This window comes from Beta vulgaris, chromosome 8 (assembly GCF_026745355.1).
Source record: "Beta vulgaris subsp. vulgaris cultivar EL10 chromosome 8, EL10.2, whole genome shotgun sequence".
NCBI lineage: Eukaryota > Viridiplantae > Streptophyta > Magnoliopsida > Caryophyllales > Amaranthaceae > Beta > Beta vulgaris.
Genome location: NC_079209.1, coordinates 35,789,354 through 35,861,442, shown reverse-complemented (window position 1 = coordinate 35,861,442; position 72,089 = coordinate 35,789,354). Strand labels below are relative to the sequence as shown.

Genomic DNA, 72,089 nt, shown 5'->3' with positions numbered 1-72,089 from the left:
CTTCTGAACCTCATAATCTATATTAGCCTTGTATATTGATAGGCAAGTCAATTTCTTTATAATCTACTAACCCTAGACTCTTAAGGACAGATGATGACACAAAAGAATAAGTGGCCCTAAATCAAATAATATTTTAACAAGAACGGAGTTAATAGACAATGTACCAGAAACTACGTCGGCAGATCTTTCAGCTTCCTTGCGACTCATCACGAACAGTTTACCTGGAGCCTTATTCAGGTTGAGGTTCTCACTAGTAGGCTTACTATAGTTCCCTTGGTTGATCTGCAACCCTATGCTTAGAACCTTGGTTTTCTAACTGGTTGAATGCCGATCTGACCTCACTACCACTCTCATTGCCATTCGGCTCCTTCCTTTGCTTAATAAAGCACTCATACTCCCTATGGCTGTAATCCTCCGAAATTTATGGATTATATATATATATTTTACTATATATATATTTTAATATATATATATATATAATTTAGTTTCAAATAATTTATTTATTTAAAAGTTTGACTATTTCGAAAGTCAAAGGAATTATTTTAAATAATTTAAGGAAGTTAAAATATTTGTTAAGGCATGCTTTGAAAAATATTTAAAATATTATTTGGATGTGGAAAAGGAATTTAAATGGACTTGAGTAACTCAAATACCAATTAGACTAGGAAAACTCCGAGCGAGATCACGCTCATGGAAATGCAAGATACCACTGCGGTAGATTCGACCTCGGAAGTCAAGAAAAGAAAAGGAACTTCTAGTGATGTTAGGAGTTATTCATCAATCCTATTCATCATTTAACTCTACTTAAAACCCAATTTCCTTTTCCTAAGCCCAAAAGAAAAACTTACATATAAATACCTCTAAAGCCAAATATTTTTCCCACTGAAATTTTATCTCCTCCCTCCCACTCACAATAGCCGACCATTATTCTAATCCCTCTCCTTCCACGTTTTTCTTTCTTCTTCTTTTCTTCTCTTTCAAGAAACACTTTCTTCTTCATCAAGAAACACTTCCTTCTTCACACCACCACCTTCACCGCCAACCACCACCGTGTGGCTACTGTCAATGCTATCCTCCACGGCTGGCCCTCTTCCTTGTTCTCTTTCTTGTGTTGGTTTGATTACTTTTCTTCTTCCTTAAGTTTTGATTGAATATTATGTGTAACACCCCGATAATTCTCTCTTTTCAGGAATACCTTTATAATATATAACTTAGAGAATTACCAAAGCATTATCACCCGTGTGATAACGTATCGGCTTATTCAGAATTTTGCAGCTGAAAACATATAACTAATCTTAACCTTTTATTATAAATAATTAAATAAACAAGTATTTAAAAATCAACAATCTAAATGAGTCTTATTCAAACCAACTTAATAATGTATATTCCTACTAATGCATAAAACTAAAATAAACTAGCTACACATTCTCTCCATTCTAGATTCCCAATTATATATGCACATCTGCGAACCTGTGATGTCAATGCTATACTGAATCTGCACACCAAAATGGATCACCACAGGAACAGTAAGGTAAAGCCATGATCACACACACAAATAAAGCACGTAATCAGCAAAGCTGAGTACTACATACTAAAACATAAGCATTCCTAACATGATACTAAATAAATAACATGTAGGGATAAATAATAATATAATCATATAATAATCTCCATATAACTTTAACTGAACTAAACTCTAAACATCTTTTTATTACTTCAATGAAATAGTTATTGGAACTAAGTTGTCTTATCTACGAATGCCTTCACTACGAAGACGAAATATGGGCGCGACTCGGTATTCCAGAATGACCTGCGATATCGAAGAACCTTTGAAAAAGAAAGAGGGATGATGATCAATCCATCTCCTAGAAAAGCCATGGGCTACCACCATGTACTCCAACCCTTAATGTCCAACTCTAGACATGCGTAAAGTCTATAACTATTCTCGTTACACTTTACGTCAATTACCAATTATTACTTGTTATGACATACATACAAGCAACACAGGAATAATAATTAAATAGTCACAACTGAACTTATTTTATCTTAGGATTTAATAAGTGATCACAACTTATAACCCAATATTATTTTCCTTTAATCTCAATTCTTCTTATTTGTTGAACCTAGCCAACAATAATTTTACCTTTAGAAAGGCATATCTTATCAACTTACCAAATAAGGCCAACATTCCTCATAAGATAGTGAAATTAATACTTATAAGGGAACATATGAATAACATGATTCAATCTCCTTAACATATATAAATTCATCAAGTGAATTAATAAATAAAATTTCATTTTTCATGCTTACATCAAATATTCCATGCAAACATACAATCTAGTACTCATAATAAATCTCAAATCACATGCTTGCACACAGGCATAAGACATGTAACAATCACTCATGCTAGAAATCACATATGAACTTAACAAGTTCCTATACATGATACTAAAATTCTTTCTCCTTAAATCATGGTACTAATCACATAGCACACAGGTATGTACGTACCTTGTGTAAACTAGTCGGCAGACCACTTTTAACTCCTTAAAAGTCTCCTACAGAATATTCTCCGCCTAGAAATCAATATAAACTAAAATCAATACTCTTAAATAAACATACAGCAACTCTAAAATATTTAAAATCCCCTTTGAATATATTCAAAAGTTGATTTTACTGTCAAAACTTTCATTACTTTTAATTCCTAGCATAGTACTACCATACTAGTAATTAAAACTCTTAAAACTCCATTAATAAAATTCTTTCTGAAATTCCAGCAATTTTAAAAATCATAAAACCCTCTTTAAACATATGTAGACATGATTAAAATCATAATCTAAATCAATCTCATAGTATATAACATGCTAATATGGTTCTCTAGTAATTAAAACCCTAAAAATTCATGCTTTAATGATTAAAACTTCAATCTAACCATAATAAACAAATCTGAATTTTTATTCTTATAATATATAATATATATGAATCAAGATTATTTATTAAAACAGTAAATTAAAACCAATAATCATGATTAACATTAAAAGAAAGCATAAAAACATAGTCTTTAATGGAATCTTGAGGAAGAAGAAAAGAAATTAACCAAAGAAACAAAGAACCAAGAAAGAGGATGCAAGGCGCTGGAAATTGCCACGCAGCAGCAGCAGGGACGCACGCTTTGTGAGTTCAAAGGTTTTTTGACGTTTCTTGTTGAAGAATAGAAGAAGAAGAAAACTTGAAAGAAGAAGAAACCGAAAAAACGTGAGAAGGGAGAGAGAAAAGAATGATGGCCTGTAAGTTTTGGTGAAGATGAGAGAGAAAATATTCTTTGTGTGGGGTAAAAATAATTGGGTATTAGGATATTGATAATAAGGTTTCCCTTTTGGGCTTAGGAAAAGGAGATTGGGCTTAATGAAAATTGATGATGAATAGGATAAATAAATTAGAACTTTTATCATCAATATGACTCCTTTTCCTTATCCATTTAGAATTTTGGGTTCCTCAAGTCTATTAGACTTCTTTTCCAATATAAATTAATATTTAAAACTTTTATCAAAACATGCTTAATTAAAATATTTTTAACTTTCTTAAATCCTCAAAATAATTTCATTTGACTTTAAAAATAGTCAATCTTTTTGAATAGTCAAATCATTTTAAAACTAGATTATGTTTAAATATAAATATATAAATACTAAAATATATTTATAAAATCCTTTAAAATTATGGGGGATTACATTATGTTTTTATGATTTGTTTTAATACTAATTATGAGTAGAAGCTTTAATTTATTGTTTTAATGATGAATCTATGATTATATAAATTATGTATTGAAAGAATAAAAATTCAGATTTGATTATCATGTTTAAATTGGAATTTTAATTATCAAAGCATGGATTTTTAGGGTGTTAAAGATTGAAAAATCGTAGTAGCATGTTATAAACTATGAAATTGATTAAAGTTATGAATTTAAGCCTGTTTAAGTATATTTAAAGGGAGTTTTAATAAATCAAGTTGCTGGAATTTTAGAAAGGTTGTTATTAATGGAGTTTTATGGATTTTAATGACTAGTATAGTAGTACTATGCTAGGGAATATAAGAAATTGAAGTTTTAATGATGAAAACAAATTTTCTATATTTTTGAAGAAAATTTAAAGTATGTTAAAGTTGCTAGAATTTATTGGGAGTATTGATTATAAATTCTATTGGTTGTTTTAGGCGGAGAATTCTTAGTAGGCGACTTCTAAAGTCGTTAAAAGTGGCCTATCAATTTGTCTACACAAGGTACCTACATACTTATGTGTTGTTTGATGTAGTATCATGATTTTAGGAAGGAAAGTTATGTAGTATCATTTATAGGAATTTTGTGAGTTCAGATATGATTGCTATCATGTTGGATTTTACATGTTTTACACTTGTGTGCGAATATGTTAAGTAGGAGATTTAATTATGAGATTTAATTATGAGATTTATATCATGTTTGTATGGAGGATTGAGGCAAGTATGTTGGTTGGGAACTTTATTTATTAATTAACATGGGGGAATAAATATATTTATTAGTTGTGTAACAGCCCGCTGCTAATCATAACTATTAGTCATCATATTAGCGGAAGCGCATGAACTAAGTATAGTGGAGGCTTTTACCTGTTGGATTCCGAGCAAAAATACAATACATAGTTAAATACAAAAAATGTGGGAATCCAGTACAACACCAGAATATCACAAGTCACAAATTAGAAATCGCTAACAAGTATTATGTTCAAAGCACCCAACTTTGCCATAGCGTAATCACATCACAAGGTCCTAAAGTTGCCTGATTGCCAACCTTGGAATCCCTGCATAAATAAAGAGTCTGCCCCCACCAGGACAGGTTCAAAGAACAAATTCAGCTTACGCTGGTACACAATTCATTCATAGAAAATAGTATGGTGGCTGAAAATAAAGGAGGTCTACTCCGTATTTTACTCAAATATTACTAAGCAGTAATTAATAGAGACTCATAAGGTAAGGTTGCGAGATCTTGAGAATTAAGGAAAAGCAAGTCATTTTTAACGGTTATTAACACATACATACTTTCGGAAACGAGTCCCTTCGATAATTAATTAGAAACATGTTTTTCTGATCCGCGTAGAAATCTTAAAACCAATTTGCACAAGTTTACAGAAACACAAGTAACTTTGAAAACACATTTCTTAATCTCATCGATTCATTTTCTTGAATGGAGTTTATTTCGGGAAGAGAACACACAATGAGGCATACACTAGGTATTGACCTCTACACATTTCGGGGTGTGCACCTCTGATTCTTCAGCGCTTGCAAGCTAGGACATGTCCTCACACGGTTCACCCATAATCTCTTTCCCGTGAAAACAAATTCAAATACATATTTCTAAATCATAGCTCTGCTTAATCAAACTTTGTGGAAATCCAACCTTTTCCAAGACGAACACATTTCTAAACCACATAATTGCTTGTTCAACTTTTGAAATCTGGCTTCATTTGTCAAAGCATTTAAGAAGTTAAGTAATATATAGGTGGCTTAAGGTTTGTGGTACCTTGGTTATGAGGTATCAATGAGAGACTATTCAGGAGCAGAGACTTTTATCAAAGTACCAAAATTCCTGAGCTAAAACAGGAGTTTTCCGCTTATTTGATGAATATCTTTAAAATTAAGGATGTGACATGTTCTAATTCCAAAATACTACTTAGGTACTGCCATATTTGGCATTATATCAAGTGAAATAAGGTTCACAACTTATTGTTTCAGAAATCCGAAAACAATGTTCAAAAACGTTATTTTTGAGTATTTATCGATGATTCTTGAAAAGGACTAAATGTTAGTAGTTTAAATCTCATCAACACAAACTATATTCATAGTTGAGATACTGTAAAATGTCATTTTGTCTCAAAATAAACAATCGTTCTTAATTTACCTTGAAGAATAAAGTACGGCATATACTAAGTGATTTTAAAGCGGTTTTCGAAGAAAATACATTATAAATTCTTAAACACTCAATATAATTAAATTTATTTTGATAAGTATCACATGTTTACTGCCATAATTCAAGTCATAAATTTCGAGAATTTGAATGCATAATTTTTGTGATTTATAACATAATTGGTACGGAAAAAATAAGGTGTCCTTAAATCACATTTTTTTTTTATAAAATCACTTAGAAATTTTTACAAAAATCTTTGGCTAATCAAATCTCAATGCAGCCTCATATAACCAAACATGCCTACTGCCTATTCAACCCAAATCAAGCAAATCACAAACTCACAACAACAAACACAATCTAAAAAAACGTTTCTTCGCAAAATCGATGGTTCAACACAAAATTCATATAAATGCTAACAATCATATCTATACTCAATTTCTTAAACATGCATAAACTAAATTAGATTAAACAACAAAATACACAAGAAAACATAATCCCAATTAGCTAATTTCCTGCTCATAATTTACCTCCAATTATTCCATATTAATCGAAAATTACTCATTTTAAAATGGAGTGAATTTGTGTACCTTAAACTCCAAAGCTTATAACTTGAATAATTCCCTCTCTTAGATCTGATTTCTTTGGCTCCTTAGTATCCTCAAACATGCCTTAACATTCACACCAAATTTTGTGAGAAAACTCCCATAGAAGTACTCTAATTAACCCAAAAATTTCATTGAACTTGCTGTTTTTGTAAATGAAAAAGATGACTCCCTTCCTCCTCTTTCCTTAGCTTTTAGGCTCAAAGTGAAGCTTCCCCAGTATGCATTTGGATGTGTAGAACAATAATCAAGCCTTGCATGCAAAATATTTCAAGAGAAAATGGAAGAAATTCCAGAGGAGCAAAGCTCCCTCAATTCGCTGAACCTAGAGAGTAGGAAAGGGGTGGAGAGGTGATTCTGGGTAGCAAAAATTTGAGAGGATTTGGAGCTAGATTTTTAGTCAATATTCTATTTGTATGTGAGGCAGGTTATGGGGTTTTTACTTCGTGGCTCCACTCTCCTAGTAAGGGTGTTTTGGTCCTTTTTATTCCAAGTGGTCAAACAACAATATCCTGAACTTCTCTTCTTGTTCTAATCATCCTTAAATATATAACCATTCTTCTTAATAGTGATTTTGGGACCCAACTTGATTCACCACTTCCCTACATGAGATTAGATCCCCTTAGATACTCAAACTTAAGCACAAGTATTTTGTAAATTAGGTTCTTCCGGTACTAATCTTTTATCATAAGTACATGAGCACTTTTTCCTCAACTATTTTCCACTCGTATATTTAGTAATTTTCCATATAAATATTAATCACAAGTAGCACATAACTAATGAATGAAGGTTCTCAACACTCCATTACATAAATTTTGGTAACTAATAAATCACACACTTATAATTACATACAACTACGCAAATGTAACACAATAGAATACTAGTTTCTTAAAGAGCTTTTATATAAGAAACCTTTATCAAGTTTTTTTTTTTTTTGAAAGTATCCTCAATGAACACACTAATCACATACATTAAACTTAATCCTTCAAATTTTTACATTTTTAATCTTTCCTAATTAAGTCGGGTTGTTACAAGTTGGATCATAATTGAATCATGTATTCCCTTATATTACTATTTTCACTACTCTATGAGGATTGTGGACCTTATTTGGTAAGTTGATAATTTATTGATGTGATTACTAAACTAATAAGCTTAATAATCAAGTGTGAAAAAGAATCTTGAAGAAATAACTCCAAGAACTCGAACAAATTAATGATATTAGTCAAACAAAGGGGATATTTCTTAATCCAAGATCACTCCTGAAACTTGAATACAAGAATCTAAACACTTCTTAATAAAATCACTCCTGAAATTAAGATGTTTAGCACTAAAAACTTAACACTCCTGAAAAGTCTTTAATGATTTGATTGGTTAACCTCTCAAGCAAAACAATAATCACAAGTATGTTTAATACACAAATAAATTCTATGTATATTGAATTATGGAATGTGGCAGCCATTGGGAAACATGTATGGGGGGTTATGAGCCAGCAAGAGAACCTGTGGGTCAAATGGGTGAAAAGTGTATATACTAAGAACCATGATTGGAGTGCTTACCAACCTTCTGCCTCTGGGAGTTGGTATTGGAAACAAATCAGCTGTGTCAAAGAAAAACTGTAGGTTGTTAGTGCACCTGCTCAGTGGGGACAAGGTGGGTAAAAAATCTCCAAAATTTATAAAATGCTCATGGAAGATAAGCCCAGATATCCATGGGATCATTTTGTTTGGGAGAGAATGGCTGTGAAGAAACATCAGTTTATAGCTTGGCTAGCTATACAGAGGAAGCTCAAGACAAAAGATAGACTGGGAGATATATGCAGCTGGATTTACACTGTTAGTTATGTGGAGACCAGTTTGAAGATCATGATCACTTGTTCTTCAACTGTGTATTCAATTAGAGGTGTTGGCAACAGATTTATTCTTGGACAAAGATGGGGAATAACACACTAACCTTACACAACATATGCAAGTTCAGTAGAAGCGTATATAGCTTCAAGAAAAGTCTGTTTAACACAAGTGTAATAGCTTTAATATACTATGTCTGGGGAGCTAGGAATATTGCTATATTTGAGCAAAAAGTCATGAATATATACTATAATGTAAAGCAAATAAAGGCATGCATAAAGATGAGAATACTAGCACTTAAGCCAAAGAGGATGATTATTCAACAGCAAATGTGGCTGCAGAATAGTTAATGTATAGTGGGTCTGGATAGGGGGATCCTAATGTTGTATTGACTGGTTGAAGGTTGAGGTATGTTGGGCTATTCCTTCACCCTCTTAGTTGTAAATGATTTTGGTGATATACAACTATACTTATTGATCAGAAAAAAAAACTTCTATGTATTATTCATGAAATAAATTAAACGTCCCTTATATAGGGTACAAGTTTGACTAAAGATAAGCATAGAACTAGGATAAGAATTAAACTAACAACAAGATAAGAACTACGCTAATCCTATCCTATAATCACACGCCTAAGATAACATGTACATCACATGTTTATCCTATATAACTATAAAATCTATCTACTATATATATATATATATATATATATATATATATATATATATATATATATATATATATATATATATATATGTAGAGAGAGAGAGAGAGAGAGAGGAGGAGGGCTCTTGTGAGAACATCTCCTTTATGTGAGAACACACATATGTGAGAATAGATCTTTACCATTGGATATTTAAAATCTAAGGGTTAGAATTTTTCCTAAAAAAATAAGAGTTTAAAACTCCTTTCTCTTACCATCGTCATTCATTTCACTCACCTCACTCAAACCCACCTTCTTCTCTCTCTCCTCTTTTTCTCTGTATTCACCTCTTCATTCTTTCCTTTCAACATCCCACCACCGTAGCCACCACTTATCAGCGACCACCACCAACCAGTAACCACCGCCGGCCACACCGCTCATTTTTTATCATTCTCTCTCCTTACTTTCATTTTTTCTATAATTATCACCGGAAACCGATGATTTTTGCCTTCTATTGCGTCGGAAATATGATCGGAATTCGGCTATTGGTCTTCATAACGCCTGCATTGTTGCCGACGACCTTTTTATCTTCGGTTTCACGGTGAAACTCCTTCAATTTCACGAAATTTTGATTGCTTGCTTGTGGTGGTGCGTTCTCCCTCCGCCGACCACAACGCTATCTACCATCATCGTCGACCACTTCCCGTGTACTGTCCTTCATGCTGTTGTTGTTCTTCTTATAATGTGTTATCACTTGTTATTGTGATATATATATATTCTCATTTTATTTTGATTTTTTTAGGTTTTTTTTGGTTGAATTTTGTTCATAATTTCTGTCTTTTTAACTGCAATTATAGTTGTATTGATCTAAATTAATGTATATCATGTTCTAAAATACTGAGCAACATGTTCTAAAATGGATACATCATGTTCTAAAACGACGTAGATCATGTTCTAAAATGATGTACATCTGTTCTAAAACGTTGTACATCATGTTCTAAAACGTTGTACATCATGCTCTAAAACGATGTACATCATGTTCTGACCTACCTTTATTCTCACATATGATATATGTTCTCACTCGAGAGATGTTCTCACTTGAATTTTGTTCATAATTTATGTCTTTGTAACTGCATTTATAGTGGTATTGATCTAAATTAATGTATATTATGTTCTAAAATACTGAGCAACATGATGTTCTAAAACGGATACATCATGTTCTAAAACGACGTAGATCATGTTCTAAAATGATGTACATCATGTTCTAAAACATTGTACATCATGTTCTAAAACCTTGTACATCATGTTCTAAAACGATGTACATCATGTTCAGACCTACCTTTATTCTCACATATGATATATGTTCTCACTCGAAAGATGTTCTCACTTGAATGTTGTTCATAATTTCTGTCTTTTTAACTGCAATTATAGTGGTATTGATCTAAATTAATGTATATCATGTTCTAATATACCGAGCAACATGTTCTAAAACGGATACATCATGTTCTAAAACGACGTAGATCATGTTCTAAAATGATATACATCATGTTCTAAAACATTGTACATCATGTTCTAAAATGATGTACATCATGTTCTAAATTTTAAAGTGTTCTCATATAAGTATGTGTTCTCACATAAGGGGGTATTCTCACCAGATCCCAACCCTATATATATATATATATATATATATATATAAAAAATAATGTAGTAATAATAATAATAATAATAATAATAATAATAATAATAATAACAACAACAACAACAACATAGCAATCCTAACAGAACTAGAATTCTATGTAGCAAGTAAGAAGTAATCCTAACAGAACTGGGACTCATGTTTACTCCACCCTCACGCCACCTTCCGTGGTCCATGTCACCACACATGCCAAGACTTGATTCTTTCCCTTGAGTTCAAACCCTAGAGTGTCCACGATCAAGTCAATAGGCTCATGTATAACAAGTGTCTTTGCATCTATATCATTTATGCCTTTGAAAGGTAAGTTGGTTGTTGGCTAGGTTCAACAAATAAGAAGGATTGGATTAAAGAAGGAATTAAAATCTTGGGTTGTAAGTTGTATGATTATCACTTATTTAATCCTAAGATAAAAAAGGAATAAAGTTGTGAATGTTTGATTATATTATTTATGTTGTTTGTGTGTGATAACAAGTAATAATTGGTAAATCATGTAAAGTGAAACTTGGATAGTGATAAACTTTAGACTGGTGCATGTCTGAAGTTGGACAATGAGAACTGGGGTACATGGAGGTCGTGCCATGGCTTTTTCTAGGAACAGGATTGATCATCGTTCCTATTTTTATTTAAAAGGTTCCTCCACATCGTAGGTCAATATGGAGTACGGAGTTACACCCGTATTTCGTCTTCCATGACTTTTTCTGGGAAATAGATTAATCATCATTTCTATTATTTTTCGAAGGTTCCTCGATATCGCAGGTCATTCTGGAATATAGGTTCGCGCCCGTATTTCATCTTCCGAGGTGAAGGCAAGTTAAGATAAGACAACTCAGGTCCAATAACTATTCCATTAAAGTAATAAAAAGATGTTTAAAGTTTAGTTTAGTAGAAGTTATCTGCAAAATGTTATATTGTTATATTATTATATTATCCCTGCATGTTATTTATTAGTATCATGTTAGGAATGTTTGTGTAATACTATGTAGTACTCGACTTTGTTGATTACGTGCTTTATTTGTGATTGTTGATCATGGCTTTGCCTTATTGGTCCTGTGATGACCCATTTTGGTGAGCAGATTCTTTAGAGTATTGACATTTACAAGTTCGCAGATGTTGCATCATTGGGAATCTAGGAATGGAGAGCTTGTGTAATCTATTATTATAATTGCTACCTTAATAGGGACATATTATAATAAGTTTGGTTTGAAGTAGACATTTACAGAGTGTTTGGTTTAAGTACTTATTTATTTATTATATTAAAGTATGAAGTTTAGTTATATGTTTTCCGCTGTAAAATTCTGAATAAGCTGATACGTTATCACACGGGCGATAATGCTTTGGTAATTCTTTATGTTTTATATTGAAAAGGTAATTCTGAAAAGAGAGAATTATCGAAGTGTTACCCAATGCACTAGAGAATCTGCTCACCAAGAATGGGTCATCACATGATCAATAAGGCAAAGTCATGATCAACATATACAAACAAAGCACGTAGTCAGTAAAGTTGAGTATTACATAATAAATAAATAAACGTTCCTAACATAATACTAATAAATATTAAGCAGGAATAAATAACAACATAACAATCTGCAAATAACTTTTACTAAACTAAACTTTAACCACACTTTTAGTACTTTAATGGAATAGTCATTGGACCGAGTTGTCTAACTAAAAACCAGCCTTCCCTTTGGAAGATGAAATACGGGCGCGACTCCGTATTCCCATGACCTACAATATAGAGGAACCTTTTTAGATAAAAAATGGGAACAATAATCAATCCGAACCCAGAAAAAGCCATAGCCCGCTCACCATGTACCCCAACTCCCGATTGTCCAACTTCAGACGTGCACCAGTCTAAAATTTATTACTATCCAAGTTTTCACTTTACGTGATTTACCATTTATTACTTGTTATGACACACAAGCAACACTAGATAATATATAATCAAATATCCACAACTTTATTTCTTTTTATGTTATGATTAAATAAGTGATCATACAACTTACAACCTAAGATTAATTCTTCTTTAATCCAATCCTTCTTATTTGTTGAACCTAGCCAACAACCAACTTAACTAGCTTTCAAATGCATAAATTATCAACTTACTAAATAAGGCCCACAGTCCTCATAGAGTAGTGAAAATAATAATATAAGGGAACACATGATTCAATCATGATCCAACTAATAAATATATTAATTCCCCCATGTGAATTAATAAATAAAGTTTCTAACCAACATGCTTGTATCAATATTCCACACAAACATGATATCAATCTCATAATTAGCTCTCATACTTAATATGTTTGCACACAAGCATAATGCAATCCAACATAATAGCAATCATATATGAACTCACAAAGTTCCTATACATGATACTACATACTTTCTTTCCCAAAATCATGATACTACATCAAACAACACATAGATATGTACGCACCTTGTGTAGACAAATTTATAGGTAATTTTTAACAACTTTTGAAGTCGCCTACAGAGAAATCTTCGCCTAGAACAACCAATAGAATTTATAAGCAATACTTCAAATAAATTTCAGCAATTTTAAAATACCTTAATTTTCCTTCAAAAATATTTAAAAGTTGTTTTTATCATTAAAACTTCAATTACTTATATTCCCTAACATAATACTACTATACTAGTCATTAAAATCCATAAAATTCCATCATTAACAACCTTCCTAATATTCTAGCAACTTATAATTTATTAAAACCCCTGTAAACATACTTAAACCTTGCTTAAATTCACAAATTTAATCAATTTTAGGGCTCGTTTGGTTGAATTTGTGAAATATAACTTCCCATGAATTTGCATTGCCCATGCAATTTTATTTACTAGGAAGTACATTTTTTTGTTTGGTTGAACATGGAAAATTCTATTTCCCATGAGAATTTCCACTTACCTAGGGGGGCCTAGGTAAGTTATTTCCTCTATTTTGTAGGAAATAGAACTTCCTAGGAAGTTCTACTTCCCATGTTTTTGCCAACCAAACAATAACACATATATTTACTTCCTAGTAATTCTAATTTTCCATGTATTTAAAAGGTTAACCAAACAAGCTCTTATAGTTTATAACATGCTACTACGATTTTTCAATCTTTAACACCCTAAAAATCCATGCTTTAATAATTAAAATCCCAATTTAAACATAATAATCAAATCTGGATTTTTATTCAATACATAATTTAAATAATCATAGATTCATCATTAAAACGGTAAATTAAAGCTTCTAATCATAATTAGTACTAAAACAAAACATAAAAACATAATCTTTAATCAAAAATTGAAGAAGAAGAAAAATAATCAAACCAACACAAGAAGAAGAACAAGGGGAAGCGTCGGCCATGGAGGGTGGCAGTAGCGGCAGCCGGAAGTCCCACGGTGGTGGTCGGCAATGGAGGTGTTGTGGGTTTTTTTGTGGAGGAAGAAAGTCTTTCTTGGAAGAGAAGAATAGAAGAGGAAGAAAGAAAATCGTGGAGAGGGAGAAACAAGGAGGGAGTCCGGTTTTCTTGAGTGGGAGGAGAGAAAAAAAGTTGTGGGGGTAAATTATTTGGGTTCAAGGTATTAATAGGTATGTTTTTCTTTTGCGCTTAGGAAAAGGCAATTGGGTTTTAAGTAGGATTGAATGAGAATAAACTCCTAATATTACTAGAAGTTCATTTTCCTAGTCCAATTAGTATTTGGATTCCTCAACCCCATTTAAAATCGTTTTTCAAATCCAAATAGTATTTCAAATATTTTTCAAAGCATGCATTAACAAAATATTTTATTATCCTTAAATCTTTAAAATAATTCTTTTGACTTTAAAAAATAATCAACCTTGTAAATAAATAAATTATTTTAAACTAAATTATATATTATTATATATTATATATTATAATAATATATTATATATATATATATTTATATATATATATATATTATATATATATATATATATATATATATATATATATATATATATATATATATATTTATAAAATCCATAAATTTACGGGGTATTACTTCATTTTATGAAATTGGTCTTGGAACCAGTTGGGACTAGTTCCAACATCGGGTACCCAATTCTCTGGAAATGTGATGTAATGTCGATTTTGACTGGAGGTGACTTTCTAAAATTGGTCTTGAAATTGGTAGGAACTGATCTTAGTATTGGGTACCCGATACTAAATGTCATTCAAAAGCTAAATTGCTTTATTGTTAAGCTTAATAAAGTCTAAAGTAAGAACCATAACATATATGTATTAGTATCCCTTGATATAATTTCGGCCAAACTTATGTTGACGAGCTAATAAGTTTTAGGACTAAATTATTCATCATACATAAAAAATTCCACTAGGTAATTAGTCCGAAACCTGTTTTCGAAGTATCTATATCTATCGGGTACCCAATGGAAACCAGGACCAAAATTTTACTGCCTAGAATTAGAACCACTTGCAACAGGGTTCTCAGATTTGGATCTAGTCTCGATCCCAGCAGAACCAGTTCTAGTTCCGGATCCATCGATGCTAACCGATTCTAGGTTTGGAACCGAGTATCCAGTTTTTATGCTCACCCAATCATCCCTAGTATATTGCACTTATAAAAAACATTATGAATATGCTATTGAAAAAAAAACTTATTCAAGAAAGTGGTGAAAAATCCGAAAATAAAAAAATAACATAAACCAGAAAATTTCACTGTTGAATACCGCCAGACAGCGCCACCGCTGTAATCTTTACTCATGGAGGCCTATATATATGTCAAATGTCATGTTCCATAGAAGCTCTTTCTCTAGACTCTAAATTCACAATTGTAGGGTGGTTTTCCAAACAGTCTTGGAAGCCATAACGGCATAACCACAGGAGAAGAACAATCATAATCGTAATCGCAATCGCAATTTCAGCTTTCCAATCAAATCTCAAGTTACAATTTGAAGGAAAAAAAAGTATGAGCAAATCAGGGTCGAAATTAGCGATTTATCATGGGGAAACATGTTTAGGAGAATTAGAAGCAATTTGTATAGCAAAAGAATCAAAATTTCAATTCCCAAACAACGAAATTCGAATCCATCACATTTCTCCACCCAGTGAACGTTGCCACCCACTCTCTCTCCTCCACGTCATCTCCCCATTCTCTCTCCTGTGGAAGCTTGAACCCTCCGAACAACAACAACAACAACAACAACAACAACAGCAGCAACACCTTCTGAGTCTCCATGCTTCTTGCTTTTACGAGCTTAAAACTGCTGTTGTTTTGGTTAATAATGAGGAAATTCATCTAGTTGCAATGCCAAGTAAGCAGAAAAAGTTCCCTTGTTTCTGGGTATATGCTGCCCCAGTTGGGCTATATGTGTCTTGTTTAGGGCTGTTGAATTTGCGGTGTTTGTCGATTGTTTTCGATCTCGACGAAACCCTGATAGTTGCCAACACTATGAAGTCGTTCGAGGATCGAATCGATAATCTTAAGGGGTGGATTGCAAGGGAGGGGGACTCCGTCAGGGTTTCCGGGATGAACGCCGAGCTGAAGAGGTATATGGATGATAGGGCCTTGCTTAAGCAATATGCTGAGAATGACAGTGTTGTGGATGGGGGAAAAGTTTACAAGGCACAATTTGAGGAGGTTGCTCCATTGTCTGAAAATCATGAGACTATTGTTCGTCCTGTTGTTAGGTTGCCGGAGAAGAATCTTGTGCTTACTCGAATTATTTCCGAGGTTACATTGGCATTTTTAACTCATAACTTTCAATCTCTTTTATTGCATTGTTTGTCATGTGTATGTGTATGTGTATTTGCATACATAAAGAGTTCATTTCAATCTACAACAACATTGTATCTTCACCTATATATGATATCATGAATTATAGGTACTTGGGTCCTATGGGATTTTTATTCCCAAATTAGTACATAGATACGTCCATATGATGAGAACCATACGCATGATGAACATGAATGACTAGATTATGAACGCAAAGACCAGTACCAATGAACATGCACCAACAGAGATGTGCTGTGCACATATGTTCATTTGGCTTGGTATCCATGTACATGTGTTCATTCGGTTTGTCATTCATGTATATTTGGCTTGGCTTGTTATCAATGTACATGTGCATATCATGCTATATGTACTAGCATGATATGCTACGTGGTATCTTACTTCTCAATACATTGTCTCTGAGGTTAGACCCATATTGGACGGACATACGTGGTATCTTACTTCTCAATACATTGTCTCTGAGGTTAGACCCATATTGGACGGACATACGTGGTATCTTACTTCTGTATATCTGACGATGTGATGGTGCTTGGCTAAGATAAACTTTTAGGATTAAGGATATTCTACTGTTGTTTGTATATGAATATTGATGATTCCGTGAAGATGTATAAGAGACTTTTTTTGGTTAGGGATGGAAGACTACGAGAGTCCACCATAGACTGGTAAACAGGAAACACTGCGAAAAAAATCAAGTCCCTTTATTTGCGGTTTAAATACTTGTTTGCGTCAACCTTTAGCTTTATAAATACTTGTCATGTGCACTCCTGTTGTGAACTAAATTAGAACTCTTGCTGTAGTTCACTCTTTACAGTGATCAATGTTCCTAAACGATTGCACATTGAGCCATTTGAAAATGGTAAGGCCTTTTCCTGTTTTGAGATACTCACGAGATGATGGGTTTTCATTACTTCACCATGGGATTCAATTCTAATGCTAAGGGTCATCTCAGAAGGCATGATAAGTTAGATAGAGCAGGCACTTTTCAAATGCATCCAGTTAAAATGTTGCCATCAGACGTTTGCCTCTTTTTTTTAGTAGCTGTGCAGAAGATCTAGGGATTGTTATCGATTTCCTAGAAGATTGTTTTTTATATATGATTTTATATTTTTGTTTTGGTGAACATTTGTTTTGGAACTGTTATATGTAAATGAAGATCTGTAGCGCTGTTGAGGATACTTCAGCATCATATAGGCAGTTGACTATTTTTTACATCATTTTTTTCCGACTAATTCTTCCTATTTTCTGCATAGCTGGTTCTAATTTTCTTTGTCTTCTTGCTAGAGACTAATTTTTTAAAGTTTCTTTCTGTCTAAAACCTTTTCGTGTTACATAGGAAATAAGAGGTGATTCAAAGTTGTGTAGCTGTCTTGTATTTTTCCTGGGAGGTAGAGATGTGATACTTTGATATATGCTGTGGGTTTGATTATTGTTTGACAAACAGGCTCCTTTTAAAAGTATCATCCAATTTCTTTCCATATTTGTATAGGATTTTAGAGCTGCATAATTTTGTGTGTGTAGTTTGGGTTTCAAAAACTTTTACTTGTGCCTTCCTTTATGCCTAATGATAACAACAGCTCCCAAGTTTTGGGCAGTCATCTTTCAGCATGAAAAATGCTGGCCTCTTAATAGTAAGCAGAACATCTGATCATTTTCTACTGGCAGAACCGCGACACTAGTGTTCTTGTGAGGCTACGACCTGCTTGGGAGGACTTGAGAAGTTACCTGACAGCAAAGGGGCGCAAAAGATTTGAAGTATATGTCTGTACCATGGCTGAGAGAGATTATGCTTTAGAGATGTGGAGGCTTCTTGACCCAGAGGCACACCTAATAAATTCAAAGCAACTTCTAAGCCGGGTTGTATGCGTGAAGTCAGGTAAGCAGAACCATTTTTCATTCTCTTGGAGGTTCAAATATCCATGATGACTACGCATTGCTTTATGCTCATGCCATTAAAAGTGGCTAGTAACACAATGTAATGCTAAAAGGGTCCTAACCTTTTTTATCATTATAAAGATTTTGGATAATGCAGTGTAACGTATTGCAAATTTATCTCTGCTTTTGTTGGTCTTGTTTAGATGATGTGACAGCAATTTCTTGAAAATAGATAAAACATCTGTCGGCAATCGTGAATGGAACTTCTTTCTGGTGTAAATGAAAGCATGGAAGAGGGAAAGTATATGTTAATCTCTGAGTTTGATGAATATTATCAATTTCTCCTCAAAATATTGGAAAGCCCCACCCAACCCCTTCTCAGTTTTCTCCAAAATCTCCCTGATTAACAGATTAAGTTAGGGAAATACAAGAAAATGTCACTGCCTACTGAATATGGGCAATTGATCTATCATAGATCGGAGAGGTTACTATGGTTGGCCACATACAGCTTCCAACCTGTGTGTGTGTGTGTGTGGGGGGGGGGGGAGGAGATAATGACACACGATTAGCGATTTAGGGCACAATATCCACCATATACGCTGAAGAAAAAGATAGTCGGCACATAAAGAGAAAGCTTAGTGTAGATCGATGGACATGGGTTTTTGATTTATTTTTATAGTCATATAGTTTTAACCCTCCCCTACATACTCGCCATAAGGTCTTCGGGACATAATCCCATCATCACACTTAACCTACCCATTAACTAGAATTTGGCCCGGGCGATGCCCCGGGTCCGCTACAATTATTAAATACTAGAATTTTTTGCACGCGATGCGTGCTTGAATTTTTTTTTCGAACAAAAACTCAATTTTTTTCGGCATAAGAGTCAAAATTTGAACATTAGACATACGAAGTGTAATTGTTTTTAGTTGCAAAATTTGATTGGTTTAGTTTATGTCACTTAAGTCTCTTACCATTTTTTTTGTTTTTTTTTTACTTTTCAAAGTTAAATTCTATGAATAAAATAGAAATTTTTCTGAATTTATTTATGATTTCTAATATTATAATTTTTTAGTTGATTTTTGAATTAAGTACAGTACTTCATAAATTGTAAAGAAAGTAGACACTTTGATTTCAAGTCAATTTTTTCATAGGTTGTAGTTTGTAAGTGTATTTTTAAGTTTTTGTAAAGTTTCCTCATTTTAGTGATTTGCATAACGTAAATTACGCAATTTTATGATTTTAGTTGACTTGTGAGTGATTATATTATAATTATATTTTTGATATTTTTATTTGAAGCCCCCTTTAATTTGTAAGTGAATTTGTAATTTAGAATGGGAAGGGGGTAAGATAGTCTCTTCATTCCGGGACACCATAGTTTCCCCCTTCCCTTATATAATAGAGATATGTTGTACTTTAATTCTTGAATGATATATATAAACCTTTTTACCTTGATAATTTATCACTATTATATAATAGAAAAAATACGTCCAAATATATGTAAAAGTTTCTATATATAGGAAACACTATAAAAAAGTAAATAATTTTTTTCCTTGTCTAATTTCTAAATTCTGATTTCACTACAAATACACCTCTTATTTAATCATGACCCACCATTAATTGTGAATGGTTCTTCAGAATAGTGATTTGTAAGTAAATTTTTGTAAATGTTTTTGTATGTATTGACGTTCTAGGTTATTAGTTTTAGTTTGTATATTAATTTTAAGTTTTAATAAAGTTTCCTGATTATTTGAGTGATTTGCGTGATTTTTATAACGTGATTTTCTCAATTGTATGGGTGCTTTGTAAAGTTTCTTCTTTTATGTGATTTGTGAGTGAGTGATGTAAATTTATTTTCGGTATTTTTATTTTGACATTCCTTTTGTAATTTAGAAGGAGAAGGGGGGCAGAATAGGCGTTTCAAAAGAGGACACCATTGCTCCCCCTTCCCTTATATAATAGAGATATTATTATTCATAAATTTCATAATTGTATGTGCTTCTCGTAATTTTTTGTCTAGTGCAAAATTGAAAAATGGACGTTATGACAAGATAAATTGTTTGAAAAAAAAAACTAAGGAGTTTGAGATCCAAATAACAATTACAATGAATTGGGGTAAGAGAATGTTATTATCTTAATAAAACTGGTTGGAGAAGAAAAAGTCTGTTTATGTTTTCATAGTTACATATATTTTTTTAAGACTTTATTATGTTTTACTTTGAAACATTAAACATTGAAATTGTGGCAGATTGGATGTTAAACTCTCACATTTTATTTCAAAGGTCATGTGTTACAATTCCTAGTAGCTATACATTAATAATATTTTTAAATGAGATTATAAACATGTGTATTACAAGTTAGAGAAGAGTGTCATGTAACACCATTCCTTTGATAGGAACGGCTTTTAATATATTTGTATAGATTAAGAGGTCAAAATGGCCATTGTTATCGTTGCTCAAATGTACAAAAAGTTGTCCCTAATTAGGATTAGGACTAATAAGCTTTTAAGGATGACTCTATATAGGTAGCTAGTGAGCTTATGTGAGCATATGGAAGGATTTGTTTTTTTAAAACGGGAAGGAAGATGGATTCCTCCAATCCACTTAACTTCCTCAACCCATTTCTTCTAAACTAGGAAAATGGATCCCTCACTCTCTGTTTCTCCCCTCTTTTTCCCTCAGATTTGCTCTTCCTAACACATTGTTATATGGATCATATAATGCATATTTGTTATGCTTATATAGCCTCTATGTGTAATAATGATTAGGTTCTAATAGGGACATAGTCCCGTCATTAGCCATCCGTTACCTTCTAATTTATTGGCCAAAATGATCATTTTGGTAGCAGCGGTCAATCTAATTAGGATTAGGCAACACTAATGTACTTTTAAGGACAAATGAATTATGTATTTAGGTAGCTAAGAAGTTAGAGAACAATCTCATTAATTATTTCGTCAAATACAATATAAGTTTAGCCTCTAGAACTCGAGTTTCTTGTGTGTGGTAAACAACTTTCTAGACGATCTAAAACGCCTTTGGAATTATATCATATGCACTTTTCATCTTGCAAATTGATAGTATATGACCTCTAAACTTGCTTAGAAAAACGTGTAACAGCTTTTAAACTCTTAACACAAACATAAATTATCCCACCCATACTAGAACTAATCGGGTCAAATGAGGGTCATTATAACCGTAGTTGTGGACATTAGGTCTTAAAGACAACCACTTTTACCTCCCCAGGTTAACTAAAAAGCATCCGTTTAATATTTTTATTTTATTTATCAACTTGTCAGGATCAAGAAAATCTTTACTGCATGTATTTCAAGATGGCCTTTGTCATCCTAACATGGCAATGGTGATTGATGATCGGTTGAAGGTATGGGAGGATAAGGATCAGCCACGTGTACATGTGGTTCCTGCATTCACCCCATACTATGCTCCCCAAGCTGAGGTACAATAATATAGGGGTACTTTATTGAGTCATTCCCATGATATGTAACTAACTATATGTGAATCTTTTCCTTTTCTTTCAATAGACAGCGAATGCTGTTCCAGTCCTATGTGTAGCCAGAAATGTTGCATGCAATGTGAGGGGTGGCTTTTTCAAGTAAGTGCTTTAATATAGCGAATATCTAATTATGCTGCCAAAAAATGCAACTTACTGGACACTGGTTTCCTGTTTTCACTTTCCATTAGCTCCTTTTGTGATCTCTTAACTTATAGTAGTTCCTCCAATATTTAATTAATCAATACATTTCCCTGTTATGGAAGTTTACTATTGAACTTCCTTTGAGAATGACTATCATTGCATGTCCCTAAACATGCCCTCTTTTAGTAATTTTCCCTCTCATATATCTATTTTTCACATGGTATTGCGGACCCTTTGTTTCCTACATGTCTCAATTTTTTCACTGCCTTAGGCTATGTTTAGTTCACCTGAAAATTTCTGATCTGAACTTATCTGATCTGATCTGAACTTATTTTTTCTGATCTGATCTGATCTGATGTGGTCTGATCTAATCTAATCTGAACTGATTTGATTTACAAGATCTTATCTTTTATAAAATATGTTATTACTATTATATTATTACTTTGTAATTCATTATTATGCAATACATTATAAGATCTTCTTTATAGTATTACTATTATTATCATTTTATTTCTATTACAACTTTTACACAACTTTTATTAATAATAATAATTATTATTATTATATTATTATAAGAACAACAATAATAATTATAATCATTATAATAATTATTATTACTAAAAATAATTATATAACTCAAGTCATTAATTTATAAGAGCACTTATACAATGTTTCACACTTTCCCTTAAAAAAAATGTTTCACACTTGAGAAGTCGGCAGACTCAACTCTTTTTTTTCATGTAAAATAAAATAAGATATACAAACAATTATGACTTGCGCATAAAAGAAATAAATAGCGTGCAACTTCAAATAGCTAGAGAGATTTGGAATTCGGTAGGAAGAGGTGTACCGAATCTAAATTTATGATTTGTATCTCACACTTAGCTTATTTTGAAATGTAATCCGAACTTAGTAGTTTCGTTGTCAGGATTTGAGCTATCATATATTATATTATTTCTTATTTTTGCGTCAATCTTATGTTCTTAACACGTGGCTTTTAATTTTCTATTATTTATAACAACAAAATAACTTAATATAATGATAACAATGATATTTATAATGGTAAAAACAAGATTAATAATAATTACCAATATTAATAATTAATAAGTACAACAACAACAATAATAATCCTTTTGAACAAATGTACTAGTAAATAATAATACTCCCTTTGTATTTTTTTATCTTTCTCACTTAGAATATTGACACTATTCACAATTAGAGAGAATCTTTTAGATTTTTCTCAATATAAGAAAAAATATAGTCATGTGGGGTCTTGTTTGATTCGTCTCAATGAGTATTTTATTAATATTCAATTAGTATAATTTTTACTAATATGTAATGAAAGATATTTAATAGTATAATGAGTTTTTAAATATAAGCATGATCTGATCTGAACTTATTTTTTCTGATCTGATCTGAACTTATTTTTTCTGATCTGATCTGATGTGATCTGATCTGATGTGATCTGATCTGATCTGATGTGATCTGATCTGATGTGATCTAATCTGATTAGATCTGAAATAAGCAAAATTAAGGTGAATTGAACATAGCCTTAATATGTGTGCTCAAGCCATATGTAGTAATCAAACGGAGGAAGTATGTTATATCTGTCCACTTTAACGTGTCCCCTGATTTGTCCCAGAGAATTTGATGAGAACTTATTGAGGAAAATCTTTGAGCTATTTTATGAAGATGAGATGTCAAATATACCTTCTCCCCCAGATGTGAGCAATTATTTAATTTCAGAGGTATGAAGTTAGTTGCTTGTTTTCCAGCATGTTGATGAAGTTTGCATATGCTTCTGGTGATATATAAGAGCTATGCATACTTTCAGGAGACAGGATTTTTACCAAATGGAAATACAAATATTCCTATGGGTGAAGGCATTTCTGGTGCAGAAGTTGAACAGAGATTACCACAGTTGGTAAGAGTCTTTAATTCATGCCTAAAGGCAGCGAAGTTTGTTGTTGGATTAGTTTTCTTGGTGTATAGGAAAAGCCAGCCATTCAGGTTATCGTTTAACATGAATTTAGTATTTGTCTAACTTTTGCATATTTTGCATATGATTGTGCCTTGTCTTTTTTGTGATAATTGTTCCTTTACCTTCTTTAAGGTAGATAAATTCACAGTGGATTCAGATACTAACTCAGCAACTAATATTCCTGACTTGAGATCTGAAACACCCCAGCAGCCGATCCCATCTCTTTCTGGTGCTGCTAATCCTTTGAGAATGACTATGCCTTCACAGAGTATTAAATCTTGTCCCAATTCTCTTGGGTTTATCTAGTCTTAACATGAATTTAGGTATAGTCATGCATCTTATTTCTCATTCCGTCTTTCGCTTACATTCTTAGAGGGGTTGCTTGGAGTACCTGCTAGAAGAGATGTAAGAAATCCTTCTGGTGATCCACCTATTCTTAAATTACCTGCTCAAACATCACAAGATTGCTGGTCGGTAGAAGAAGATGCAAATAAGGGACTCTTAAACAACCGAGGTTTTGTTCCTGTCCAAGAGTCTGATATGCCAAAAGCTGATAAACAACGAACTTACTCCAGTTTAGTTGGTCATAGCACTGCACCACCTGTGTCTTCAGCCCAACTTTCCAAAGGAAGGGCTGACGAGGTTTTTCTCGAATCACTATAGTTTTGCAACCTTATTATTACTAAATTATCTATATATGCATGTCTTGTAGTCTTCTCTAATTCTTGCTGACTGCAGGAATCTCCAAAACAAAATCTTCCCCCTAGTGAGACAGCAGGTATGAATATATTATCCTTCAAGAATATTCATTTGGAAGCACTTGACAACTTATTCTTGCTGATTGCAATCTGAACAATAAAATGCATATATATGTTTCTGTGATGGTAAGCAATTTTGTGAGATTTTTCCCGTTTTTACTTTATTTCTTGGAGGGAGGGGGGGGGGGGAGAATAAATTATGTTACTCATATATAGTGCTGGAAAATTGAGGCTGGAGTATGCAAGTGCTTGGCTTTGGGAACCAGATAGTGATGTCTAACATGCACCATATGGCCTAGGATTCTTGTAAGCTGACGAGCTTCTCTCTTCTTAAGTGATAGAACCTTTTATAGCCTAAATCTTCGCTCTTATCTTGATGACTTCTTGGACAGTGTATAATGCTTTCTCTTAAATAACTAACCTGAATAAATTCCAAGTCTGATTACACAATCACCATCGAAGTGTCAAACACTCAAACCCCACTGTTCTCTAAAACTAATTCCCATACTTTAAAAGTTTTGTTTGGCGGAGGGGGACTAAACATATATTGACCTCCAAAAATATTGCATGCGACAGGATCCTTATGTCTTGCTAGTCTCCATGTAGATACAACTTATTTGTCTTGCTAGTCTCCATGTGGATATAACTTGTTTTTGTCTTGCTAGTCTGTACTCCAAATTATTGGCTAAGATTTACATTAGCTTGGGCAGATTCATGAGATGAAATATGAATATTTAAGGAAGAAGATGCTTTATTGATTAACAAATCGATTATACAAAAATTAAAGGATTAAGATGCGAACGTTTTAGAGTATATTCTCTCCCAAACTAAACTAGTATCTCACTAAAGTTGAACATGACTTGCCTTCCTCTAATATCCTATAATTATAGAACACTTATCCTAACTAGCTAGCTTATTCTCCAAGCCTCCAATAAATGAAATGTATTGCTACTCCTTAAAGTGTCCCTTTCCCTAATATTGATGCTTAGCATTATTACGGGACAAGTGGTTGTATTCTGTGGAAATTAGTTGCCTTTTTCATTAGATTTTACTTGATGTGGAACTAGAAAGAATTATATGGATACGTTGACATCAATATTGCCAAGTCCATTAGTATTGGCAGTTTCTTAGTGCATGATTTTTTGTTCTCTCTACAACTGCTCTCTCACCTGAGTTAAAGGGCTCGTCCAGAAATTCTTAAACTGCATGGTTTTATTGTCAAAAAGTCTTAGTGCTTCCAAGGCCGTCACCAGCTGTTTATATTTTCTGAATGCATCAGACATATGTCCCACATTTTGGGTTTTTTTATGTTGCTTGTAGACATGTGTGGTATATCTTGCATGAAAAGCTGGTTTCTTCATCCAAAGCCCCTGACCCCATCTCTACCTAAGGGACACCTATTATGTAATTTGGAGTCTACTCTGCAAGTCTGCATAGGTTTCTCCTTAGTGACCATCATTACTTCGTCTGAATGCATTTCCCCTCTCCCCGGATTCTTTGCATTATGGCATAACTGTTGCTCTCAGATTAACAAAGATCCAAAACCTTCTTGTAAGGCCTATCAATTTAGTAATTGTAGCCAAAAAAATTTTAACAGGAGTGAATTGAGTAACTTAAGAATATCAGGTAGGAGAATGAGGAATATCAGAGGATAGAGAAGGAAATGAGCCAGAAGAAGATGGAGAAGAGAGAAGAGGAATCATAGCTGTTAAAGTAACTAGGGAATCACAATTGTATTGATATTACTCATAAAGGGTCAAACTATGCAGTAAGCACTGACCAATTATTGAAGGATCCATCACAATCTTCTAATATTCCTTTTCACTCTCCATAACTAGCTTACAATGCATGATTTACCTTTTAACAGACTTTCCTTGGCTGACTCCTTACCCCTCGTTGCAGCCTGCTGTATGTAAAGTGTATGGGGGGTGCTTAGGTGGATGCATCACAAACACAAACTAACAAAAGCTAAGGAGGCCATGGAGACATTATAAAAGAATAGCACACACCAATTGTAGAGACGTTGATTCCATTACATCCTGGATTGAAAAGCATGGAGTCCATGGTACAGCACAAGAATCTGAACTTGGACAGATCCGCATTCCATTTACGAGCCCACAATTCTCCTAGTAGTATTGCGTGGCCTATTCAGTTCTGCAAGATTTAGAATTGAGTTGGTGGAGTGCACAAACGGATGCTGAATGCTGTTTCGTCCTATTACAGCTTAGGTTTTAGAGCATGCTTAAATATAGGGCTATAGGAAACTATCCCTGTTCATCCCATATTTATAATATTTTAGCAGCGTAGCAGTGCACATGTTCAATAAGCTTTTTTTTTTTTTTGTTATTAAGTGTTTTATTGAGTACCCTAGAACCATTTGCTTGCATTCAGGCTGTTCAACTCTGCCATTAATTGTTACTGTGGCTCCAGCGTAGATACTGTAATAATGGACTCTTTTTTCTGTTAATCTTCGGTGTTGATTATATTGTTAATTTTCTTAAGGCTTGTCTTTGGAAAATGCCTCAATCTTTTTCACTTGTTCCATCATCAACTAGTACTCTGTGCTGTGTCTCTGGGACTGCACCATATGCGCTTCCGTTGATGGAGCGTTCCTTGTAGTATGTTTCTGCTGTCTTCTGTGTGTGCGTTGGGGGGGGGGGGTTGCAATTTTCCATAGCTGACAGAGAAACACTGGTTTTTGATGGCATTGGTCAATGAATAGTTTCTCACTAAAATTTCTTTGCTACGATCTGAACAGGTACTGCTGAAATTCCTAGCTCTCAGAGTCTAGCTCCTAGCATTAACAAAGAAACACATGTTGATGCTGTAAAAGCAAATGCACTGCCCTCAAGCTTATCTATCAGCGTGCTGCAAGAAATTGGTCGAAGATGCTGTTCAAAGGTATGTGAAATAATAAGACATGAGTCTCTGTTATGTTCTTTTATTTTAGAAAAAGCCTCTTATAGTTTTGCAATGCAGGTTGAGTTCAAGCCAATTCTAAGCACAAGTAAGGACTTGCAGTTCTCTGTTGAGGTAAGTATAAATTGTTATGGTATTGTACAGTGATGTATATGATTGCAATCAGTAACAAAGGGAATTCTACAATTTACTTAATTTGGTGCCCTGTGAAACTTCTTAATTGTTTTGGGATCATGATAATTGTGAAAGCTATCAACTTCATCTAAGGCCTTGTTCTCTTTAACTTATAAAACTAGTTTTAACTTAAAACATCTCAGTTTCGATCAATAATAGCTAATTATAATTAGTCAGTTAAGCAAGAAAATTGAATGAGTGAGATTTAAATCAACAAATCACTACTACAAAGTTTCTCTTAAGGTTAACAGTTTCATATGATTGAATATGTATGTGTTTCAAATAATTCTATTTAAAATTTTCCAATCTTATTCATGATAATGATGATAAACGAAAATTGTATAATATTTGCCATAAGAAACTATAAGTGCATTTACTTGTACTTATGCTACTTGAACTCAAATTCTAGTTCAGATATGGGTATGTGTCTCTGATCATGTGACTCGACTATCTTAGAAAAATTTCTTATTTTTGGCTCAAATTAAAGTGTCAAAGTTGTTGGAGTATCTGACTCAAAGCAAAATGAAAAGTCCGAGTAGCGCAGACTATTTCATTTACTACCTCCGTTTCCTAAAGATCTTCCCTCTTTCCGTTTAAGTGCGTTTTCAAAAGATCTTCCCTCTTTTACTTTATTCCTTATTTGGAATTTTTTCCCCTTTTTACCCTCTCATGTCCATATCATATGGTCCACCATTACATTATTAATTCAATTTTACTTCCTTTCTCTCTCCTACTTTAACCTCTTTTATTTGTTTATTTATCTTAACCCCTTTCTCTCTTCTACTTTACCCACCCCACACCCCACACAAAGGAATTCTCATTGGTATCTATAGTAACAATAACAAGAAAGATCTTTAGGAAATGGAAGTAATATGTAATAGCAGTAATTAACATGTGATTATATAGAAAAATATGAAAATATGACTAAAATAATGTGAACTTTAAGATCTTAACAATTGATAAGACATACAATTGGTTAGAGTTTCAAAAAAATGAAAATATACAAATTTGACAAAGAGTTTCCAAAAAATGAAAATTTCTCTTATCCCAACGAAAAGTAAGAGAATTTTCCATAAAATAATGGTGTGAAGAAGAATCTAATACTAAATATTAATGTCAACCATTTTTTTTAGTTTTTATAATGAGACCGAAGATCTTCTTTTCTTCAAATGAGAAATAATTCCATACGACATCTAAAATCAAAAATTCAACGACATACATACTATGTCTAATATTTTTTTCTTTTATCTACAGAGTTTTGACTTTCATATTTGCCAACACATAACTTTGTCCATTTTCACAAGTAAAAGTAATAAAAAGTTCATATCTTGCAAATATATTTTGAGATTTATCTTACATGGCCAATATGTCTAGTCTTTACGTGTAAATCACAAACGATGGTCAAAGTGGAGTTTTTGAATAGTGCCAAAGTGCAAAAGGGTACATTTAAAGAGAACATGGAGTATCTTACAAAGCATAATGAATCTCATTTTCTTCTGTTATGAGTTGAAATAAAGTGATTGAATCCCCTATAGTAACCATCAATAGACCTAGAGAATAAGAGGGAGAGAATAAAAAAAGGTTGAGATCGGGGACTTAAGATTGGAGTCCAGAGAGAGAGAGAGAGAGAGAGAGACTAGAAACTAATTTCCAAAAACAATAAACTGTATCAAGTTGTCCTTTTTCACAAATACACTACGTTTTTTAGGAACATTATTTTTTCTTTTAAGAAATAAGTTAGCTAAGGTTAGGACAAAAGAGTATGACTCTGGTGCGATTTTTTTTCTGAATGTAATCATTCCACACGGGATTTAAGTTCCACAGAACTGGTCTTTTCAGCATGTTCTTTATGTGACTCATTAAAATGATTTCAATGTTAGTTTCTGAGCTTGAGAATCTTAATATGTCTACTCTATTCTTTTGTGTAGGTTTTGTTCACTGGTGAGAAGATAGGTGTTGGAATGGGTAAGACTAGAAAGGATGCTCAACAGCAAGCTGCTGAAAGTGCTCTTCATTGCTTAGCTGGTATGTGTATGATACTTTTTTCTTTGTTTTCTTAATTCTCAGAGTAACTAAGGTTAGTACAACTGTACAAGTGTTGTTTATGTTTTGTACATACCATTGATGCACTTTCTGGGACATCATGTTAGACTGAAGACTGAATATGGCACTGCTTAGTTACTGATGATGCTTCTTGCATCTACATACATTTGAAGCTATGCAACGTTTCTTCATGCTAGCTTATAGCATGTGAATGTTGCACCATCTGCCCCCTTGTAAAGAAATTTATTGATTTTTGGCTTGTTGTGAAGTAATTGTTACCTCACTTTCTGGATATATGGGAAATTTCCTGAGGTACCCTTGAGGTTTGGCTTAATTCTCAAAATACCCTTGTTGAATTTTGAAGTTCAAAGTTTAAGTGTCAAGGGTACCTTAGGAAAGTTATGCACTTGAATTTCCGTGTATGATAAGGGTATTTTAAGCAACGTGTCAAACCTTTGGGGTATTTGAGTGAATCCCAATATGAGGCTATTTTGAAAATAATGCCAAATCTGAGGGGTACCTCAAGAAATCTCCCTTGATAAATATTTATATTACCGACTCCTTTTAGTGTGAAGAAAATTTTATTGGAAAAGAAGCAAAGTAGTACAAACATATTGGACAATGTATCCTCTAAGAGAAACCAATACAAGAAGATGGTGTGCCAACCATGCAAAACATCATTAAAGATCATGGAAATGCACAGAGACTACCATCATATGGAAGCAACATTAACAACCTATCGATGGGAGAACACTGTAAATACCATAGACTATACTGTTAGGGAGATAAAGTTTACAGTTAAATATAGAATTTTACAGATCCTTAGTAGTAAGGTGAAAGAGAATGATAGAAGTTGGTTAGAGAATTTGTAAGTGTTGGGCCTGTCCAGTGTTAGTTCCGTAAGCTCTATGCTTACTTAAGTGTAGTGGTGTTTTTTGGTTTTATCTTACTCACCAAAAAAAAAACCTATTGCGCTTAAATTTCACCCTGAAAGTTTACAGTGACTATCCTATCGTTGCATTCTAGCCACAACATCCAAAAAACCAAAGACTCGTTAGACAAGCTGATATCTGGAGGAACTTCTCTCCTTTGTCCCATACATACACTAGTTACCTGCCAATGTGCCATGATATATGGTCAAGAAGCACCCTGAAGCTCTATTCTATGTAATAGATTATCTCAAAGAAAATCAGGTACTACACAATTTAGGAAGAGACAGTTTCTTGTTGCACAATACTATGGGCAAAGCTCACATCAGGGAAAATCGTCTTTTTCACTACCAAATTTGCAGTTTATCCATGTTGAGCAAGCCTATCCGAAGTTGTGCCCATATAGACTTGTGCCTTCTTTGGGACCTTAGGTTTCTATAACATTCTCTTCTCTTAGTGGGCCTATTTTTAGGTGTCTTTTGTTAACTTTGGTAAAGCTGACACAATGCTTTTGAAATAATAATAATAATAATAATAATAATAATAATAATAATAATAATAATAATAATAATAATAATAATGTAGCCAGAGGACAACAAACTTTCCTAAAAAGAATAGAAGGATTACATGCCCAATCATTCTTCACATCTGTAAGCTAATAATGGGAAAGCATTCAAAGGAACCGACTGCTACGTGCTAGAAATACCACATGATAAAAAAATAGCTCTGCCTTGATAGCCTTGTTATAGAGAGAATTCTAATCACTGCAAAAATGCAGAGCTCCAAAGCACCTTCTGTCGTTTGCTTTACCCGAATCCAACTAATTTCACCTACACGGGCTCCATTAAAGAAGCTGACCAGTGAGTACAACCAAGACCTCTCTCAACAAAAAGCCTAATTCATTGAGCACCAGCCTCACAGCGAAGGAGAGATGGGGACAGGAATCTGTGTCTTTGTAACAATTGATACGAACATTAGGAGACAAAGCTCTGATTGGCTGCACTTGCATATTGGCAAGAGTTTTTGAATTATTTAAAATTGCTGTCCTAACGAACCTGCACTTTCTATATGAAATTGGGGATACGTAGAACTCTGAGATGTTGTATGAGTGCTTGTAGAAGGCCTGAATAATCAGGAAGCCAAATTCAGTGAGCAGGATGATTAGACTACAGAAGAATCTAAGAACTTCCATAGAGAGGCCACTTCACCCAGCTCTCTATTTCAGCATTGTTCTGCATTCTTTTAAAACTTGAAGCTAGAAGAAGATTATATGCCTAAACATCAATGAATACAATTGTTCCCTTTGATTTTACTTAGATGGTTTATACACTGAAGATGGGGCTTATACTTGTGATATTTTTTGCACTACACCCGCCATGATAACGCTAATAGGCACAGAGTGGAGGACACAGTTTATTTCCCTCTATTACTGATGTAGTTGTTTACTTGTTTGTGTTCCTACCCTTTAAGGGCTGGGGGAGGCGAGGGGCTTTTGGAGAGGGGTGGGGGGTGTTAGCTTTAGGACCTGATTGATTTCTGGAAATTGCTCCTGCCAGAAGTGAAGTTCTCCTTGCTTTTTGCAAGATTAGATTAACTTTTTTTTTCTCCATGGTGTATTCGGCTTGGTGTTTTAGACTGAGTGTCATAACTATTCATTATTGTTACATGCATCTCTTGTAATTCTTAGCACGTTTCTTTGAGATATCTCACTCGTAAAAGTATGACGTTGACAAGTTTTGATTTTACTGTCTGATTTCGCAGAAAAATATTTGGCTTATGTGACGCGTTCAGGGTCAATAGACCGGGATGAGAAGCTTACAGTCCAAAATGAAAATGGATTTGTATGGGATGACATTAACCTTCAATCTGATGAACTATCTTCTGATGACAAGGTACAAAGAGAGAACGCTTTCGAGGTGATCATCGAATGATGCTGTCTAATTTTACTCCAGTTCATTATCGAAGATAAAAAAATGATTATTATGTAGTATTGGATGGCAAAATCATCCAGATCTTAGCAAAAAATAGGTTTACATTTGATTTTAACTGCTCTTTACATGGTGTAATGCTTTTCAGGCTGTGGAAGTGTCACCTGTAAGTACATCCTCAATGGTCAATAGTCAGCAGGTGACAAAGCTTGCAAACTCACCCAGGTGAGATATTGAACTAGTCTTTTCTCTCATAGATCTGTAATATTATTAAGTTATCCCTATATTTCCAGTTAGATCTGCCACCTGTTCTCCATTTTGCAAATTGTATCTTTATCTGGCTTTCCTAAAGTTTCAATTGATGTGCTTGGTTGTTTTTATATTTTTTTGCCGCCTGTATGGTTTACATAGTGGGCCATCTTTGTAGCTTAAACTCTATTGTTGAGCTTTCATACTTTACATTAAAGAAGGCATGCATGTATGTCACTGTTTTGTTTTGGTAGATCTGGACTTGCTGAAAAGTGTGTTTAATACACTTTGAAACTGCTGGATCTATGGCACGTTGGCTTTACTTTTGGCTACTAAGTCTTGTACTTCATGCATATCTTGAATGGTAAATCTAACAACATCTGACTTATATAAATGTCAAATCAGTTTATGACACTCTTGCTCTTAATTTTCTTCTTGCTGGCATATTTCTTCTTCTGTGTGTAATATCCAAAACAATGGCATGCAATGCACTGATATCCTTGTGTCTCTGTCCTCATATTTTCTAGGTTACAGCAGTCCTTGTCTGGCAAACGCTTAAAAGAAGAAATAGCACGTGGTCCACAAAGCTCATCATCCCGGCAACAAAGGAATGGCCATTCTGTGTCATAAGTTCTGTAAGAGTTTACCAGTATGATTTTTAGATTGGGCCGCTTTCTCCACAGCACTGTAGATGGTTGTGGTGTAATGGGCTGATTGGTTGCTACCGACCTGCCAAGTTCGGAATTCTCTCAACACACAGGACATACATGATACAGTAGATGCTCAGTTTGCCAATCATCAGGAGCAACTTTTGTGACGTTTTATCTTGAGCTGACTAAATGAGAGCCTGAGTCAGGTATCAGGCTTGAAGCGCTAGTTATCTTTCTATGGCCAGTTCAGGAACGGGAGAGGGAGCTCGTGTAAATTTTCTTGATTTTGTTGTCTGCATTATTTCGAGAGAGCTACCTAAGAAGATGGGTCACGATCTCGTAGTTTTGTTGTGAGTTCTACAGTAATATAAATAATTCCTTAGCTGTCTTTTTCTTTTTGAACTTCCGGTCATTGAGCTATGCTAGGTACTGTAAATTTGAAATAATTCTGCACATAGCTCTTTTACTAGGGTAAGCTTATTTAACCTATAATAGGTGTCTTTTTCCTGGTCTATTCTCATTTACTGTAATTTTTAGATTTTGTGCTTTTCATTGGATATGGGTTTTGGTACGTTAAGAGTTGAGGCTAAGGGTGTGCTGCTTTAGCCTTTAGGCACTATCAATTTGTTCACTTATGTCACAAATATAGATAACTTGGTGTATGGTTCACAAAGAGGAAAGAGAGGGTTTAAAAAAGGGAAAGAAGGAAAATAGAAAGCAAAATCCTTAGATTTACTAGGTTGTTTGTTATAAAATAGGTAAAGGAAATCCTAATCACCATCACCACCACCACAACATCTCTTTCAAACTAGATGGTCTTGCCTTCTCGTCCTCCCCTTCTCCTCTTCCGCCACTGTCACCGGTCACCCCCCTCTTCTCTTCCGCCTCGTCTCCCCATCCCTTCTTTCGCCGTCGCCATCACCCCATTACCCTCTTTCACCATTGCCATTGCCTATTCTTCTCTTTCGCTGTCAATGTCCTTTCTCTCTTCTGTCGCTTCTTTTCCGTCTCTTCTCCCTTCGTATCTTTCATCAACCCTTCGTCACCCCTTTTTGTCATTGTTGATGTCGCAAAGGTCAATCGTCTTTTGGTGATGTTTGTAGGTGGCATGGTTGGCTTTCCGCATGCGTGGTGGGATTATGTAGGTAGTGTGGTTTTTCGGTGGTCAAGGGTGGATTCAGAGCGGTTTTGGTGGATGTTGGGTTTTTCGGTGAAAATTATCAGTTGTGGTTGGGTGGTTTTTTGGGGTGGGGTGAATTTAGGGCGGTTTTGGCAGTTGGGAAGGTGGTTTTGGCCTGTGGGGTGTTTGTGGGAGTGATATGGGTGATCAAAGGGGGTTTCCCTTAACCTGTTTCTAAGTGGAGGGGAGGGTGGGGAATCAAATTAGAGGGATTTGGAGTAATGGAGAGGGGTAAGAGTGTTAATGAGCCAGGGTGACTCGCAAACTATTCGAGTTCGGCCCGGTCAAAACTTGGCTCGAGCGGGCTCGATTTGAGTTCAAGATCGGCTCGAGACTCTAATGAGCCGAGCCTGAGCTACCTTAAGTTCGGCTCGAAAGATGGGGAACAGGCTCGATAATTTTTTAATTACTGAAAATATTTCATTAATATTTAATGTAAGATAAAAAAAATTATTAATAACTATGATTAAAAGCAACCATGTTAGTATTCATAATATTTTCAACTATTAAGTTGTTTTAAACTTGAAAGATAGGTGTTCTTAATTGTTAGTACAAAACATAATCAAAATTCGTGCAGTACCTTAGTGCTTCAAATCACATGAAACTTTTACTAATATTAAGAAAAATATTAAAAAGGAACAAAGCAAAACTATCTAGTACCGTTGACTCAAAACTTTTTTTGCTAATATAATCTTCATCTTCAATAACCTGATTTCAGTACCAATACCTTTGACTCTTCAAAGCTTCTGCATAAATGGGAGCTACATTCACCAGAGAGTGGAGCTCCTCCTTGGCATCCTCTCGTCATCATCATTTCTTTTACTCTCTATGCAAACACGGATCCTCTGCTCTAAATTTGCTGGTAAAGCTTGGCGTCTCCTCAAATGTCAGTTCCCATTGCCTTCCATTGTTTCTTAATGACTTTTGGTGCCTTCTTCTCAAATTTTAAAGGTCCATTCATGAAGATGTTTTTGAATGTTCATAGTGTATTCACGACTCACGAGTAACAACCTCTTCTTTTTTACCCTTGGTTTGCTCCACCATTGTTGTTATTTTCTTGTTCTTCCTCCAAAAAATCTACCTTTTTATATTCATCAAAAAATAATCAGTCCATTAATTTCGAGTTTGTCATTAGATCTGCACAAAAAAAGGAAAGATTTCAAAGAGAGAGAAAAAGACCTTGGCAAGTTGGTAGCGGTAGCGCAACAGTATATGGAGATGAGCAGAGGGTGGGAAGAAACAAAGAGGAAGTGTTTTACAAGTTGAGCGTCCCACATCGCTGGTATAACATGAGGATGTGAGTTAAAAACTCTATAAAAGAAATCTTTAACACCTTAAATCTCTTTAGCAGGCTTGCTTATTGCTTGGACTTACAAATGTGGTTTGGGAACTGGGGTGGCGGATTAGGTGGTGAGCGTGGTTGATGGAGTCTGTAATACTTTGTATCTTTGATAATTAAATTTATAATTACGAAAATATAAAAAATAAAGTTGAAAGCATTTTAATATTATTTAGGGAAAAAATATATAATTTGGGTAAACCTACAGTTATAATGTAAATATACAACCTACTTTTGTACCTAATTATATTATAATTTGGTTTTGTTTATTTTCGAAATAAATAAAATAAGACATCGAATTTTGAGTTGGAAACAAATCCTATTAAACCAGAGTTTCTCATGCTATAAATAGGAGAGAAGAGAAAAAAAAAAATAGAACCTTTACTTCTTCATCAGTCATGAGTTTTTTTTACCCCAAAGAACTTTTTATCTCTCCTATTTCTTCTCTCCTGCGTGCCTTCCTTTCTTCTCCTCCTACGTGTTTCTTCCATCCTCAGTCCACCCTTGTTCTTTCTCGGCCTTCGAGCACTTGCACAGAGGTCGTGCCGCGCGCACCACCTATGGTCTGGGCTGGGTGTGAGTCGAGTGTGTGTTGGGAGTGCAAAGGAGTTCGCGGGTGGAGGTTTGTGCGTGTGTGGGCTCGAAGGTGCTGCTAAATGCGGGATGAGTCACGCAAGTGGTGTGGTAAAACTGGGTCGTGGGCACCGTTGCCAGAGTGGTGGTCGGCGTCAGTCGTCGGTGGTTATTTTCTCTCTTTTCTTCTTTAGGAAAAATTATATAATCTAATTTGTTATTCTTATGCATCTTTGATTAAGTTTTGTAAGTATAAGTAAAGTATAAAATTAGTAAAAGAAATCAGATTTATAATTATGTTGTAGTTCTTATGATAATTCTATTTTTTTCAAATCCGATTTTTGTAATACTTGTGTATATAATGGTTTAAGTTGGGTTTGTAACTAAAGTATAGTAAAAGTTAAACGAAATCATATTCTTGATTATACTATTAGTTCTTAGAATGATTTTAATTCTTAATTTTGATTTTATTACAATTATGTATATTTGTGTAAGTTTTAGGATTAAAAAACAAGTATAATATAAGTTACCAAAAATCAGATTTGCAAACATATAATTAAGTCCTAAATATGTTAGTTTCAATAAGGATTTTTTTGCCAATTGCAGCCTTTTGTAGTTGCGAGTTTGTTGATTGCATTCTATTCATTTCAAACTCTCCAATTGCAGCCTCGTAAATTCAAGGTACCTTTAAGTTGCAGCCCAATTTGGATTTGAGGCCAAAGATGACGTCATGGTTAACCATGGTTAACCTCCAACGGGAATTTTTGTCTCAACCCTTTTCCAAAACCCTCGATTTCTCTCTCTCTCTCCTCTGACTTTCAGTTTATTTACATTTATTTCCCTCGTTTTTTTTCTCTGTTTCTCTTCTCAACCATTAACACATTTGACATTGTTTTTCTCTCTCCTCTCCTTCAATTCAGTGCATTTTCATTTGATTTGTAGTGTTGTGCATCATAAGACAAGGTTAGTACAACTAAATTTTTGGTTTTTTTCCCTTTTTTTTTTTTGGTTCGGGATTTTCAGGGTTTTTTATTTCAAAATTTTTGGATGAAACAATTAGGGTTTGTTGATCTCAAAAATTAGGGTTTTTGATTTCAAAACCTAAATAAGTGCAATTGTAATCATGATTTGATACTTATGTGGCAGGAATTATGTTTAAGAAGGGTAGAGGTTGGAGTCAAGATGGTAAGAGGTGTAATTGTGGGCTGTACATTTCAAAAACGAGAGCTTTGGACTAAGGACAATCCGGAGAGAAGGTTTTATGCATGCCCAAACTATGATGCTGACACTAACACAATGGGATGCAATTACTTTAAGTGGATTGATGAGGAAGACCCAACAAATTGGCAGAGAGATGTAATATTAGGGATAATGAAAGATAAGAGACAACTAAGCAATAAAGTGGAGGTGCTCAAGAGGAAGCTGAAGGAATCAGTTGCACTTGGAAGGAAGAAGGACACAGACAAAATTATGTTGAAGATGAAGAGGACAAGGGTTAGTTCAGGATTGACATGTGAGGTTTGGGTAATATGTGCACTTTTGGCCATATTGTTGTTTTGTACTTTATCTTAACTTGAGATGTAATGGGGGGAGGGATTGTTAGTGTTATGATTTGTAAGAGCTTCCAATGCTGATTATCTAAGTTTGTAGTAAGTGAATTTGTAATGTAATGAATGAAATGGGAATGAAATAACATTTTGTGTTTGTTCAACCAAACTCCACTTGTGTGGAGCTTCTCGCAAAATTTTCAGTCATTGCCTCCTATTTTTGAAAATGCCAGCACGGAGAGGAGAGTGGAGAGATGAGAGGAGAGAAGAGAAAGAACATTGTGGTCCTAGAGAGAGAGGAGAGACAAAATGGAGGTCAGAGGAGAAAGAGGACAGAGAGCAACTGAAGGTCAGAGGAGAGAAAGAGAAATCGAGGGTTTTGGAAAAGGGTTGAGACAAAAAATCTCATTGGAGGTTAACCATGGTTAACCATGACGTTCTCTTTGGCCTCAAATCCAAATTGGGCTGCAACTTAAAGGTACCTTAAATTTATGATTTTGCAATTGGAGAGTTTGAAATGAATAAGCTGCAATTAACAAACTCGCAACTACAAAAGGCTGCAATTGACGAAAAGTCCATTCAATAAAGTTCATGAAAATAAAGTTTAAACAACAAGAATGTTTATTTTATTATTCGAAATACTAAGTTTTACATAGTTAGTCAAGCTGTTTTTTTTTTATTAATATCAAGGACTTAGCACTGAAATACTTTTCTTATTTCGATTAGGTCTCAATTGCATAAGCGGAATGTTTAAGTAGTCAGCAAAGATTCTCCGTTACTTACGTATACGTACTAGTTCAATTGGATGTGATAGTATCATGTCTAGGTTATGAAGTCTTTCATGGGAACCTAGAAAATGTGATAGGGAACAATTGTATGATTATGATTGATGAGATTGTTTAGTAACATGAAATCGATTGGAAATCTGTATGTATTTCCTGGTTTTATGACATGTGAATTGGGTTGCATTATTATTGGCATGCGTAATTCTATCGTATCACAAGCATGAAATGAATTGGAATCCTAAGATTTATTGTTGTAGCAAGGATGTTACAAGAGGTTGCCTAAACTAAAGAATTAAGCAATGTATCTAGGAAAGAACATTAAGTGATTATATGTTTAAAGTTATGTGAATGAATAACACTAAGAAGGATATTTGGCGATAAACTTATAGTTGGAATCCGTACAAGTAACACTAGTAGAATAAATGCTTATTGCTGCGGTCATTAAGTGGTCTATTGCGGCGGTTTTGGACGCAAATCAATTAAGGGCGCAACAATAGGTAATTAACCTATTGATGCGGTTTTTGACCACAACAATAGGCCAAGATATTGTTGCGGTTCCTAGCCAAAACCGCAACAATATGTTTATTTTTATTAGCCCAAAACCGCAACAATAGGTCCTGTTACAGGTAAAAAAATTTCTTTTTTTTTTGCATTTTGCAATTAAATTTGAAATATTAAAACCAGGCAACTAACCCATCCACTGTCCACCAAACTCCTAAACGAACTGAAGATGAAATAATATATGATCTCATTATAATATAGTAAGATAAAAAAAGCTAGTTACATAAATATTACAAAAGATCAAAAAGTAAAATGAAAAAGCAAAAATTAAAAAAACAAAAGTTACAACTAAATGACTAATTATAAAAAATATAATAAAAAAAAATATATACTAAAAAAAAAGAAACTGAAAATAAAAAAGAAATCTTGAAAAACAAAAACTACAAACAGATATTAAAAAAGGAAAAAAGAAACGAAAAAAATGGAAAACAAATACAAAAAAAAAAACAGAAAATTCTGAAAAAAAAGAAAAAAACCAAGAAATTCAGGTATTTTGCTTCGTCGGAGGTCGAAAATGGAGGTCAAATTGCTGCACGTTTCGCCATGGTGAGGGCGAAAGAGAGGGAGAAGAACCGGTTTCGCCATGGTGGTTTCATGTTGAACGAAGAGAGATCGAAGAATGAAGCACCATGGTGGTAGCGCCATGGTCGATTGAAGCGCGTTGCTTCGCCATCTTTAAACGATGACGAGCAAATCTCGAGACGAGCCAACGCCGGCGTGTGAGACGAACAAGCCACCAGTTCTTTAAAGACGTCAGCGGGAAGATGATGAACGAGGCGAGGAGATGTCGGCGTCAGAATTGCGAGGATGAGAGAGGTGTGAATTAAGAGGCGTGAGACAAAGTGAGGTGAGAACATGAGAGAGGAGAGAGGTGTGAAAAAGATGATGAGAGAGAATGAAAAAACCCTAGCTAGCGTGTAAGAGGCGCACATCAATGATGTTGAGGGTTAGAGCGATGGGCTTATAACCCTAGCATCTTTAAATACTTTTTAAGGACCCATTGTTGCGGTTTTTGGAAGGAAGCGCAGCAATATATTAAAATAATATTTTTTAATATTATTTTAATACATTTGCTGCGGTTATTGCCAGAAACCGCAGCAATATATTTGGTCAAATAGTCAAAAAAATTTCAAAAAAATTCCGTTGAAAGTTGAAACTATATTGCTGCGATTTTCGGCCGAAACCGCATCAATATGGTTATTTTATATTTTCCCTTTTTCTTTTTACGTGATATATTTCTGTGTATGGGTAATGTAATCCCCCATAATTTTAAAGAATTTTATAAATATATTTTATTATTCATATATTTATATTTAAACATAATTTAGTTTAAAATAATTTGACTATTTAAAAAGGTTGACTATTTTAAAAGTCAAAAGAAATTATTTTAAGGATTTAAGAAAGTAAAAAGTATTTTAATTACACATGCTTTGATAAATGTTTTAAATACTAATTTGATTTGGAAAAGAAGTCTAAGTGTACTTGGGGAACTTAAATTCTAAGTATATTAGGAAAGATGAGTCATATTGATGTTAGGAGTTCTAATTTATTTATTCTATTCATCATCAATTTTAATCGAGTCCAATCTCCTTTTCTGAAGCACAAAAGGAAGCCTCATTAGAAATATCCTAATACCCAATTATTTTACCCCACACAAGAATTATTTTCTCTCTCCTCTTCCTCAAACCACATGGCCAACATTCTTTCTCTCTCCCTTCTCACGTTTTTTTTTTCTTCTTCTTCCAAGTTTTCTTCTTCTTCAAGTAACGTTTCTTCCTCAACAAGAAACGTCACAAAACTTTCAACTTCCCGATTTGGTGCGTCGAGTGCTGCTGCTGTGTGTTCCTTACTTTCGACGCCTCCTTTGTTTCTTTTTTTTTTTTGTTGGTTAATTTCTTTTCTTTTTCCTCAAGATTTCATTAAAGACTGTGTTTTTATGATTTCTTTTAATGTTAATCTTGATTTTTGATTTTAATTTACTGTTTTAATAAATAATCTTGATTCATAAATAAGTGCAACACTTCTTGTTTTCACGTTTGCCAATGCATTATTTTAACCATTAATATCTTCAATTATCAATAAGTAAAAATTATAAAAAGTTGATATTAAAAAAATTCACATTCAAACGAATCTAACAAGATCCCACATGACTATATTTTTCCTAAAATGTAAAGTATCAGAGCTAATTAAAGATTAAACTGTGAATAGTAAACACTATGCAAATGTTGCACTTATTTAGAAATGGAGGAAGTATATTATAAGAATAAAAATTCAGATTTGTTTATTATTGTTAGATCGAAGTTTTAATCATTAAAGCATGAATGTTTAGGGTGTTAATTACTAGAAAACCATAGTAGCATGTTGTATACTATGAGATTGGTTGATTATGAATTTAATCATGTCTACATATGTTTAAAGAGGGTTTTATGATTTTTAAAGTTGCTGGAATTTCAGAAAGGAGTTTATTAATGGAGTTTTGAGGATTTTAATTACTAGTATGGTAGTACTATTCTAGGAATTAAAAGTAATTGAAGTTTTGATAGTAAAATCAACTTTTAAATATATTTAAAGGGGATTTTAAATATTTCAAAGTTGCTGTATTTTTATTTAAGAGTATTGATTTTAGTTTATATTGATTTCTAGGCGATAGTACTGTAGATACTTTTAAAGAATTAAAAGTGGCCGTCGACTAGTTTACACAAGGTACGTACATACCTGTGTGCTAGTCATGATTTAGAGAAAAATTAGTATTCATGTATAGGAACATTAAGTTCATATGTGATTTCTAGTATGATTGATTGTTACATGTTTTATGCCTGTGTGCAAGCATGTGATTTCGAGATTTATTATGAGTAAAGATTTGTCATGTTTGTATGGATTTATTGATGCAAGCAGTGATGGATAATTTATTAATTCACATGGGGAATAATATAGTTATAGAGATTGAATCATGTTATTGATGTGTTCCCTTATAAGTATTATTTTCATTACTTTATGAGGATTGCGGGCCTTATTTGGTAAGTTGATAAGTTATGTCTTTTAAAGATAAGTTTGATTGTTGGCTAGGTTCAACAAATAAGAAAGTTTGAGATTGAAAGAAAGTAAGTCTTGGGTTGTAAGTTGTGATCACTTATTAAATCCTAAGATAAAAGAAGTTCAGTTGTGCATGTTTGCTTTGTAGTTCCGTGTTGCTTGTATATGTGTCATAACAAGTAATAACTTGTAAAGAACGTAAAGTGTAACAAGGAATTTATAGACTTTAGACTACACGTCTAGAGTTGGACATTAGGAGTTGGAGTACATGGTGGTAGCCCATGGCTTTTTCTGGAGATGGATTGATCACCATCCCTATTTATAATTAGCAAAAGTTCCTCGATATCGCAGGTCAATCTGAAATGCGTTGTAGTGCCTAGTAGCACATGTATTCCGTCTTCCTAGGTGAAGGCATTAGTAGATAAGACAACTCAGGTCCAATAACTATTCCATTTGATTATTAAAAAGATGTTTAGAGTTTAGTTCAGTTAAAGTTATGTGCAGAAATGTTATATGATTATATTATTATTTATCCCTGCATGTTAGTTATTTAGTATCATGTTAGGAATGCTTATATTTTTATATGTAGTACTCAGCTTCGCTGATTACGTGCTTTGTTTGTGATTGTGATCACGACTTTGCCTTATTGATCCTGTGATGACCCATTTTGGTGAGCAGATTCATCAAAACATTGACATTACAGGTTCGCAGATGTGCATCATTGGGAATCTGGAATGGAGAGGATATGTAAATAGTATTTTTTTATTTTCTGCATTAGTAGGAACATTAAATATTTAAGTTTATTTGAATAAGACTCATTTAGATTTGTTGATTTCTAAATACTTATTATTTATTTATTTATAATAAAAGGTTAAAGTTTAGTTATATGTATTTCGCTGCAAAATTCTGAATAAGCCGATACGTTATCACACGGGCGATAATAGTTGGGTAATTCTCTACTTTTATATTATAAAGGTATTTTTGAAAAGAGAGAATTATCGGGGTGTTACAGGTAAAACATCAACAATATCACTGCAGCAATAATCAATTATTCTAGTAGTGTAATGAACAATCAGGGGAGTGTCGGACTTGTTCTACACTCCTACGCAGACCTACTGTGAAGACAATAGTCTCCTTATAAATTTTGATAACTCAAGTAGGCGTAAGTTTCCGTACGATCTTGGGGGTATGTATACTAAGGTGATGGGTGTGAAGCGGAATAAAAACGCATTTGTATTCCATCTAATAGACCAAGTTGTCTATTAAGTTAAGTAGCCCGTATGATTCTAGGAAGATGACGGTGCGTGTTCGTTGCCATTTAAATTATACTGGTAATAAAATGTAATATTCTCATAGTATCATGTCTAGGAACGATTCTTATTATTTTGATTATGCTTGGTATATTATGTCATTGTTTAAGTACGTACTCAACATAACTGATTGTTTGTTATTTGTGTTTGTTTGTTGACATGTGAATATGTGATGAACCATTGATATTTAATAGGGAGCAGATTAGGTTTGTTGTGGATGCTGCATGAGTACGGGCATAGGGAGATACTCTTTGTTTCTAAACTTTTAAAGTGTTTTATTGAACCTTCTAGAGTTTGTTTATAAATTACTTAATTAATGGTTTTAAATAAAAAGGGGTCCATAGTGATTCCTGAGTTGTAGTTAACATATTATTTCCATTGCAGTTTGGTTTTTATAATAAGGAGTAAGTTAATGTCTTCATTTTAATAAGCCTTGCGTTTCACCGGGGCGGTAACGCTCTCCAAGTCGATGACATAGTTTAGACGTGTATAAATTTTGGGGGTATTACAGAGCCTTATTTAAGGTGCGTTCTCTTCACCTGAATAACCCTGAACTGAACTGAACTAATTAGACCTGATTCAACTTATTAGATTTGGTTGAGCATGATTGGAACTTATTAGACCTGATTGAAACTTATTGACTTGATTGAAACTTATTAGACCTGATTGAAACTTATTAGACCTTATTGAACTTGATTGTAACTTATTTGACCTTATTTAACAAAAAAATTGATGAGTAATAACATAAATATTACCCTTAACATAAATACTATCACTAAAATTTTATTATAACATACTAATCAATAAAATTTATCCTTCAAAAAATAGTAATGATTAGTAGTTATCTCTTATGATTAACATTTTAACAAAAACAAATATTATTTACATGCTTGCCTATACAAAACTTTCACCACTAATATATCCAATAGTGTTGCTTTTATATCTTTCATTAATAACATTTATATCTTTCATTGTTATTAGTAACGAAACATGTTATATCTAGTTATTTAAAGAAGAATTCCAAAATATTATAATTATGATGATTATTATTGTTAACCTTATTTGCCATGGTTATAATATTTTTAATAATAATATAATCAACAAATAGAAATATGAGTAATAAAATAATAGATAATAATACAAATATAATACTATATAATCACAACGTTACTTTAATTAAAATTTTTAATGATAACATATCAGTTAATCGTAATATGAATAATAAAATGGAAAAATTGATTTTATCAATCCCAACTATGGGCGCCCTGATAAAAACAGTCCCAACTTCAATTTATTATTGTTCAGTCCCAACTTTTGGGAGTATTCTACAATAATGGTCCAGGTTAACTAGTAACCGGTTTAAGAGGTTACCTCCCCTTCCCCCTCCCTTGCCACCTCCCCTCCCCTCCTCTGCTCTAACCCCCCTTCCCACCTCCCCTTCTCCCTCCCTTGCCACCTCCCCTCCCCTCCCCTACTCTAACCCCTCCTCTCCCCTGACCCACCACCCCCAACACCCAGCCCCCCTCCTGCCAGTCGCACCGCCCCCCTCCCCTTCCACGCTAGTCGCGCAACCCCACTCCCCTTCCCCGTCAGTCGCGCAACCCCCATCCCCTCCCCGTCCCTTCGCGCACAGTCCTCGTCGCCTCTTCTCAGTCGTCGGTCTTCATCTCCTCTCACTCAGCCCTCGTCGAGTCGTCGCGCCTCCTCTCAGTGTTCGCCTCGTCGCTTCGCCGTTGCAGCGGCGTTTGCGGGGGAAGAGGAGGGGATGGGGGGTTGTGCGGCGCTTGCAGAAGAAGAGGAGGGGGTGTTGCGGCAGTTGCAGGGGAAGGGAGGGGTGTTGCGGCAGTTGCAGGGGAAGGGGAGGGGTTGTGGGGGTGGGGAAAGGGGGAGGGGTGCGGCAGTTGCAGGGAGGGGACTGCAGGGGGTGGGGGGGTGGTGGCTGCAGGGAGGGAGCTGGTGGGCTGGTGTTGGTGGTTTCGGGGGAGGGGGCTGGGTAGCAAAGGAGGGGGTTGGGTGGCAGGGGAGAGGAGGGGGTTGGGTGGCAGGGGAGAGGAGGGGGTTGGGTGGCAGGGGAGAGGAGGAGGAGAATGGAGCAGTGAAGAGAGGAGGGAGGAAAGAGGAAGAAGAAGAGTTTACCTGCTACAGCAGGTTAGAAACCTGCTGGGATCGTTATTGTAGAATACCCCCAAAAGTTGGGACTGAACAATAATAAATTGAAGTTGGGACTGTTTTTATCAGGGCGCCCATAGTTGGGACTGATAAAATCAATTTTTCCAAATAAAATAATAGATAATATTACAAATATAATACTATATAGTAATCATAGTGGTACTTTAATTAAAATTTTAATTCAAATTTATCAATCATTGACTATTTGGACCTTATTGGAACTGATTAGACCTGATTGGAACTTATTGTATCTGATTGAAAGTTATCGGGCCTGATTGGAACTTATTGTCCTGATAGAACCTGGTTGAAACTTATCAAAACTGAACCGAACTTATCTGAACTGAACTGATTGGACCTGAAACTTTATTTATTAAGGTGAACCAAACGCGCCCTTAGTGGTGCTTGTGGTGGGGTGGGTTTTTTTTGAAAATAAATTCATAAACTACTAAAGAGTGTTAATGAGAGTACAAATTCTTATATGTGACGGAGACACTTATAAGAATCCGTTTGGTTGGCCCATATATGAAACTTAGGTGGAAATCCCTACTTACTAGTCATAGTCTAAGTTGATTTTGCTTCTTATTCGCTCATTTTCCGCTCTCTCTCTTATTCAAATTTCGAGAAGCCCTAGTGGCAAGTTCTATTTTTCTAGTTTTCGGCTACTATAGAATTGCTATATTTGAATTTTATTAAAAGATGACTGAAAGATTTCCACCCCATCAATTTTTATTTGACTAGTTGAGGATCTGAGCCTCCTTTTTCCACTCTAATGTTTTTTGTTTTTAAAAGATTTCGTATCTACTACTTTTATAATTTAAGGGAACTTGACATATTTTTTGAGTTATAGATTTTTTTTTTTTTTTTTTTTGTGTAAGATTTCAAGAGAGTATTAATAAAGATTTGTTTAAAGATTTGATTTTCTTTGCAACCTATCAAAATTTTAATTGTAGTTTGCAGATGATATTCAACATTAATATGTTTTTGAGGTTTTTTTTTTCTAGAATGAAATTTTTTTTGTTCGTCATGGAATAATGAGTGAGAGTTTTCTTTGATTTATGCTTGAAATGGGGGATCATTGCAGCTGAATTAGCAAGTGTAATATGAGGTAATATAGTGATTGTTACTACCATTTTTATGTGATGGCTAACATTTATTATGATATATTATATTATTCCCCAAAGGGTTTAATGTTTACATTAATATGAAGGCCCAATCATACTAAGAAGTCCATGATAAAGAGTCAAGGAAAGTCAATTACTAGAAGCCCATAAAAGAACATCTATGAAGGCCAAGAATGTTCAGGAGATAGAAGTTACATGACATGAAAACGTGGATAAGGACGTTACTGGAAACCTGATGAAGGAGCATGTAAGATTACGTGGGTAGTGGGACATGACACTTTATCGCCAGAAGAGAGCAGTTGTGATTTGAATCATAAATGATTCAAGTCGTAGTGATGATATAAATACAAGAAGAATGATCAATTGAACACAACAAACACAACACACAACGACGTGCAATTTACTTCCTTTCTAGCATAGCTTTAACCTAGATTAGCCAATCCCCTTCTGGGGTTGTAGTTTAGTTCCTAGCATAGATCTAGAGCATGTACGTACTAAGTGATACGTTTGTTCATCTCCAGTTTTAGCAGGAACTCATGGAGGTATCCATCTTCGTGTTTTATGTTGTATAATATGAGCACTATAAGAGGGGGGGGGGTGAATTATAATGAGAGAATAAGCTATACTTTTTTGCGGAATTAAAAGTAAACTTGGGAACAAACAATAGGAACACGAGAGATTTAGCGAGGAAAAACTTCCTAGGCCTCGTAGGAACTAGGAAGAAACAACCTCGACCACAAGGGATTTTAAACAACTTTCCACTATAATAGGCCAAAAAACTCTGATTACAACCTATTACTTTTCTCTCGATTCTCAACTTAAGTCACTCAACTCAAGTTCCCAACGACAGTTCCCACAACTGACGTTCCTCTCAAACTTCACTCGAAGTTCCTTTCTCTTTCTCTTTCTCTTGCTTCACTCAAAGCTTCTCACACTTACAAGAGTTCACTCAAACCCTTTTCTCAAAAATACACTTTGTAAAACAATGGAAGAGTAATAAACTCGATTAATGTAAGTATGAATTCTCTTAAGGAAAAGGCACTGACTCTTTAGATAACTTAAGACAAATTAGCTAAGTCAGACACACTTTGTTCAAAGAATTAGGCGCCTATTTATAGACAATTAAGACAAGACATGTTCTCCACTAATTAAACCATTATCACATGATCTCCATGATTTTAATTAATTAATTAAATTAGATTAATTATTCCATGTCATGTAAAACATCCACTAATCCACTACTTCACTTCATAAGGAAGCAGTAACATATACGTGGTTTTACAAAACTTGAGAATAATTAAACTCTTTTAATTAATAAATACTTGGAGGATAATTAACTAAGCCACTAAATCCACTAACTACAAAAATCGTGTAGCAGTAGCTTTAGGCGTGTAATCATTTTTAGGAAATAAATAATATTACTTTAGCTAGTTTTTAGGAAAAATATCTTTTCAAATTTTATAAAACGAAAAACATTTTATATTTTAAAACGAAACATTTTAAAAACCGGAAAATATATTTTTGAAAACAAATCTTTTAAATAAAATATAAAATAAAAGATAAGATTTGAAAATCGTTAATTAAAATCGAAGAAATCTTTTTAAAATCTTTTCCTAACAAACTTAAACTAAATTCCTAAAAATAGTGGATCTTAGTTAAAACAACCCTAAAAACTCTAACAACTATATTGGGCGCATATTTGTTAGGCGCACAATATTAGAGACTCTTAGGAGTTCCTAAATCAGTTTTAAGTCTTGTTCCCTAACCTTGTTCCTATAGTGCCAGGTCTGTTCCTTTCATGGGAACAGAACCAAGTTCCTTTGAGAATTCACCACGAACTTAATTAAGCTTTTACTCAACCTTAACATGAAGATAATAAATACACCTAATGTATTCTAATCTTCATTCCATGCTTGATTCTTCATCACTCGAACATCTTTACTTCGATCTTGATTAATTCTCCGTTTTAATCTTCAATCAAGTATTCTCTTAGCTCGAGCATGAATTACCTTGCAACAACATAAATAAAATATACTATGTCTTTTGTGGTTAGGTCATCTTGGGGTCAACAATTTCCCCCTTCTTGAAGATGACAACAAAAGGCATATAATATAATAAAAAAATACACTAAGTCATATAAAACATTTTAACAAAGTATGTAACCAAGTTAAATTAATATTATAGACTCGTTATTTTTATTTTGTTAAAGAAGAAACATGAGAACATAATCCATGACAAAAAAATTTACTCTGATTGCCTTTACTTTCCCCCTTTGGCATCTTCAAAAAATTAGTCCACGATTTCAAAAAGATGAATATTATCTACTAAACACATCACACCACCAAACTTGTGAGAAACAATTTGGTTAGTATAAGCAAATAAAACATTCAACTCTCAAAACCGCAATCCAAGAATATTAGCCATTCATTTAGACGCACACATGCAAAAAGATCAAACTAGAATTATCAAATTAACAAGTTCCATTGTAGCATGACTAAGAGAGAAAGATAGAAAAGACAAATATTAAAAAGTTCATGTTCCCACACAAAAAACAAACTAAACTAAGAGAGTTTATGGTTTAGGAGAGGGAGGTTGCTCGATTTCTTCCACCACATCATTAAGCTTAGCCATCACCTCCTTATGATTTTCGGCCAAGTAGATCATTCTTGAGCACACATCTTCCAACTTCAATACCGAGAGTTCATCACTTGATGGAGGAGAAAGTTCACAAGTCGAGCCATGATCACTTGTTGTCCTTCCAAGCTTTGTCAACTTTGTGCATTACCCCTTTCACTAACCCATTCAAATCCTTGCTTCCGTAGCAAACTCCATCATTGCTTCGAATGACCCATAACCAAGAGAACAAATAATCCAATCTTCTAGCATGAGCTAGAGTATATGTAGAACCAATGGTAGGATTTTGAGAAGACGAGGGAGCATTTTGAGAAGGATTTGGTTTGGCTGTTTGTTCCTTAGGTTTGGGAACAGCAGGTTGTTCCTCTGGAATGGGAACAACATCTGTTTCCTTATCTTTAGGAACAGAACAGGAGGGTTTGAGGTAGAGGGAGGGATAGGATCATTTTGTGGTGCTATGGTAGAGGAGACAGATTTTTGTGGAGATGGAGGAAAAGGAGGATTGGTTTCCATAGGAACAGGAGTCTGTTCCCTAGAAGGAGGAAGGTTAGATTCATAATCTTCCCTATCAATCACCCTAACTTCATCTTCCTCAAAACTTTCATCTGCGACAAGCAAAGGAAAATTTGCACTTTCATGTTTTGAACTCTTTGACTAGTTCTAGTGCTTTTGGTAACGGTTTCACCACCTCTTCAACCACTTTCTTCCCTTTCTTCGTAGCTTCTTCTTTTTCTTTTTCGGTTTTCTTTTCTTTTTCTTTTTCCAATTTTTTAGTTTTCTTCTTCTTCTTCCACATCATCATATACTTCATCATCCTCATCATCATCAAGGTTAGCCCTTCCCTTGATTACTTCTCCATTTACAACACAAACATTCAAATTATTCAAGGCACGCACATTCAACATATTTCCCGTGGATACACCAATGGTTTGAGTTCCCGAAATTTTCACATTGAATTTAAGCAAGATTTCGGTTATTAGAGCCCCATAACCAACAACAAAACCATTTTCAATACAATGACTCATGTGTTGAATCATTAAAGAGAGAAAGTTTATGTGCTTATGAGAGGCTAAACAATGAATATAAATCAAGTCCAACATGCTAACTTGAGCACGTTAAGAAAGACGAGGCAATAAGGCTTTCTTAAAATAAACATCAGTTCCTCTCACAGGAACACCAAGCAATTTACCCAAAGTTTTAGCATTAAAATCGATTTGTGTTCCCTTTACCAAAGTAGAACATGTCCCTTCTTCATAAATGGAAAAGTTTTCACAAAATTCGTCCATGAGTTTAGGAATTAAACTATTTCCATAACAATTCGCAAAGAGATGCTCCCAACCTTGAAACTTGATCATATTGAGCAATTGACGAAAATTTACTCTTTTACACCAAGAAACATCGATGAAAAGACCATGAACATACCTAGATGCCGTGGTATTTTTTCGAGCAACTCTTGTTGTTCCTCTCTCAAGAACATCCGATTCCCCCTCACTTGTTGCATGTTGATCTTCCACTTCCATTTCCACGGTCTCCTTAATTGTTTTCCTTTTTCTTAGGATTCTTGCTGATGAATTTGGAGAGATATCCATGGGAGTAGGTGATTCAATGTTAATGGAGGAAGGAGAGGGTTTTTCGGATTTGTGGGAGGAGAGAGAGTGAGAAGAATTTTTGGGATTCATGTTTTGTGGAGGGGTTTTCGGGTTTTATGAGAAGTAAAACAAAGAAGTTAATTTTTGGTTTAAGGAAAGCTAGGAAATAAAAGAAAATAAATTAAGAAACCGTGTATAGTACACGTTTTTTGGAAAGAAGAAAAAAATCTTCTATCTAATTAGAAAAAAAATATCTTCAACTAACTTGAGAGATATGAGGGAAAAATCAGATTTTTAGGAGAAAAAATCTGAACAGAATATTTTTGGATTTTTGAATTTAAAAAAAAAAATCTAAACTTAACACGCTGGGAACAGCGTTTGGGAACAATGAATGGAAACAAGGAAATTTTGCTACTTCGGAACACCATTAATTCTTTTAATCCTTTGTCATCACTTAAGGCATAAAATTGTCTTATGAACAATAAGGGGAATATTATTGGACATTGATGAGCAGTTTTCAGACATTTTTACTTATACACTTGAAATAATCATATAAGAATTGTGATGTATTTAAGCAAATAAAAACATCGAATATGCACATCCAAACATAATGCCAAAGAATCAACACAAAGGGGAATATTGTAGCAATCATTTCAACTTGATTTATTAGTCATCTAAGGTTTTTTTAGCAAAGTGCTTAATCTTAATCTTGATTTTTTATTTCAACTTGATTTATTAGTCATCTAAGATTTATTAATCTACCATGATCAGAACGCAAGTGCTTAATCTTAAAACCACTTATTCTTTGAGTTCTTTTAGCAAAGTTAACAAATTCGTCATATGTTTCATCTTTGCTATGAAGAAAAATAACCCAAGTGACCTTGAAAAATCATCAACTATTACAAGTACATATCTCTTACCAGATCGACTTTGGATTCGAACAGGGCCACACAAGTCCATATGAATCAATTCAAGGGGACTTTGTGAGCTTACCATTTTCTTTGACTTGAACGAGGATCTAACTTGTTTACCTTTTGCACAGGGTCCACAAACTTCATGGTTTGAGACTTTGATAGTTGGTAATCCAATCACCAAGTCCTTACCACTTAGTTTCGGAGTAATGTCATGCTTGCATGACCACATCTTTTATGCCAAAGAAGTGGTTCATCATCAACGGCACTTAAACATGTTAGATTGTTCCTAGGAACAAGGTTGAGATCAACAACATAGGTGTTCCCTTTCCTTGTTCCTTCTAGAATTTTGGTACTGTTCCTGTATTGCTTACTATACAATGTTCATCAGTAAAATTTACACTGTTCCCTTTGTCGAAAATTGAGAAATACTAAGCAGATTATGTTTTCAACCCTCGACCAAAAATACATTGTCTATGGAATGTGACTTAGACTTTCCTACCTTCCCGATTGCAACTATGTTACCGGTAGGATTGTCTCCAAAGGTCACAGCTCCTCCATCATAGGCTGAAAGCGAGAGGAATTTCTCTTTATCTCCTGTCATGTGTCTAGAACAACCGCTGTCGAGGTACCACAGGTGTTTCCCCCTCACTTTAGCCTGCATCAAAGCAATCAGTCAGTGGTAGGAACCCAGTTTGACTTGGGTTCCTCTGTTGGGCTAATATTTCTCTTAGCTTTCCAAATTTGTTTGATTAAGTGGGTATTCATTTCAATATGTTCTTCTCTGGAGGAACAGTCAGACACTAAGTGTCTACTGTTCCCATAGTAAGAGCATATTCGGCTGCTTGGAAGATCAACATATTTTTTCATTTTATTTTTCTTCTTGTGATTGAAACCTAGCCCACTCCTTCCTTCATTTTTATATTTTTGTATCCAACTTGCTTGATCAGGAAGAGTCGTTCTTGAAGCTTCATTTCTCTTTAAGTACAAGATATTACTCAAAACTTTTTCATGTTCGAATTTTAATTTTTCATCTTGTATTATAGAGGTCTGGTTCCTTAGGAACAAATAGTTTCAATTCAGCCATTTCCATATTCAAGAAGTAGTTTTCATTTTTAGCATTTTCAAAAGCTTCTCGAATAGTCGGTTTTCATCAAAGACTTCAAAGAATCTTTCTTCAATGTTTGCATTCACTGTTTTAAACCAATTTGAATGCCCTTTGGTGACTTCCAAGGCTTTTTCTAAATTTTCTTCTCTAACACAAATTGGCTTGTAGTCATCTAAGGTTTCCAAAAGTAGTTTTATTAGTTGATTCTTCAAAAGTTCTTTTAACTCTTCTTCTATAACATTTATGCATACCTTGTTGTCTGGCAAGTCTTCTTCTTCGTCTGTTTTTGCCATGAGACATAACATGAGACATAAGTGTGCTGCCTCCTCTTCTGGTTGTTCCTGCTCCTCGTCTGAGTCGGATTCTCCCCAGGCAGCTACCATGGCCCTTCTTATATTAACTTTTGAGAAAGGTTTTTGTTGTTCTTTCCCTTCTCCTTGTACTTGCCTTTGCTTTTTTCATTTCCAGAGAGGGCATTCTTTTATGAAGTGATCCGGACTTCCACACTTGTGACAACTTAACTTTCCAGGCTTTTTCATGTTCTTCCCTTTGTAGTTCTTGTTGAAGAACTTTTTGAATCTTTTCACGACCAGTGCTGCTTCTTCATCATTAGTATCTGAATCCTCCAGATCATCGGACTTGAGAGCCAAGGCCTTAGGTCTATTAGAGTCAACATCATGAGTCCTAGATGGATTTCATGAGTTAACAAGGAACCGGAAAGTTGCTCGATATTGAATGTGGTGAATCTTTAGTTTCGAGCAAGGCAATGACCTTTGCTATCCATTTTCATCCTGAGGAAGACTTCGTAGAACTTTACGTACTGTTCCTCGGGGGTATGATCATTCCTAGAGATTCAAGCTCATTTATGATGTTAGAGAATTTGTGAGCATCTCTGAACAGACTCCTTAGGTTTCATTTGAAATAGCTCATATTTGTGCATGAGCATGTCAATCTTCGATCGCTTGACTTCGCTTGTTCCTTCATGAGTAACTTGAAGAAGTTCCCACATTTGCTTGGCTGACTTGCATCCCATGATTCGATTGCGTTCATGGGGACCAAGACCACAATGAAGAATTTTCTTTGCCAAGTTGTTCATCTCCATTTTGTCGAAATCGTCTTTATCAAATTTGGAGAGAGGCTTTGGGACGTCTTCACCTTTTTCATTTTTCTCTGTGACTTCGAAGTCACCAATCTCTATTACTCTCCAAACTTGATAGTTTTCGGCCTTGATGAAGATTTCCATACGATTCTTCCAGTATGGTAATACTGCCATTAAACATGGGTGGACGCTGAGTTGAGTAACCTTCTTCCAATCTTTCTCCTGATGTGTTCATCGCTTCTAGGAACTAGCTCCTCAGTGTTAACTGATTTTGGAGGAACTAGGCTCTGATACCAATTGTTAGTCTTGGACGAACACTTAAGCAACTACAAGAGGGGGGGTGAATTGTAGTTGGAGAATTTTCAAACTTTTTTGCGGAAATAAAAGAATGAATAAGTAAGAAGGAACTAATTGCATGAATAAAGAAAGAACTAGGAACACGAGATTTTTACAAGGAAAACGTCCTAGGCCCAATAGGAAGAAAAACCTTAACCACTAGGGATTTTGACTCAATTCTCTTTAATCACTTTTAGGCCAAAAGACTCTCTTTTGTACAACCTAAACTCAGACCAACTCTGTTCCTCTAGAAACTTGTTCCCAGTCAGCCTTTTCCCCCTGAATAGTTGACTTCTCCCTCGACTTCACTCGAAGTCTTTTATCTTTCTCTCTTCTCTTTCTCTTTCTCTTTTTCTCTCAAGAATGATTACAGATTTTGATTCTCTCAACGCCTAAGAAGAAGAAAAATCGAGCAAACTTTCACTAAGAATATTACATAAAAATTCTGAAAGTTATTTTAAGAGATCTGTTACAAACATCTATTTGTAGAGACCTATTTACTCGAATTCTTCTCCACGATCTTCTCCAAGTTATTCTCCATGAACACGTACTCTTAGCCACTTCTCCATTTTGTCCATTGTAATCTTTCTGTTGGCAGTTGAGTTAGTTGGGCTTCCACGATCTTCTCCATGATCTCAGCCACTTCTCCATGATCACACGCCTTACATATAGCTAGGTTGTTGTGGTTCCTAAATTCTAGGAACTACCTCAACGTTCACTTTGTTGGCGCGACAGCTTAGGTTAATGTTTGGCGGCTCCTTATTTCTAGGAAAACACCAATGCTGCGCATACATCTCACTAAACAAAATATTATGGAATCTTCATATATTTCATTTGTTATAACCATAATATAAATCGGATGACACAAATAAATAATAAATAATTTTAAACTTGATTAAACACTTAATCAAACCTTCATAAAGTATTTACCATCTTATTTGTGAACCCTAAAGACTTTTAACCGTATTAAAACTAGATAAATAAAATAAACAAAACAAAAACAAACTAGAGAACTAGAACTAAGACATAAACAAGTTACTTCTAACAAGGAAACTAAAAACCGAATTAAATTAATAAAATGTAAACATTAATTATATGTCATTATCAAAATAGTGAAATAATAATATTCCCCCTTTTTAATTATGACAATTAATTAAAATTTTTTTTAAAGGTTTTTGTTTTTGTTTTGGAAAAGCAACTCTAAACTACATAGAAAAAATAAACTACACAAAACTATCCACAATCTAACCTAGTGTAAACAACTCTACAGACTGGGAACAGGAGCAACATAGGTAGGAACAGAGACAAGCAGAAGATATAAGGAACTACGATAAAAATTTTGTTTTTGTGGACACACACTATCTCTTCCCCCTTTGTCATTATCAAAACCAAATGTTGTACCTGCAGCACTAGAGAATCAACAGTCTAGGCACCAAGCAAGTTGCTCAAATAGATATCTCATAATATTAGCCATCCAAACACACAAGCATAATAGGCAAGCAGAAAGAAGCATTAGGGACAGCAAGAATCAATCAATATGCAGAGTAATGAGAAATAAAATGAAGAAAGCAAAGAAAATATTAAAGGTACTTCATATGTCTCAGAAGGACATAAGAAGTAGAGTCCAAAAGAGTGTTTAATAATTACAGCCCCAAAAAAAAAATTGTTAAAAGTATCCAAAGATAAGAGAAGTTAGGATTTGGTTCGTTTGAAGAGAGAGGAGACCACCAAATCTATCTTGGAAAGCACACCATCACCTTGTTATTTCACTATTTTGATAATGACATATAATTAATGTTTATATTTTATTAGTTTAATTCGGTTTTTAGTTTCCTTGTTAGAAGTAACTTGTTTATGTCTTAGTTCTAGTTCTCTAGTTTGTTTTTGTTTTATTTATTTTATTTATCTAGTTTTAATACAGTTAAAAGTCTTTAGGGTTCACAAATAAAATGGTAAATACTTTATGAAGGTTTGATTAAGTGTTTAATCAAGTTTAAAATTATTTATTATTTATTTGTGTTATCCGATTATATTATGGTTATAACAAATAAATATATGAAGATTCCATAATATTTGTTTAGTGAGATGTATGCGCAGCATTGGTGTTTTCCTAGAAATAAGGAGCCGCCGAGCATTAACCTAAGCTATCGCGCTAACAAAGTGAACGTTGAGGTAGTTCCTAGAATTTAGGAACAACAACCTAGCTATATGTAAGGCGTGTGATCATGGAGAAGTGGCTGAAATCATGGAGAAGATCTTGGAAGCCCAACTAACTCAACTGCCAACGGAAAGATTACAACGGACAAAATGGAGAAGTGGCTAAGAGTACGTGTGTTCATGGAGAAGAACATGGAGAAGATTGTGGAGAAAAATTCAAGTAAATAGGTCTCTACAAATAGATGTTTGTAACGGATCTCTTAAAATAACTTTCAGAATTTTTATGTAATATTCTTAGTGAAAGTTTGCTCGGTTTTTCTTCTTCTTAGACATTGATGTATTATAGATTGGGTTGAGAGAATCAAAATCTATAATCATTCTTGAGAGAAAAAGAGAAAGAAAGAGAAGAGAGAAAGAGAAAAGACTTCGAGTGAAGTCAAGGGAGAAGTCAACTATTCAGGGGGAACAGGCTGACTGGGAACAAGTTCCTAGAGGAACAGAGTTGGTCTGAGTTTAGGTTGTACAAAAGAGAGTCTTTTGGCCTAAAAGTGATTAAAGAGAATTGAGTCAAAATCCCTATTGGTCAAGGTTTTTCTTCCTATTGGGATAGAAAGTTTTCCTTGTAAAAATCCCGTGTTCCTAGTTCTTTCTTTATTCATGCAATTAGTTCCTTCTTACTTATTCATTCTTTTATTTCCGCAAAAAGTTTGAAAATCTCTCCAAATACAATTCACCCCCCCTCTTGTAGTTGCTTAAGTGTTCGTCCAAGACTAACATAACTTTTGTTCAAAGTAGCCTTTTATTTGAGGTAGCCATTATTAGTTTTCTTTCTTGTCTTATAAATGCCGGGTACACGTTCTCGGAGAAATAGAGAAGGTTCTAGAGTTGAATCAGTCTCCAAAAATATGGAAGACAATAATTCGATACATTCACAATCGAGGGTGCCTGAGGAAGATGGTGAACCAATTCATCATGCCTTAGGAGAGTTGCAAGGAGAAACTTCTCAAAGGGAAAGTTCATCTCCAAGTAGCACTGGCCGTGCATTCGTACATTAATTGTATGGAAAGTTCACTAAGATAGTGAAACAATTACTATTGAAGGCCAGGGAGAGTCAAAGGCAACAATATTATTCTAACTATAGAAATCTATCCCATGCATCATCCAGAGTCTTTACTGATATCCTTCAAAGGATAAGTGAGGAGAATAGAGATATTAACTCTAGGCAAATTGATCGAATACTCGTAGATATTAATGATACAATGAGTGCAACCTTTACGACAATGTCAACATCTCTTGCTACTGAAGTAGTTACTCGCCTGGAACCATTAGTTGAAAAACACTACCAACTCAATGAGAAACTGCTCAAGGCTTTAGGAGAAGTCCCACTAAATAGGACACAAGGAGATCGTGGAATAATGCTAGATCTCCCAATAGCTTATCCATCAAGGGTACATTTTTCCCACGTTGAGAATAGAGATCCAGTGGTCTCGAATGATCCATTAACTTCCTCTCAAGGGCGTCGAACGAGGGCAAGTCCCTTGAGCCTTGGAGAATGTGGTAATGGGAATTTTAGTAGAAGTGATGAAATGGCAGCAAGCGTGGAGCCAAATTTGCACCAGGCGCCAGGACGTCACCAACTTTCTTTTTCCATGGGTGGTGGAATTTTTGGAGATAACACACACCAACCTGGACCATCACATGGAGGACAGAGCCAAGGTGCTTTTGTTGCAAACAACAATAGTTCACCTCACGCATATATGCCTCTAAATCTGCCAACTATGGTTGGGAACCCTTCATCTTCTACCTATATGCCTTACAACCACCTATCACTGGGACGTCTCATTATGGGAATTCCCCAGGTTATGGTAATAATCATGCTCCATTTGCTCATGAAATTGGAACTTACCAACAAGGGGTACCCACTAATGGGCACATGTTCCAGACACAAATGGCACAGGGAACAAATAATCCTAACTGTGTGCATTTCCTATGGGAGGTTATCATAATCAACCTTTCAGTCCTAACCCAAATCATATTTATGATCAAATGGGAAATATTGGAAATGGAAATTAGAATTTCCAGGGAGAAATCAAGATCCCATAGCAACACAAGTTGAGGCACTGATCCAACTGATAACTCTAGGAGAGTTCATAGGCAGATAGGTCAAAAGCCTTACCCTGAATGGATTGATAGAGTCAATCCATTCCCTAGGACATTCAAAATACCTGACTTTACTTTATTCTCAGGCAATAATAGAGTGTCAATCAAGGAATATCTAGTTAGGTTCAATTGTCAGTGTAGGGAGGCAGCTGATAATGAATTTTTGAAATTAAGAATGTTTTCTATGTCTCTAACTGAAATAGATTTTTGGTGGTACACAAATTTACCACCCAATTCTATTCACTCATGGCAGGACATGCAGGTGCAATTTACTAATCATTTTGCATGCACTGAACCTGGAGTGACTTTAAGTGACTTGGCCAGAATCCAACAAAAGCTAGGAGAGTCTGTAGAGACTACCTAGCTAGGTTTAAAATGGCTAAGATTAGGTGTCATGTTAGCATATCTGAGAGAGAATTTGTACAAATGGCTCAAGAGGGGATGTTGATTCAGTTTTGAAAAAGGTTTGATGGCCATGCCTTTGGTGATTTTGTTGAATTAGCATTTTTGGCCATGAGGTATGAACGGAACCTGCAGGCTGAAAGTGTAGCAAGGCACCAGAGTTTCTCCGCTCCGAATGAGCAACCCTTCCACTTTGAAGCATCACCAGAGGTAGATGTGGCTGAAATCGTCCAGGGAGTACCTTATAAGTGTTCTCCCCTTGAGAAAAGAGAACTCTCAGCGCCAAAAGACTTAAAGTCTGGGCAAAAGAGGACACATACTTTTGATGCTAAAAAAATCTAGCGCCATCTTTGACTGGTTATTATCTAATAAGAAGATAAAGATAAAATTGGTAGGGAGGAATAAATTGAAAACTGCTGATGAAGTTAAAGGAAAAAAGTACTATAAATGGCATGATGCAATTACCCATAATAGTCCTGAATGTATTGTGTTTAGAAATAAAATTCAGGATGAGATTGATAAGAAAAATATCATGTTCCTTGATGAAGAAGTTGTTAACGTGATTGGAGTGGAAGAACCATTCCAATTATCCTGTAATATGGTGGCAATTAATAATTATTTTACTATTGTTCTATAGGCATCTCAAGCCACTGGTAACCAGATCTTTAATAGGCTGCTTGATGAAGGAGTCCTGATCATGCCAAAGATAGCTAATTAAGAAGGACTAGAAAACATGTGCAGATGGCATATGAATGGGTCGCATACAACAGACCAATGCCAAGTCTTCAGAGGGTTCCTTACGAGACAATTAAATCTCAATAGATTGGTTGTCTTAGAGATAGAGCATCAAGCCATGGAGTTAGAAGCATACAAGCGCAGTTTAGCCAAAGCTAAGGTTCATGTAAATGCTAAAACAAATCCAAGTCTGGCGATGCCTAAGGAGAATAAAACTTACAAGGAAGTTGCTCAAAAATCCCCATTGCAAACTAGGGCAATAGAGGGCTAAAGGCTCTAAGGGGAGGTATGTGTTCATCATATTTAAATAAACTAACTTTTGAGATGATCAGAACACAAGTCATACCAAATGACCCTACATATGTCCGTGCTTATCAACTTCCATTCCAGAAGAGGTCCAGGAGTCAAGGACCAAGAATAAAATTGATATGGGTCGTACTTTTTCTCAAAAGAAAAAGAGGAAGATGTAAGTCAAATCCCAGTTCCTAAGATTCTCAAAACAAAGGAAAAATCTAAGACGATTCAAGGGGGGACAAACGAGAATGCCTAGTTTATCCTCTTACTTAAATCCACCACAAACGAGAATGCCTAGTGAAACATCTTTAAGAGCTGATTAGGAGAAATTAATCATAGATAAGATCTTTAGATCATAGGGTGTTGATAATAAAAATACTAAGGCTTTATTCTTAAATGTGGATTTTAAGGGGGTGCGTTTGGGTAAAGTATTGGTAGATACAGGAGCACTGTCAAAATTATTCCATTTTCTGTATTTAAAAAGGAAGGAAAGACTAGAAAAGATTTTCACAATATCCAGATCAACATAATTGGTTTTTCTAGTTAATCTAAAAACGTTTAAGGAATGTGTTATTTCCCTAGGAACACTACAAGAGGGGGGGGATGAACTGTATGTGTAGAAATAAACGTAACTTTTTGCGAAAATTTAAACTTAAACCAACAAACAAGCTAGAGGAACACAAGGGATTTTTACGAGGAAAAACTTCTTGGGCCCAACAAGAAGAAACAACCTCGACCACTAGGGATTTTAAACTCAACTCTTTCACTAATTAGGCCAAACAACTTTGTTACAACCTAATTTATTCTCGAGCCACACCTTGAGTTCCTAAACTCAAGTTCCTGAGCCACTGTTCCCTTAACAGCAGTTCCTCTCAACTTCACTCGAAGATTTCTTCCACTCTTACTAGCTTTACTCAAAGCTTCTCTCTTACAGAACTTCACTCAAAGTCCCCTTACCCCAAAAACCAAAATACAATTGATCGAAATAAGCTTAGTGGAATTAGAGTAAGTAAGCAAAGAACAAATGGCTATTATGAGAGAATGAAGGCACTGACACTTAATTAGTTAAACTCACTAAATCACTTAGTCAGACACAATTTGGAACTTATTTAGACTTCAATATTTATAGTAACAGTAATATAGAACGTGGGAATTAAAACGTTTATTTGTGATAAACCATTATCCCATGATGTTCCTTCCCTTAAGGAACACGTTCCTTAACACATCCCATGATCACTACTTAGACGTGGACATGTTTTAGTTACTGCTCCTAGATTATAGGAATTACTTGAGCATTATCCGAAAATCAGTTTTAATTTAAAACAGATTTAATATTAAACTGAAATTAAATCCTTTAAGAAAATATTATCTTTTAAATAAAATCCTTAAAAAACCGAATAATATTTTTCTTATCTTTTTCGAAAACAAAATCTTTTCCTTAAAAAGATTTTCTAAAAACGGATTTTCTCTTAGATAAAAACGGTTACCTATTTTTAGGCATGATTTACTCAACTTCCATTAGTGAATCATTATAATGCTTCGAGCCTAAGTCTAGATCCTTTTATTTATAAGTTCCTTTAACTGATTTGTTTAGTGCCTATTCGTCTGTTCCTTACAAAGGAACAAACTATCATTCTCAAATAAAACTGCCAATGTTCCTTACCAACATTACTTGTTCCTTTACAATGGAACTAGAAAATAAAAACGCCTTGTTTTATTCTCCTTGCTCCAATGCTGCTCCAGTATCAATTAGAGAAACATCTTCACTTAGTCTTCAAAATCCTCACTTGATTTCTTCCTTGACTTAGTATTCTCTTTGTTCCTTTCAATGATACCTTAAAAATCATACACTTAAATAACTCATTAGTTCACTACTTAGTTTGCATCTTTGTTCCTTTGTCATCATCAAAACTAGGGTTCAACAATTTCCCCCTTTTTGATGATGAAACAAAGGTACAAACTAAGGAAATAACAAATAATATAAGTGAATGAAAAAGATAAAACAATAAAACAAAATGAAAAATACAACAAAATTAAGTAACCTACTTAATGTTTGATTTTGATTTTTCATTTACCTTTAACCTATTTTTGATTTTTCATTTACCTTTTCAATTTATTCATTTTATGTACAGTTTGTTCCTTAAATCTTTTCCCCCTTTGTCATCTTCAAAAAGAGCAAACTCTACATGATTTCATGAGTTGATTTCAAGACCTTGAGACCATAAGCAAGCACCAATCATGGTTAAGTTAGAATATACAAAGGGTAAACTAGCTCAAACATCAATCACAGAATACTAGCCATTCCAAGGAAGAAATTATGCACATAAATCACAAACGAAGACAAAATAGCAAAAGTCATATTATATAGCACTTGTTCCTTGAACTACAAAAAGAGACAAAGAAAGAAAAGAAAGAAAAAACAAAGCTAACAGTCTTGTTCCTCGAAAGACAACAGAGAAAAGAACTAGAAAGGGAAGGGGAATGTGTTCCTCAACAACTTCTTCTTCTACCACATCCTCCAGTTTCTTCATCACTTCACCATGATTTTCACCAACTTCTGCTTCAAACTCTCAAGGCTAGGGCCATTGTCTCCATCTTCTTTTGTTGCTCAATCCGTATCACTTAGAACTTTCATAAGACCCACATTTTGTCAGTTTTATCATCTAAGTCCAGTGAAGATGATTATAAAATTTTATCATATGTTGTGCAGGAGACAAACTTCATTTACCCAGCCACAATCATCCGAAGGAACTTGTTCCTCACCCTTAGAACCAGAGGCAGTAGGTTTTGGTGGAGGAATGGGTAGGTTGTTTGAAGGACCATCAGTTCCTGGATAGAAACAGATGGAAGTGGTGTTATATTGAGGAAGAAAAGTGGTGGTGGTGGAAGATTTGTAGAGTGGTGGAGAAGGGATTAGGACCAGTCAACTCATCCTTTATCTGTACAAAGCTGGAAGGAACAGAAAAAGGATGAGGGAGAGATGGAAGAAGTTTAGTGAGGGAACAGAGATTTATGTGATGGAGGAGTGGGTTCCTTGGTAGAGTTTGTTCCTGTTCCTCCACATCAGAAAGAACTAAGGAGAGTCCTTGTTGGAAGGAACAGGGCAGAAAGAGCAATTTTCAGTCTAGAGCTCTGCCTAACTCTTTAGGAACAGAGGGGTAGGTTTTTGGCAACTTTGCGCCTCTTTGGTTTAGGTTCCTTGGTTCATGGTGTCAGGAACTGGTTCCTCCAAAATACATCTGCCAGTTCCTCTTCAACTGCCCTGCAGTTTCCTCTTGCTAGAGGAACTGGGAGTGTTCTCCCTTGAGTTAGTACTCCCTCTTGCACAGAGAGATCCAACCATTAGAGTTTTCTCATTAAATATTTCCCTGCTTAATTCCTAAAGTGGCCAACCATTATCTTTACCTTAAAGTGATGAAGGAGAGATGTAATCAAAGCGCCATAACCAACTAACAATTTTTTCTATCAATGGGTAAGATGTTGGATGAAAAGAGAAGGAAAGTTGATTTGTATGTGGTGATCTAGCAGAACATATAACACATGTCCAAGAGACCCACTTCATTCCTCTTTTCAGTTCGAGGAATGAGTGCTCTCCAAACTAAATTAAAAGACTTTGTGGACAGGAGAGAGTAGGTTGTGGTTTATTGTTCTGACCAGCAATTCCCCAAAAGATTCAACAATTTGTCTTGGGAAAATTAGGAAAGAAACAGTTCCTTTCCTTTAAAATACAAATCTGTTCCTTTGCAAGGAACTTCCCAAATCTTGCCAAAGTTTCTTTAGTAAATTTTATTTTCTTCCCCTTACTTCAGTTGTGCAAATACCATCAGTGTAGTAAAATTCGCACAAAATTCATCCATTGCTAAAGGAACTAGAGCATTGTTAAATGCATATTCAAAAGGTATTCCATACCCTGTTCCTTTATAATATCAGTCAATTCATTACATTGGACTTCTTTTGCCCATTCTAAATCTACACAAAAACCTAACACATACCTTGACTCACTTCGTTTAACTCGTTTCTTGGATGAAGAAGGAGCAGTTCCTTTGGAAGAAAAATGGGTTACTTCTTCTTCCCCCAGAGTTTGTTCCGGGGATTCTTCTTCATCATCTTCCCCTATCAATTTCCTTCTTCTCACACTCCTTCTTGGAGATTCTAATTTTGTTATTCTATGGGAGTTTCTTGAATTTGTTCGGTTTCTAGGGTTTTGGTAGGAGAAGAGGTTTCCATTTTGAAGTTTTGGGATTTTGTGTTTGGAAAAGGTGAATTGCGTGATGTTTTTGCCATATTGTGAAGTAAGGTTGGGGTTTTATGGTTTGTGAAGAGGTGTGTGGAGGATTGTTAATGGCGAAGTTGAAGAGTCTAAGGAACACGGTTTATGAGATTAAATTAAGAGGAAGATGAAATGCATTAACAGTAGCATCAGTAGGTGAAGGGTTACACATGTAAAAACAAAAAAAATAAAAAATACGAAAAAAAGATAAATGAGAATCAAGATTTAATTAAATCTGATTCCTATATTTTTGGGATTTTCGGATATTTTTGGATTTTTATGGAATTTTAATTTTTGAAAAGAAAATAAAAGCTAAGGAACTTTGCTATAGGAACAACTATGCTACATATCAAGTTCTTCATATTATGCATGTTTCTTTACCTTAGGAACAGTAAGGGGAGTATTATGTGACATTTGTGAGTTGTTTTATTCCTTTAATTCATGTTTATGTTTTAACTTTATTTTGCAATGGTCTTAGGCAATAAACACAATCACTTCATATCACACAGAGTAAGTCAAATTAATTCAAACATGGGGGATTGAATAGGAACAATTACTTAAGTTTTATTAACCTAACTCAAGCCTTAATTTTTCAAATCTATCTCTTTGTAGAGGCTTAGTTAGTATATCAGCAATCTGGTTCTCAGTTTGACAAAACTCACGTTTAATCAAACCTTTTTCCACATTTTCTTTTAGAAAGTGATGTCTGATGTGTATATGCTTAACTCTTGAATGATGCACTGGATCTTTGAAATACTAATGCACTAGTATTATCACAATAAATAGGAACACAATTAAAGTTTATTCCATAGTCACAAAGTTGTTGCTTTATCCAAAGCATTTGAGACAACATGCAGCAGCTGCTACATATTCTGCTTACAGTGGATAAAGAACTGTGTTTTGTTTCTTGGTACTCCAAGAAACTAAACTATGACTAAGAAATTGAACCATACCTGAGGTGCTTTTCCTATTTACAAGATCTCCGCATAATCTGCATCTGCATATCCTCTTAGCTCAAATGTATCACTTCTTGGATAGTAGAGTCCAAGATCATCTGTTCCTTTAAGATATCTAAGAATTCTCTTCACGGCAGTTAGATGAGATTCTTTGGATTTGCTTGAAATCTAGCACACAAACCAACACTGAAAGCTATGTCTGGACGACTAGCAGTTAGATACAAAAGTGAACCAATCATTCCTCTATATTTTGTTTGATCAACACTTGTTCCTATGGAGTCTTCATCTAATCTAGTTGAAGTTCCCATAGGAGTGTGATTTATCTTTGAGTTTTCGAGGCCATATTTCTTCAATAGTTCCTTTATGTATTTTTGTTGGTGAACAATTATTCCTTTTCAGTTTGCTTGATTTGTAACCAAGAAAGAAATTTAACTCACCCATCATACTCATTTCAAATTCATTACTCATGAGATTTGAGAATTCTTTGCATAATGTTTCATTTGTTGCTCCGAATATGATGTCATCAACATATATTTGAACAAGTAAAATGTCAGTTCCTTTCGATTTTAGGAACAAGGTTTTATCAACCTTTCCTCTTTTAAAATTGTTTTCTAAAAGGAACTTAGATAATCTCTCATACCATGATCTAGGCGCTTGTTTTAACCCATAAAGAGCCTTATCAAGCTTGTAGACATGGTTTGGGAGATTATTGTTTTCAAAGCCTGGGGGTTGTTCAACATATACATCTTCATTTAAATAGCCATTTAGAAATGCACACTTAACATCCATTTGATATAATTTAAATCCCATATAAGCAGCAAATGCAATTAAAATTCTAATGGCTTCTAATCTAGCTACAGGAGCAAAGGTTTCTTCATAGTCTATTCCTTCTTGTTGATTGTAACCTTTTACCACAAGTCTAGCTTTGTTCCTGACAATGGTTCCATATTCATCTAGTTATTTTCTAAACACCCATTTTAAGCCAATTATTTTTGTTGTTTAGAAGAGGGAACTAGATGCCATACCTTGTTTCTTTCGAACCCATTTAATTCAGTTTGCATGGCAGTGATCCAATCAGAGTCAGTTAGGGCTTATTCATGATTTCTTGGTTCCATCATTGATAGGAACGCATGAAATTAAATTCCTTAACTGAGATCTAGTTTGATATGTCACTGATTATGAGTTCCATTTGATGTGATTTTTGTTGTCTCCAAGGTTTAGGTTGAAATTCTCTTATAGGAACAGTTGTTCCTCGTGAGTTCCTTGAGTAGATGAGGAACTTGATCAGTTGTTCCTCTGTTAGCCATAGTAGACTCTGTTCCTTCATCTTGAGGAACAGAAAACTTCCTCACCTTGAGGAACAGGAACATCATTTTGTGATTTCCATTTCTTCGTTCCTTTCCTCTTTTACTTCTTCTTCTTCATTTGAATCTGCATTTTTCTCATTGGTTGTACCAACCCAATTTCATAGTCATCAACCTGTATGCTTGGATTGTATTTGTCAGATTCATCAAAGATTACATGAATATTCTCTTCGACACACATAGTTCTTTTGTTATATACTCTATAAGCTTTACTATGTGATGAGTATCCTAAGAATATTGCTTCATCACTCCTTGCATCAAATTTGCCAAGATTATCTTTTCCATTATTATGCACAAAACATTTGTAACCAAAAGTTCTAAAATAAGTGATATTGGGTTTCTTTCCAAAGTAAAGTTCATAAGGAGTTTTGTTAATGATAGGTCTCATCATGGCACCATTAATTATGTGACAAGCAGTATTAACAGCTTCAGCCCAAAAGTTCCTTGGAAGCTCACTAGCAATTAACATGTATCTAGACATTTCCTCCAAAGTTCTATTTTTCCTTTCTACAACACCATTTTGTTGTGGTGTCCTAGGGGCAGAAAAATTATGATCTAGGCCATTATCTCTGCTTAAGTCATCAAATTTATAATTTTCAAATTCTTTGCCATGATCAGATCTAATATGCATTATTTTATGACCACTCAAATGTTGAACTCTTTTAGCAAAGACAAGGAACTCATCATAAGTCTCATCTTTACTAGAGATAACCCATGTATACCTAGAATAGTCATCACAATAACTAATACATACCTCTTTCCACTTCTACTTTGAATTCTCATAAGTCCACACTAGTCCATATGAATCAGTTCTAATGGTTTACTGGTACTTACTATCGTTTTATACATGAAAGAGGATCTAACTTGCTTCCTCGTGCACATGCATCACAAACTTGATCAATATGAAATTTTATGGATGGTAATCCAAAACAAGATCTTTTGATCTAAGTTTTCAAGTAATGAAAAGCTAGCATGTCCTAGACGTTTGTGCCACAGAAGTGAATCATCTTCAATAACACTAAGACACGTTAATTGATTTTAGGAACAAGATCAAGATCCACAATATATGTGTTCCCTTTCCTTGTTCCTTCCAAGATAACCTTCTTAGTTTTAATGTTAATGATCAAGCATTTTTCTTATTAAATTTTACAATATTTCCCTTGTCACAGAATTGGGAAATACTCAATGATTATGTTTTAGACCTTCAACTAAAATACATTCTCAATGGAGTGTATGGTGACTTACCAACCTTGCCCATGGCAACTATGTTACCTTTCTTATTGTCACCAAATGTTACACTTCCACCTTCATAGGTTGTGAGTGAGAGAAACTTAGTTTTGTCTCCTGTCATGTGCTCGGAAGAACCACTATCAAGATACCATGTGTTGTTCCCCCTCACTCCAACTTGCAACTTAGTTTTGTCTCCTGTCATGTCACTCGTTTTGCCTATGTTCCTTGCGACAACCAGTTCCTTTTTAAGATTGCAGATTTGTTCCATTAAAATAATTTTTTTTCTTTATTCAAATTTTCAATATCAGATCTTTATCCTTTCAAAGGGGTTGATCTTATATCAAAGGAGCTTAGAACAGGGACAAACTCCTTCAAGTGTGAAATTTCTAAATTGATTAAATAATTTTCATTTTTCACACTTTCTAATATTCTTTGATTTTTAAGTTTTTGTCAAACAAGTCAAAGAATCTAGTTTCAACATCTGTTCTCATTTTCTTAAGCCATTCTATGTGTTCTTTGCAGACCTTAAGGGCTTGTTCAGTTTGTTCATGTTTTTCACGTTCATCTCTATTCATAAAGAAGATCATATATTTTAGGCCTAGTTTTACAATCTAAGTATGACTCAAGACCATGTTGACTTACCTCAACCTTTTCTTCATCTTCTTTTTCATCGATATTTGCCATGAGGCAAAGGTTTGCTGTTTTTTCAGTTTGTTGTTCCTCTTCTTCTTCCGTCTCTGAATCTCCCCAAGCAGCTATCATTGCTTTTCGAACGTTTGCCTTTGAGAAAGGTGCCTTGGATTCTCTGTTCCTTTCAGCAAATCGTTCCTTGTTCCTTTCTTTGGTTTTATCATTTTCCCAAAGTGGACATTCCTTGATGAAGTGATTTGTACTACAACATTTATGACAAGCAGCTTTGTTAGAAAATTTCTTATTTTTACCTTTGAAGTTCCCGTTCTTCATGTTCCTATACATCTTTCGAAATTTTCGAACCATGAGAGCTGCTTCTTCTTCTTCTGAGTCAGAGTCATCTTCATCATCTGCTTTGAGAGCAATGGATTTTGATATGGAGCTTTCACCATATTCAGTATCAAGGTGAAGCTCTTGAGTCATAAGTGACCCATCCAACTGTTCTTAAACTTAGTGAAGTCTTTTGTTTCTTGTAAAGCAGTGACTTTAGCCATCCATCTGTCGTTAGGAAGACTCCTAAGAACCTTTCGAACCTGTTCCTCAGATGAAATAAACTTTCCAAGAGAAGCTAACTGATTAATAATGTTAGTAAAACGAGTAAACATATCTCGAATGCTTTCCTTAGACTTCATGGAGAACAATTCATATTGATTCATTAGTAAATCAATTTTAGATCTTTTGACTTCATTAGTTTCTTCATGGGTTACTTCTAGTAAATCCCATATTTGCTTTGCAGATTTGCATCCCATGATCCTGTTATGTTCATGGGGTCGAATCACAATGCAACAGTTTAATAGCCATGGCATTTATTTCCATTTTTTCAAAATCAACTTTGTCATATTCAGAGAGGGGTTTTAGAGTTACCTCATTTTTGTCATTTGTAGTTCTGACCTCGAAATCACCAACTTCAATGACTCTCCATACCTGGTAGTTTTCAGCTTTGATGAATATCTCCATGCGGTTCTTCCAGTAGTTGTAGAACTTCCCATTGAACATGGGAGGCCTTTGCGTAGAGTAACCTTCCTCAAGTTTCTCGGCGGTATTCATTGTTCCTTGGATCTTTTTCTCAATAGGGTTTCCTATCTCTTGTGAGTTCTAGCTCTAATACCAATTGTTATTTTCCTAGGAACACTACAAGAGGGTGGGTGAATTGTATGTGTAGAAATAAACGTAACTTTTTGCGGAAATTTAAACTTAAACCAACAAACAAGCTAAAGGAACATAAGGGATTTTACGAGGAAAAACTTCTTGGGCCCAACAAGAAGAAACAACCTCGACCACTAGGGATTTTAAACTCAACTCTTTCACTAATTAGGCCAAACAACTTTGTTACAACCTAATTCCATTCTCAAGCCACACCTTGAGTTCCTAAACTCAAGTTCCTGAGCAATTGTTCCCTTAACAGAGTTCCTCTCAACTCACTCGAAGATTTTCTCACTCTTACTAGCTTTACTCAAAGCTTCTCTCTTACAGAACTTCACTCAAAGTCCCTTACCCCAAAAACCAAAATACAATTGATCGAAATAAGCTTAGTGGAATTAGAGTAAGTAAGCAAAGAACAAATGGTTATTATGAGAGAATGAAGCCACTGACACTTAATTAGTTAAACTCAATAAATCACTTAGTCAGACACAATTTGGAACTTATTTAGACTTCAATATTTATAGTGACAGTAATATAGAACGTGGGAATTAAAACGTGTATTTGTGATAAACCATTATCCCATGATGTTCCTTCCCTTAAGGAACACGTTCCTTAACACATCCCATGATCCCATGATCACTGTTTAGACGTGGACATGTTTTAGTTACTGCTCCTGGATTATAGGAATTACTTGAGCATTATCCGAAAATCAGTTTTAATTTAAAAAAGATATAATATTAACACTGAATCTTTTAAATAAAATCCTTAAAAAAACGAATAATATTTTTCTTATCTTTTTCGAAAAACAAAATCTTTTCCTGAAAAAGATTTTCCGTAAAAACGGATTTCTCTTAGATTAAAAACGGTTACCTTTTATTAGGCATGATTTACTCAACTTCCATTAGGGAACCATTATAATGCTTCGAGCCTAATTCTAGTTCCTTTTATTTATAAGTTCCTTTAACTGATTTGTTTAGTGCCTATTCGTCTGTTCCTTACAAAGGAACAAACTATCATTCTCAAATAAAACTGCCAATATTCCTTACCAACATTACTTGTTCCTTTACAATGGAACTAGAAAATAAAAACGCTTTGCTTTATTCTTCTTGCTCCAATGCTGCTCCAGTATCAATTAGAAAACATCTTCACTTAGTCTTCAAAATCCTCACTTGATTTCTTCCTTGACTTAGTATTCTCTTTGTTCCTTTCAATGATACCTTAAAAATCATACACTTAAATAACTCATTAGTCCACACTAGTAGAATAATTGTTTATTGCTGCGGTGGTATTGCTGCGGTTTTACCCATACGCAGCAATATATCACGTTAAAAGGAAAGGTAAATATAAAATAAAGATATTGCTGCGGTTTCTACCAAAAAACCGCAGCAATATAGTATAATAGAAAAAATTTTGAAAAAATTTGACTTTTTGACCAAACATATTGCTGCGGTTTTTTTTCAAAAACCGCAGCAATATATTAAAATTTTATTAAAAAAATAAGATTTTAATATATTGCTGCGGTTCTTAAACAAAACCGCAGCAATATCATAAAAAAAAATATAAAAAGCATGCTCAGTTAGGGTTTGTTTTATTTCCCCTTTCACTACTCATAGCCGTTTACTCTCACTCCTCTCTCCTCTCTCTTTCACCCTCACTCCTCTCGCCGACCCTCACTCCTCTCGCCGCCCCTCACTCTCAGATCACCACTCCCCTTCACCCTCGTCCTCTCACCTTGACCCTCACCCTTCATCTTCGACGACGGTGGT

At 34.5% G+C, this 72,089-nt stretch overlaps 1 protein-coding gene and 1 long non-coding RNA gene across 3 annotated transcripts; one reads left to right on the top strand and one right to left on the bottom strand.

Moving 5' to 3' along the window:
* Positions 1-15,337: 15,337 nt before the first annotated feature.
* On the top strand, positions 15,338-34,141 carry LOC104885104 (RNA polymerase II C-terminal domain phosphatase-like 2). 2 transcript variants are annotated; one of them, XM_048635270.2, is made up of 15 exons: positions 15,338-16,413; positions 18,136-18,346; positions 21,641-21,798; positions 21,884-21,954; positions 23,639-23,744; positions 23,831-23,920; positions 24,110-24,245; positions 24,351-24,619; positions 24,716-24,755; positions 27,494-27,636; positions 27,715-27,768; positions 29,757-29,853; positions 32,562-32,692; positions 32,877-32,953; positions 33,505-34,141. In XM_048635270.2, exons 1-15 carry the CDS (start codon positions 15,649-15,651, stop codon positions 33,605-33,607), a joined length of 2,451 nt encoding a protein of 816 aa, XP_048491227.1. In that variant the 5' UTR covers positions 15,338-15,648; the 3' UTR covers positions 33,608-34,141. The 2 variants fall into 2 exon arrangements, with proteins under 2 accessions (XP_048491227.1, XP_048491226.1); XM_048635269.2 differs by having other exon boundaries at positions 32,562-32,716.
* Positions 34,142-35,273: 1,132 nt separating this feature from the next.
* Positions 35,274-36,234, bottom strand: LOC109133862 (uncharacterized). Its single transcript, XR_002039081.2, has 2 exons — positions 35,987-36,234; positions 35,274-35,888 (listed from the first exon to the last, which is right to left on the bottom strand). It is a non-coding gene; the product is annotated as an uncharacterized LOC109133862 (long non-coding RNA).
* Positions 36,235-72,089: the final 35,855 nt, after the last annotated feature.

Bases quoted from the DNA above. Each gene is read 5' to 3' on its own strand.
- LOC104885104 (XM_048635269.2), top strand. From the start codon at position 15,649: ATGAGCAAATCAGGGTCGAAATTAGCGATTTATCATGGGGAAACATGT. The intron at 18,347-21,640 runs GTAAGCAGAACC...TCAACTTGTCAG, and splicing joins GGTTGTATGCGTGAAGTCAG to GATCAAGAAAATCTTTACTG. The intron at 24,246-24,350 runs GTATTAAATCTT...TTACATTCTTAG, and splicing joins AATGACTATGCCTTCACAGA to AGGGGTTGCTTGGAGTACCT.